Genomic DNA, 71,412 nt, shown 5'->3' on the forward strand with positions numbered 1-71,412 from the left:
TGGGCGGTCAGACCATGATCCACCAACTAACATCTAGGAACGTCCAACCAATCACAATACGACTTTCTCTATGTGGGACCCACTTTTTATGCTAAAGTTCTCATTTTTATTTATTTTTTCTATTTCTTGACTCTTTGTGCACCAATAATAGCTTCTCACTCAAAATATCTCAAGCTCCTTTTTCTTTGTTCTTATTTTTTTTTCCACTTAATAATTTTCATTTTCTAAATTTGGGAAAATTTTGCCAAAAATAAATGCTCTTTATCTTTGTTTAATTTACAGAAATATTTTTAGAAATAAAAATAATGGAGGCAGAGTTCATAACCAAGTATCACACACAGCAGGAGATTGGAGCCAATCAATGTTCTTCTTCTGTCACTAAACGCATCAAAGCTCCTACTGATATTGTACTTTCTTTCTTTCTCTTTTATTTTTATTAATTTATTTTATTTTTGCTTTTTTTTGTTGTATTTTTTTTTAAGAAAAAAAAAATCTGATTGATCATAATCTGTTTTATTTTGTTCTATATTGGTGGTATAATTATTAAAGATAGGATTTTTATTTCATAGAACTATATACTATTACATGTAAATGACAATTGTATTATTTGTTAGTCCATTTTTTTGTTGCATATATGTAAATTACTCATATTTTTGGATTCCCAAATTATCCATCAATGAAATGTCATCTTGAATCAAGCTGCTGTGTTTTCAACTGTTTTGGAGCATTTTGGTATCCAAATTTTCTACAAAGGTTATGGTTCTTGCATACTCTTTGCCAAGTTTTAATCGATAAAAATCAATTTGAATCCGTCATGTATTTTAATCAATAAAAATCAGTATTGGTAAGACCGTAAATATGATTTGATTTTAGTAAAAATCAGGCGAAGAGGACATGACCATGCTTTATGCCAAGCTAAGAAGTCAAAAACACTCTGCTTGACTTTTTTATGACTATATTACAATCAAAATGCAAACTTGGTAATTGATGATTCTGCATCCATTTGAGCTTAATGTGCAGATTCTTGGTTGTTGCATTTCTTGTGGTTGACAAATTTGGTGATATTGTTATCAGGTTTGGTCTTTAGTAAGAAGCTTTGATCAACCCCAGAAATACAAGCCATTTATTAGTGAATGTACATCAAGAGGAGATTTTAAAGTTGGTACAGTTAGAGAAGTTAATGTTAGATCAGGACTTCCTGCAACCACCAGCACCGAAAGATTGGAGCTTCTCGATGATGAGCATCGTATTTTTGGTGTCAGAATCATGGGTGGTGATCATAGATTAAGGGTATATCGACTTCTTTGTTCTTGAAATACGTTGCTTTGAACATTGAACATGATATTAAAACGATTGTTATTGATCAAAAATGATTTTTACTGAGTAAAACTGAATTTTCTGTTTCACTGGTGTTTTTTCTTCTGCAGATTTCTGCAGTTTTGTTGTAAACTGATTTTTCTGATTCACTGGTGTTTTCTCTTTTGCTGTTTTTACTGATAAAGTTGATTTTGTTTCTGATTGAAAGTTAAGTTTAAGTTGAACAGAATAGAAACCTTATGATCATCCTGCTGGTTTGTCTACCTGCTAGATGTGATATGGTAATAACGAAGAAGATAACACTGTCTTTATGTTTTCGCTGCAGAATTACTCATCAACAATAACAGTTCGCCCAGAAACAATCGAAGGAAGGCCAGGAACATTAGTCATTGAATCATTCGTAGTTGATGTACCAGACGGAAACACCACAGAGGAGACCTATTACTTTGTTCAATACCTTATCAACTGTAATCATAATTGCTTAGCTGATGTTTCTGAAAAGATTGCATTGCACACCAATAGCTCTGGACAGACCAACTCCGTTGAATGGTAATTTTGGATCATTTGAAGTTTCGAGGAAGCTGCTTTAGACTTGATTCTCAACTGTTGTCTCCGTTCAGTAGAAAATTATTGATTTGTTCTTTCTCATTTGAATTATGGAGTCAGTTTGTTTGATTACAACAGCTATTTCTCCAAAAAGTATGATTTATGATAACAGGCTGTTTTGGACTGTAATTGCTAGGTATTTATTTTCATCTAAATGCGGTCAGATATATGACCACCAAACAATCTTATTCATCGCAGTTATTCCAGATTAGCAACTTGGTGTTTGGGTACATATGAACCAATTAAGTCGTCTACAAAGTCCATGGAGTAGGCACAGCTGCAAATATAGTTTGACTAAGATATGAGTTAGCTCATTATCCTCAATTTTGCATTATAACTGAAAAGGGAAGTGAGAACTGTTAACAGTCTGAAAACAGGAAGAGAGAGAAGTGCATATAACTCAATTTAACAGATTCGATTTCTCGTCAGATCTGCAAGTTTTGATATAAATAAAACATACTTCTACACTGCTATTGAGAAGCAACATGCTGATTCGATACAGACAAGTGTAACATCGACAAAGTAATACTAGATCAAGGAAACCGTCCTGCAAAGCAAAATGCCTTTTGTGAGCCTGTGATGCTGTGTACTGCTGCTCTACCGCAGTTAAGACACATTCAGCACTGTTAAGTGGAAGGATGCCCAAAGTTTGGAGCTTCTAATGCCACTTATATTTTTGGTCTTGGAACAAGTGCATCATTAATTGAACTAGAATTCGATTCCATATATCATTAGACAATTTTTAGCACAAATCTTCCTGAATCAGAGACGATAAGAAATTGACAAGAACAAAGGAGCAACTTCACCCACCTGCAATCTGTCATTTAGTCGCCAGCCTCTATACTATTGTTATTGGACAAACTTTCAATTTCACTCCAGGTTTGATGAAAATTTTGCCCCCATAATGTATACCACAAGAAAAATTTCACAAAATAAGAGGTTTTATGTAAGTATACAAAAAAATGCAAGTATACAAAACCATCACCTTTAGTATTCTGGCAAAAATTCAACAAAATTTCAAAAGACATTCCACATAACATCTTGCTGGTAGCCTGGTAGACATAATCATATACTTTGTATTTAAAAAAATCAGTACACCAATTACATATCGGACTCAAAATTACATTTTACACCATCAAGAAGAGCTGTATCTCCACAGTTATGATGGAAGAATCTCCCTTCCTCTTAAACTTTACCTAGTCTATTGCAGATAAAGAGGAGCAAGTTTGAACTGTAGTCACACTACCTCAGTGATACTCTTTCCTAAAGGAAGGATCCTGTGAGCTAGGCAAAGAACTGCTGAAACCAGCAGCAGCAAGAGATTAAAAGGTTGAAGGATCACAGTAACGAACTTAAAACACTTGTCTCCCTCACCAACGTTCCCTAGGTCGGCCATCAGGGAAAACAGGGACACGCTCATCACCATTCAGTGGCTCAGGATCAAACTGCTCCTCTGATTTGCTTGCCTTGACCCTTATGTTATCATTGTCATCATCAAAATCAGGAGGAGTATCATCTTCATCAGTCCAAGAATCTTCATAATCTTCATTATCACTGTTGTTTTCATCTTCTTCATCATCACCAAATTCATCACTAGCAACATTATCAAAATCAGACCACTCTCCATCCTCTCCTTCACTAAGTTCATCTTGCTGCTTGGTAGCTGCTTCTGTTTCATCCTCACTCCTTCGAGCACCTTTACTTCGTAATCGAGATTCATTAACAAGGGCCCGCATCTTCTCCTTGACAAGTAGCAGCCTGTCCTTGTCAACCAAGTTGGAACCTCGATATGCCTCACGAAGGAAAACTGAGTCCCTATCTCCTTTAAGGGACACATAAAACATATCAGGATGTCTAATCAGCATCCCTCTCAACTGTTGTGAGAACCGAAATTCCTCCCGGAAATGAGTCAAGTGGTCAACAAGAGTCCTCTTCTCAACAGTGAGGCTCAAAATCTCATGAACAACTGCACAAGCATGCTTCTCTTTCTCTGGTGTACCAGGTGATAAATGTGAAAAATCCGAATACGGAGATATATAAGGCATGTCTCTAAACTGACAAATCCTTCTCATCTCATTCTTGGACAGTTTCAAACCCTTAGGTAGCTCCACCCTATTAAACTTCAAAGGCCTATCTATAATCAAATTCTTTGATTCCAACTCTCTAGCACGATTTTCCTCTTCATCCATCTCAGCAGCTGAAACCGCGAGCTCAGGGTCCCAATGAGTCAGTTCCAAAGCCGGACCTCTATCAGTTGGGACAACCTTGAAGTACTGTGGATATCTATGACAAATTGTGTCCCTGAACTCCAAAGGAAGCCCAAGATCAGTCCTCAAATGGCCAATCTTTTCTACCAAAACCCGCTTCTCCAACGACATCATCAACAACTTCCTCAACTTAACAACCAACAATGACTCCATCTCATTCCTAATCTTCAACTCCTCAAGATACAACCTCTCGGCCTCAGGGGTCAATTTAAGATTAAGCATGTATGCCCCTTCTTCCTCAATCTCAAAGACACTAGGGAACTTCTTTAACAAGGCGATAAACCGCCTTCCTCGCTGTAATCCCAACACTCTCCTATGCTTGCCCAATTCTCTAAGAGGCATAGTTCTATTAGGGTGACTCACTAAAATCTTCCTAATTTTCAATACCAATTTCAGTTTCTTATCTCTTTGAACAACATTATCAAACGGAAGTTCTTTCCTTCTCTTAACAACAGCTCTAATTGGGCAAATTTGGACATGGGTTTTCCTATTTCTGCAAAACCCAAATTCATCTTGCCCTAAAATTAAACTTTGGCCCAAAAAAGATGAACTAAGCGATGATTTTACAGAGGAATTAAAATGGGGTTTGGGAAAAAAAATGGGATTTTTAGGGATAGTGGTTTTGCAGGATAGAAACAGTGGTATTTGAATGGATTGGGTGGTTTTGAGTGAAGGGGAAAACAGCTTAGAGTCCATTAAAAATGGCGGTTCAATATCAACAGGATATATATCAATTACTACATTTGAATGAAATTGAGGAAATGAAATTGATGAGATAAGATTATAAGAAACTTACCAGAATAATTTTGCTCCCTTTCGTTTTTTTATGGAGTTTGATATGAAGGAGAATTCGAGGGTTTTGGAAGGCTAAAACCTCAGTTCTTTCTGTGAACAGGCAAGTTATCTAAATCTACACTTTACAACGATACGGAGTATTTTAGTTGATCCGCAAAAAAATACTCAATAGAGCGCTTGCGTGTCAATTCGGACGTGCGGATTGAGTTCAACTCAAATAAGGTTAATTTTAATTTAAACTTGAGTTATGCTAACTTATTGTGTCTATGCAACTTCAAATCTCATTTTTTTTAATTTTCGGGTCAAGTCAATCAGGTAAGTTTTTAACACCTATAAGGTTTTAAGTAGAGCTGTAGAGGACTAGACGCCCTTTTGTTGAGGTTCCTCACCATTTTTCTCACTAGTTGTAAACGTATAGGCTATGAGAATCCAATTTTGTGACAAAATTTCTAGGTTTTGTGTTGACGATAATTGTTTAATTATTAATGTATTGCGTGATATCTCTATTCTGCTGATTAGTCGTTGTAAATTAATTATTTAGATTTTTTTGAGGAATAGTTGTAAATTAATTGTGGTCAATGTCTAGATGATGAATATTTGTACCGTATATACTTGTTCGATTAATTCACTTAATTTGTGAGTATGTATGTAATCGTATGTAAATTATTATGGAATAACTTTGTAAGGAAAAAAATATTACTCGTAGTTTAATTGATGGGTATGGGATTAACCGATTAAGCGTAATTTGTGAACATATGTCAATAAATTACCTTTAATTTGTTGTGTCAAAAAAACAAATAAAATAAATTAGCTTTATGTGCACCAAAAAAAAATTACCTTTTTAACTACTTAAAAAAAAATATTTTAAAATGTATTTTATATTTTTATACGGAATAGATAATGTAGATTTGACATGGACCCCCTCATATCCAACGCAATATTGATAATTGTAGCGGATTGATTTATATGTTCCATCCATCTTAAACTACTTTATGTTTGATTATTTACCATACAAAGACCATATGAATAATTGATAATTAGAAAGCATAATAAACGAAATATATAATCATATCTATCTTTTTATAAGTAGAAGTTCATTATATAAAGCTAAGTGATACAAAATAATATATACGTGTATAAGCATAAAAATTAAAAGCTTTTGGATTTTAATTTGACTTAAAAAGTCAAATAGAGGACCAAATTCACAGCTATCTAAAACTATTCAACTGATAGGATTGTTTTAGGTTTGTTCAAAAATAAAAAGATTGTACAGAGTACTATATATATATTGCTCTATTAACCTATTAGGGTTATTATTGTTCACGTTGCTAAAGAATAAAGAGTCAATTTCCTTGATCTCCATTGTTTCAAATTAATTCTACAATGGCGAAAAAATTCAAGGATATTCTACATAGCATTATGGCTTTGTTAGAATGCGTGTCTTGTGATCATGAAAAGCAGGAAAACAATACGAAGAGGAAAACTACATCATCTTCAAAATCTGAAGAAGAATCAAAGAACGAATCAAAATCAAAGAAAGAATCAAAAATAGAGATTCCAGCGTCATCTTCATCATGGTTAACAAAGAAGATGCCACAACCTACACTACGTCGTTCAAATTCTACCTCTTTCTAAGCTAATTATGTGTTTCAATTGTTTATCAATTTGTTGTCATTCTACTCTTCTATTTATTTTTTAATATAGATAATTTGGCTTCATTCTAAGATCGTATTTTTCAATTTGTTATTATATTCGTGATATTATTTGTTTTTGTTTTGATGTATTTAGCAACGCTGGAAAATAAATAAGGGGATTTTTGTCTAACTTAAAAACGTTATGACTCAAGTTCTTACTCCAGAATTGTTATTCGAGTCACTCTGAATCATTATTCAATTCTTAAGTCTTGTTAATTAATTTTAAATTTTTATTTACCAGTTGACTATGTCTCTAAGGGAAACCTATTTGATGCAAATCTTTACTATGTCTATAAGGAAAACCTAGTTGATGCAAATCATTCTATTAAGTCGAATAAACATAACAGTGTAAATTAATATCATGGCACTTTCATACTAGATACTAACTCCGTTTTTTATTACTTGACACGTTTTGACTTTAGCACTATTTACACACCTGAATATAGTCAAGTGGGATCTTGTTAGATTCGTGTCACAGGGTATATTTTCAAAATATCAACTTTTTATAATTTTTGCTTATCGTAATTAAAGATATTAATGATTGAATTTGTGCATTGGCAAACGTGACTAAAGAAACGTGTCAACTAAAAAAACGGAGGAAGTATATCTTAAGATATGGGAGAATATTCATGAAACATATCATGATATTATTTTGTATTATTATCTTTTGTTATGATAGGTTAAATATTCCCCACACTAGATAATTAGATTCCTACTCAAACCAGGTTTCTTACACTTTTTTTCTTTGTGTTTTTTTTTTTTTTTAAAAAAAAAAAAAAAAAAAAAAAGAAAAATTGAACATTGTATTAGCATACAAATTAGATCAAAATAATTAATATCTTCTACTTAGCCTTAGAGCAACTTTAATGGTGAGCTATAGGAAGAAAAAAAAAAAGAAAAATTGAACATTGTATTAGCATACAAATTAGATCAAAATAATTAATATCTTCTACTTAGCCTTAGAGCAACTTTAATGGTGAGCTATAGCGTGTACCATATTAGATTATCAAAAACAACACTAGTTTGAAATTACATACTCTCACAATAGTTGCATTGCTATGACATCTTGTAACTTGCAATAAATAGTAAAAATAAAAATAAAATAAATATATTAAATTAAAAATAATTAAATAAATTTGATATACACTAATACACTGTGAGGCGACGCCCGACGATCTTAAGCAAGTAACAGGCAGCCCATTTGGGCAACAGGTAGTAATGCAAGCTAAACATTTTTCTCTCTAATGATAAACTTGTTGATAGATTGTTAATAATTACAAACCAATTATTGAACATGCTAACAAATTCAATAGAAACGCTTAATCTTTCTCATTGATCTCTTCGCAATATATAGAATACAAGATATTCAAACCTAGAGTGGTTAGGTTTACTTCACCTCTAATCAATTCAGTTCAGTTCAATTCAGCTCCTAATTTACTTCTCTTATAAAATATTCAGTTCAGCTCCTAATTTCCTTCTCTTATAAAATATTCATTTCAGTTTAATTCATTTTAATTCAGCTCTAATAAGTTCAGTTCAGTTTGGCTCTAATAATTTCAGTTCAGCTCAATTCAGTCAATGAGAATAGGCCCTAACATATTTAGGAGACTAAAAGATATTATATAATATTCCCAAATATTATCTTAACATCCCCCCTCAAGGTGGAGCATGTAGATCTCGAATGCCCATCTTGTTTAGAAAAAATTCAAATTGCGCCTTCCCCAATACTTTTGTAAAAATATCTGCTAATTGAATCTTCGTGGACACATAAGACAGACGAATAACACCTTCTTTGATTGCATCTCGAATAAGATGACAATCTACCTCAATATGTTTTGTTCGTCATGGAACACTGGATTATTAGTTATGTGAAGAGCCGACTGACTGTCACAAAACATATTCGTCCCTTGCTTGTGTTCTACACCCAAATTTCGAAGTAGTTGCTTTACCCACTTCAACTCACATGTCAAACCTGCCATTGACCTATACTCTACTTCTGTGGAACTCGTCAAAACTGTTGGTTGCTTAACCACTGGATTTTTTTTATTTTTTTTCTTAACCTAAGCTCTGATACCATGACAAATTCTATAGAAACGCTTAATTTTTCTCATTGATCTCTTCACAATATATAGAATACAAGATATTCCTAAACCTAGAGTGGTTAGGAAAGGATAAAATATTAACATATTTAGGAGACTAAAAGATATTATACAATATTCCTAAATATTATCTTAACAGATGCTCTTAGCATAAATACATACAATTTTCTAATTCAAGCAGTATGCATACATTGTATATATAGCTGAACAAATCTCATTGTGCCCGTCAAAAAAATCGTATATCTCATTGTGAATGACATTTGATTTAGTTATTCGTCTCACGAAAATGACACGACGTATTATCAATTTAAGGTTGAATTTCATTACATCGTTACCCATTTACTACTTGTGGTCTTGTGGGTCTTTATTGTGGGTCTTTAAGATCTCAACACACACCAAAAAAAAAGTGTCTAATATTATTCAAAATTAACCAAATACTCCCTTTGGTTTTTTTATAAGTTAAAGTTGGGATTTTACAATATTCATGTCATTGCTGACTTAACACTATTCATATGTCAAAGTTGTGTCTCAACAAATGTGCAAACCCAAGTCTAGCATGTTAAAAAGGAAAAAAAAAAAAAAAAAAAAAAGAGAATAATACTATACTATAAGGGTCTGTTCACTTCAGCTTAATTTTAGTTTAGTTTCTAATTTCTTTCTCTCATAAAATATTCATTTCAGTTCTATTTAGTTCAGTTCAGTTCAGCTCGCTTCAATAAATATAAACAGATAAATGTAGAATATTTTTTAGGAAAAAAAAAAGTTGTGCAATAATGTGAAACCATTCCCTAGCTATAACAAGAATAGTGTGTTATTTATCTTTGATTAAAATGAATTACTAAATGAAGGTGTTTGATGTTAATAGACAAAGATGTTAGATAAAAATCACATGGTGAGGGATAAATGAGGTGTAAATAAAATAATGTAAACGGTTATTAAGAAGCCGCAATCTTATTGGAGAAATTTGAGTGTGCCCCATGTGACTCTCCCCTCTCAAAAACCCCGCTCTCACTCACTCTCTCTTTGTTTTTTTTCTAGTACCGTTCACTCCCGCTATATATTGCCAATGGGACATATTATTATATCCGAATCTATTAACTATTACTCCCTCCGTTTTTAAATACTTGTTTCATTTTTTCATGTGCGGAGTTTTAAGAGAAATTGGAGAAAATACGGAGTAATAAAATATGAAGGTAGTGGGGTTAGTGGAAGAATAAAAGATTGTATAAACCCAAAAGTAGTGGAGAGAATTAAAGGAGAAATAATATGGAATTAATATATATTTTTTTTTAGAAAGCGGAATTATTATTGTTGGATCCACTTGGTGAGAGAAATCAATTAAATATTGTAAAATCTTTCCAAATAAGAAAATAGAGCAAGTATTTAAAAATGATCGGAAAAGGAAAGTGGAACAAGTATTTAAAAACGGGGGGAGTACTAAAACAAAACATGCTGACATCATTAAGGGACACATGTCAATTTCTTATTAAAAATTTTCTCGCCTAATCTATTTTTGACATCATCCTTTTTTTTCCTCCTATATTCCAAAACTAATAAATACAGTGCTTCTTTCAAAATTAATTAATGAGATTATAATTTATTTTTCGAATATAAAATTGACAACAATTTAAACAAATAATGGCTACTTAATCCGTGCAACACACGAGACTAAACTATTATACTTTAAAAAAAATGGAAAAAAAAAAAAAAAAAAAAAACATAGAGCTAGATGGATGGTTAGTCCCTCCATATGCCCTGCGAGTAATGAGAGTTTGATTCCTCATCCCTGTGATAGGAGGTGGCCCCCATCATCTTATTTGGAAAAAAAAATTAAAACAAAAATTTTAGAGTTTGTTTGACATTATTTTTGATTTTCAGTTTCCTATTTTTTTGAAAAACAAGAAAAATGTGTTTTTGCTTTTCAGTTGTCAGTTTTCAAAATTATCATGATTTTAATAAGTTTATATAATTTTTGATTCATTATGGGACATATATCATATACTTTTAAAAAACAAAAAACCAAAAAATAGAAAACCACAGCAATGCCAAACGAACCCTTAAATAATTAATTCATATCATTATATTATTAAAATGCACCCTATATTTTTGTGCAGGTTAAATATTCAATATGTTCATTGTCTTTAATTTGAAAACTGGTTTTTGTGAAAGTTAAATATTCAATATAAGCGTTTATTGTCGTTAATTTGAAAAGTGATCTAATTAAGTAATACGAGTACATGTATATTTTTAAACACACTCAGTCTCAAAATTAGTTTTCGATTCACCTTTTTAACAACTTTTAATGCGCATAATTAACCTTAAATTATGTAGTTTGTATAGCCCAGCTCAAAAATATGTTCTCCGTTTACTTTTGGGTTTTTAAATTGCATGTTTAAGTGTAAAAAAAAATATGGTAAACACTACATGAGATTTGAAAAGTAATACTCCCTCTGTCTCTAATTGTTTGCTCCACTTTTCTTTTTAATATGTCCCCAAAAGATTACTCTATACTATTTTTGGCATGTTTTCTCACTTGCACTCTCTCTATCTCTCTCTTCATTGATATTTGTGTCAATCCATGTACACTATTTTTTGCCCAAAGCATTAATAAAGTGGATTTATGGTTTGAGGCAAATAATTGGGGAGAGAGGAAGTACTCCACGAGTATATAAAACAAATATAACTAGATGTCTATGATAATGTGGCTAAATTTAAAAAGTTTGACCTTAGAAAGTCAAGGAATCTAATTTGAAATTGATAAAGTACTAAAGACTTAAAATTTGGACATAATGATTTAAATGAAGCTATACATTATACTGTCTTGTTTACATATTAGCAATTAGTTTGAGTTTTGGGTATGTGACATATACAAACTTATATTTTATTACCAAAGTTTAATGGTATCAATAATTTATTTATTGAAGCAAATGAATATTCACCCACAATTTAGCCCTCATATTCTTCTCAAAGTGAGTTAAGCTAAAATACGGTCCTTGAAGTTTGGTATTTGTAGTATTTTAGTCCCTCAACTTTCAAATGAGGCAAAATGGCTCATCAACCACCAATGACTCACTTTTCAGGTACAAATTATTTGATTAAGCATAGTTTAGGGACCTTGGTGCACATGTGGTAATAAATTTAATGATTTTAAATACAAAGTTTAGGGTTCTTTAGTTGATGAGTTGGCATTTAATAAATTACAAATGAAAGTTTAGGAACTTATAGGGTGAGGGGTTAATGTAATTATTATAAGCCAGAGTTTAGGGACCTTAAAGGGACACATGATGCTCCCATACAAGAGTGATTGTAAGTTTTAACCCCTAAGTGTAATTTAGTTCAATTAAACTAATTTCATATCAACTAAACCAATTTAATTTTAGTAAAAATTATTTATTTTTTAAAAATATATAAGTGAGATAATTTACACGTGAATGTATGGTCGTCGCCATTTACTTCAGTTAAACACATTTTGTTAATAATCTAAGGAAATTATTATTTTCTCCTATAAATTAACACAAGAAAAAAAAAGAAAAAAAAGGAAAACCCTTAAAATTGTCTCACATAAAACCCAAAAAAATTGAAAATCATTTAGAACACAAAACAAATAGAAAAAAAAAACCTTGAAATTGACACACAAAAAAATTGAAAACCTTTTAGAACATACTCATGAAAAAATAAATTGTCAATTAATGAGAAAAGTGGGGTGGTATTATTTTTATTCTAGTTTCATAAATTTATTTAGTTTTATATTACAAAGGTTGGTTTTGTCTTACTCACTCACTTCGAAAACACCTTATATTTTTTGGTTTTATTTATTTTTATTTAAATTTATTTTGGTGTGTGAAATATATAAGGGGTTAATTAGGAGTTAGGATTTGAGGATGTGTGGTTAATGAGTTTAGGTGGGATATATTGTGTAAAATTTGATTACGAAAAATTGGTAGGAAGTAAAGGAATGATAAAAAAATATAAAATATATTATGATTATCAAATTTTATTAGCAATTTTTATTCTTGCCAACTCACTTTATAAATATTTGGTTAAAAAAACTCACTTTATGAATTCCAAAGCTTTTGTTTATATTGTTTTAAAAAAAAAAAACTTTTATTTGTATTTAATTTAATTAATTGACTATGATCTAACAACTCCCTAAACTTTTCTTGAAAAAAATAAGTATAATCCCTAAACTTTGTTGACTCATCGCTGGAAGTTCTTGAACTTTAGCTTAGTTGGCATTAACATCCCTAAAACTTTGTTGACTAGGAAGTTCCTCCACCAGAAATGGTTAGACAAGGGTGGTTGAGGGACCTTTTTGCCTCATTTCAAAAATAAGGGACCAAATGTGCTACTAATAGCAAAGTTGAGGGACCGTATTTTAACTTAATTCTCTCAAATTTCATCATGCTTGCTTTTTTACCTCCCACAATGCAAAATTTTAAAAACATACAGAAGGTGTTTGTTTGGAGGGATAGAAAGAGGGGGATAGGGATCAGAGGAAGGGGATTTACATAATTTTTTGTTTCTCTAGGGGGATGGGGATAACTTAGGTGAGGATATGGATAAAAATACAAGTTATTACTCCAAAATAATAACGGAGAGGTGGTATAAGGGATGAGGATAAAATTAATGAGGCAAATTACATTTTTATCCTTAATGAAGAAAAGGAGGAAAAAAGAGGAAAAGTATGAGTGAGGGTAGTTTTTTTTTGACATCAAGTAAGAGTAGTTAAGTAAATTTCTTGCTTATCCTCATATAACTTCCAATTCGTACCAAATAAATGACAACATCATTTTTATCCTTATTCCACTTACTAATCCTCCATTCTTGTCCTATCCTTTTATCCTCCTTATCCCTATCTCTCATACCAAACGTCCCGATAATGTATATCTCAATTACATGTTTATAGAAATAAACATTAAGATCTTGTGATAAAATTCCTTGCGTATATACTCATTATTAATTTCAGCTTTGTAATTATAACAATCCAACATAAGAATGAAAATAAAGAACAAAGAAAGTAATTTGTACCGCCGTTGATTAGTAGAATAGCATGGCAAGAGGTTGGTACTTGGTACCGCAACACAAACGTGTTATACAAGAATTAGAGTTATTCAAAAAGCTTCCCACAAAAATTAGTGCTAAATGCAAATTCAATTTTCATGGAAATTAAAAGATGCTAGATTAATTTCTTTATATCTACTCCAAATTTGTGTCTAACAGTCAAACTTTTGTGTTTTAAATGACTAAACTGATCAACAAAATACACGATTACCAACATAATCCCAACACTTTAAATACTCATGCCATGACTGGCATTACAAACTTAGCAATTTTCATACTTTTTCAAGGGTAATATAGTAATTTCAACCTGCATTGACCGCAAAAGACAAAGGTACGGTCAACGCCGATTTAAAAGTGTCTAATTAACTCCTCTCGTGCTACCCTTTGCCAGCTTTTTTTTTACTTTACAAGTTTAATTACCAATAATTAATTTAGAAATACAAATTATTTTTTAAATTTTTTTACTTTTGAATGTCTTTTTTTCTTTTCTTTTTTCTTACCTAATTTCACCATCTTACCCCTAGAAATTCAAATCCCTTTTGCCGGACTCCAAAGATCTACTCAAATTGAATTTTATTTTCGATTTTGGCAAAACCCCACAGAATTATTGTAATTAATTATTGCTACAACTATAGTTTATTTTTGGTAGCTCAAATTTAATTATTTTTTTCTTCAATTTCCAAAGTTTTTATTTATTTTTATTTTTTACTATTACCAGTAGAATTTCATTTCATTTTCATTTCACCTTCCTGCTTTCTCTCTCTTCTACTTTCTCTCTCTAACTTCTCACTAAAAACAAGCTTAGATATATTTTTATTTTTATTATGCAAATTATTTTATTGGGTTTGTTTGATAATTAGCTGTTATTTACTTGTTGGGGGATGATCTTCTGTCGTTTGATCCTTGGAAAGGTGTCGTTTGATGGCATTGAAGTGTAGTTGTTCTTGAACTTTGGTAAAGGTTTGATTTTTATCACTTTATTTGTAGTTATGAGATGTTTAAGTTGCTAATTTAGTGATTAAATCATGTACATCTTGCTTAATTACAGTGTTTAAGTTTTCATAATTTTGTTGTTTGGTTTGTAATAAAGTTATGATTTTGGGGTTAGTAAGTGATTAGTGTATGCTTTATGAAATATGGGGTTTCATAACAAAAACAAATTGGTAAAGCTAATTGAACAAAATGTGGGAATTTTTAGTTGATTTATAGTTGGCATTTAGATTTATGCATGAATCTGATTTATAGTCTGAGTTAAAAAAGCATAAGAAAGTTCATGTTTTCAGTATATGTTTGCTGATTTGTATTGATTATTATGATTTTCCTTTTTTGCACAATTATTGTTACTCGTGGATACCAACTAGCTTAGTTAGTAAAGTCTCGCCGTCTTGGGATGGTACCGATCACGTGGGATCAAATCGTGTCTACATCATACACCAAAACATGATAGTTCTTTAGTTCCACCATTTTGAAATTGCATGTGGTGTTGTTTTCATTTGCAAAAAATGAATTTGAAATGGTTTCTGTTTATGGTTAAACTTTTAATTTACTTTGGCTTATAATTTAACCCGTTCGATAGGGCATTCTAATCTAGATGTACGTATAATATACCTTGCCCAAGTTTTCTTTCTTTGGTGGTTAAAGTTTTGTTGTTAAAATCTAATGCCAAAGATGAGTTTGTTAGCTAATTTTGATGAGGTTTGTACTCTTTGGAATTGTGCATGCAGGGAATAGGGCTTGATTAAGGATCATTCTAGTTTATTAAAGGCATATATTTGGAATAACTTGTAATTCTTTGAAAGAACATTTATGCATGGAGGCCAAAGAAAATATGACGACGGGGGTGACAGTTATAGGAGCAGAAGCTCCGTCGAATTATCATGTGGCATCCAGGGGTGAAGCCCCCTCTCAACCCCCAAATCAGTTAGCTATATCACCAACTGGGGCTGTTACTCCAGGAAGTACTGGCATACCGGGATTGGTGGACAAAAAGAAGAGAGGTAGGCCTCGAAAATATGGACCTGATGGTAGTGTATCAAGATCATACTTGCCAAAGACGACTTCAGTGTCAGCTCCAACTTCTGGTGGTAGTCAGCCAAGTGGGAAGCGGGGTAGGGGAAGATCAGTTGCTTCAGAGGCCAAACAGCAGCCCAGATTTGAGATGGTTTCTATGGGTATGTGGGTCATATTTTCGGTTATTTTGAGACTCAAACACAAGCATGTGATTTATTAGTTGTAATAGGCTTGCTATATATGCTTTAACTCTTGCCTCTTAGTAGGCAAGCTCATTTACATCCATGATTCAAAGGAGGTACGGATTCCTCCCAGGTTTTAGGAAAAAAAAAAGTGTGGACTTAGAGAGCTAACCCTTTTGCTTTTATTTTTAACCGGTGCCTATAAGTTTTTCATGTCATCTCATGGGTTCTACTATGGACACGGAAATTAGTTGAGCTAGAGTTTAAGATTTACTGAAAATGATGTCCTTGAGTCCCTGACACCATAAGATGCAGACGTCAAGGTGCCGTTCTGTCAAATGAGAATGTTTACACTTTGATCTCTTAAAAGGTTTTCAGTATACCACAGTCAACAGGAACAATTTGCAATCCACCAAAAATTATCTCAAGAAATCGGATCAATAGAGGTCAAAGCACCTGTTGAATTGTCAGTTGTTCTGTTATAACAAACCTTTATTAGAGATCCTTTACAGTTCAACAAAATAAACTCTCAGGATTTACTACTATCAATCAATGAGAGAGTTGCAGAAGGCAATATAATAGTTTTTCCACCTATTGTAGTTGCTAATTAGGGTTTTGCACGAGTAAGCATTTGATCCCATATGGGATTTGAAAAATGTAAGGTGGAAAACAAGAGCCTTGTCAGCCTACTCCTCCCCTCATTAGATTTATCTTGCCCCGATATTAATCCATAATTCAGCGTGGTCTTTGACCGATTTTTTTTGCCTTAGTTTTCCAGTGGGCATGGCGGTGGTGATGGTGGGGTGGGGGGTTAATTCCTCATAGAGCCTCTGGTCTATGCATTCTGGTGGCCTCTTTCAAGTTACTTATCTGTATACATCAATTGCAGGCTGTTATTGACTTGTTGGAGAAACTTTGGGATGCTGATGCATTTCTGGTTTCCTTACCTGAGTTGTTTATACATTAGGTTACACTATTAAGAAAATAATATAGGTAATGCTTTTTTCTTTGAAATTCCAACTAAAGAAACAATTGCAAATTTGCAATGCTGATGCATATCTGGTTTCCTTAATCCTTGTGTTGTTTACCCATTAGGCTACACTATTAAGAAAATAATATAGGTAATGCTACTTTGTTTGAACGTCTAACTAAAGAAACAATCGGAAACACCATAAATCAATTTTATTAAGGCAGGGTTTGGAGGTCCTAATCTATGCAGCATTACCCCTGCTAATCCAAGACTATTTGAGAGGCCATTTTTGGATGAACAAATATACAATATTCTCTTAAGATACACTATTAGCTAGTCGTGCTCCATTCAACAGTGTTGTTTGTTGATTGGATGGAGTCACAATGCTGTTTGAGGGCATATCACCAAAGAGCAACCTATGCTGTTTGAATTGTCTGTCTAGGTTTGTTGTACAAGATCAGCGTTGAGGGGTTGAAAATTAGCTGATTTTTGATAGGAGCAAAACTTGTGGAAGCCTGATGATTTTTCTTATGTACAACTTGTGAACTTGCCACTTCATTAATCTTCATCGGATCTAGTATACTACTAACAATTCAATTTTTCTAGAAATATCTTAGTTATGTTTTAATATATGAAAAAAAGGAAATTGAACATAAATGTTTTGTTTTCTTGGCTATGCTGTGTATTCAATTTATTTATTCAACATTTGATATCTTCATACAGGCGATGGATTTGGACGCTCTGACGGAGCCAACTTCACTCCCCATGTCATAACCGTAAATGTTGGTGAGGTATGTCATGAAAAGCTAGGAATATAGGTGTGATTATGTTTGAACAGGAAATATGTTATCAACCTTAGCATTGCTTTAGTACAGCACTGCAGCAAGTCTTTTGTGGGAGCTAAGTGGGCCTTTTGTTTTCATGAAATGCAGCCCTGTTAGTTTAAGATCAAGGGCAATAGACACTTACCTTATGTAAGTAGGCAAATTCAGTGCCCGTTTCTTAGAAGGCTTGGTATGTTATCAGTTAACTTGCATGTGGTAGCTAAATTTAACTGCTGCCAATTCCAATTTATCACTATTATGAAGTACCTGTTCTGGTTTTGTGCTAACTTCTCTAGGTGACTAGGTGGTTGATAACCTTACGTCATATCTTAATGAAAAGTGCACCCTTTAGAAGCAGTCAGATATCTAGGTTGAACTTCCTTTGTGTGTGGAAGTTTGTGTGATTCTATAGTTAGTAGATTATGCTTGGAGAAGGGTCCATGTGTAATACTATCATAATACATTTTTCAATTTTCTTTTCCAGAAGAGCATTTCCTTTTCATTTATTTTTGAGCCACTAATGCAGAAAAACCAATAACTAAAACATGAGAAAAGACATGTGTTATGAGTCATGAACAAGATATGAGTTATATTTGGCTATTTGCTTTCACATGATTTCGTGAATGGCTTCCAATTGTATTTTGTCTGTAAGGACATTCTGAAACTCAACTGGACCCTCTTGCAGTAAGGTAGTGATAATTGATAACTGGACCCTCTTGCAGTAAGGTAGTGATAATTGATAACAAACACAAATTTATGGTAATAATGCCTTGTGTATGTCATTTAGCTTCTTTTCTCTCTGTTTTTTTTTTTTTTTTTCCCCCAAAGAAGTTAAGGCATAAATGTCAACTAGTGCCTGGTGACATGGTCATTGAGACGGATAAGGAAAACCTATATATATGACCACATTAAGGAGGCTGAACTTGTGTGTGAGTGTGACTTTGTGAGATCCTGTATGGAGGCTACTGAGAAATCTCAAAAGAATAGCATTCAAATGGTAGGCCTCTTGTAATGGTAGGCCTCTTGTACCTTGGTATTCTGTTTTTTTTTTTTTTTTTTTTTTTATAATATGCAAGCTCATTTTAAAAGCTTTTTGACTCCTGGTTTTAGGGGGCTGGGAGACTCATAACAAACTAAAAAAGGCCACAGATTTAGCCTGGAAGACTCTTTAAGGGCATTGGGTGAGAGATATTAATAATAATTAGAGGAAAAGCTTCCTAATATCAAAGCATTATCCGGCTATGACCTATCTGACAATTGACTCTAAATCAACCTCAGGAAGCCTATTTCAAAGTTACTCGTGGTTGTAGTGTCTTTCAGTGAGTTGGTGAAGACTCTCAATGGAAATACGATGATTTATTTTCTGTGTCCAAATGGCTTTTGGGAATTTAGATGATGTTGCTTTGAATGGGGATTGATCATGATGAAGGCCTCTAATCATGGCCTAGAGATCTCTATGAGACATGAATAAGATGGAAAGTTTTCTTTCTTCTTGACAGTCTCTTACTATGGCCTTTTGAACCATGCTATGAACCATCCATCAATCATTGTGTTTACCAGACTTTGTTCACGCCCCACATCATATGCCTTTTCACCTATCCTTGTTTTCATCAGGATTTCCATCTTATCTACTAATCCTACTATTTCCCCCCATTTCTATATTGTTCTTGTTTTACCCTTGCAATATACTTTCCCTATTGTTTTTTCCTTTCCTTTACATTGTTTTTGCAGTTTTATTAGCTTTTCATTTCTAAGCACATATTTTGGATGAACCTACTAATAAAATAGGCAGAGTGCCTCCAGAATGCAAAAAGAAAACGAGTAACATTGTCAATTATAAATAATAAAATAAAAAACTATTACAATACAATACAGGGTGTAAAGCTGCTATAGAAATAGGGAAGCGCTAAAAATGGGCATAACGATGTGGCTTTTAAACTCAAGTTCAGAGTGAGCCTTGATAAAATCCTCAAGAATATGAAGAACAATTAGCAAGAAGAGCTAGACAATGGAAGATGAAAATGCAGAACAATGATGTATGGAATTTCAAAGTGAATATACATTGTGGCATCTCAATGCATGAAGGTGCACACATACATGTATGTTTATACTACAATCGATGAATCAAGTCTTGAAAATATTTGTTACCTTCGGAGGAGGGATGGGGGTGTGGAGGAGGCTGTTGTGAGTTGTGAATAGCATAGAGCCAGACTGACAGACTGTAGAGCTGAGCATATAAACTTCAGTGAGCAATTAGAAATGGAATATGGCCTGTATTGGCTGTATATATTTGGAAGAAACATAGTGAATCATGGTAGGGTATATATATTGGCACAACCGCACAGCTGGTAAAAGGCTCTTTGCCTTTTATCCCATAGATGCTTTGTGAGGAATATATTTGTCTGATTCCTGATCTTCGTATGATGAGCTCCACTTCATCTTGTTGATTGAATGATTGGTTACTGGATTTTTTGTAGGATGTTACAGCAAAAATTATATCCTTTTGTCAACAAGGACCACGTGCAATTTGCATTCTTTCAGCAAATGGAATGGTATCAAATGCTACACTTCGTCAATCAGATTCTTCTGGAGGTACATTGACATATGAGGTAAATACTGTATATATCTTTATGTATTTATTCCCTTTTTTTTTTATACATGGTCCATGAATTTCTATTGTTTATATCTATGTTAAGAAGGCAGAAAAAACTATCTTACCTTGTGAATCATGCAGGAATGAAATAATTGTTTTAGTATTGTCTCATCACCAGGGAATGAATTGCATTTTGCCAGTCAAAATCACACACATGGATGATATGCTCACTTGCATATTCCCTCTCGCACACCCCCACAATTCTTTGTGTTTTACTTTCATATTTGTATCAGTGATCAAGTTTGCCTTTTTAACTCTAGTATTTTTACTTATCTTATTGATGAAATTGACATATTACTCACTATGCTGCAAAAAGTAGTCAAACTATGAAAATCAACACAAATAGAATATAGAAGATAGTATTGCGTAATCTTTAATTAATTGCATTATTCACCTCCTGCATATGGAATATCCTTTATGGTATGGCTATATTTGGAAAGTGCCTTCCATCTCTTAAGTTTACATTCAGCTGATCTGTTTTCGTTATTTGTCTTAGGGACGCTTTGAGATAGTAAACTTGTGTGGATCTTTCACACCTACTGAGAGAGAAGGTACAAGGTATAGAGCAGGTGGGCTTAGTGTCTCTCTATCGAGTCCAAATGGTCAGGTTGTTGGAGGATGCGTTGCTGGATTACTGATTGCTGCTAGCCCAGTTCAGGTAAACATTTTGCTGCCATCCGGTTCATTGTACATGCTCTCTGCTGCATATGTTTTTTTTTTTTGGTTTAAAGAGTTTGTTGGTGAAACTAATACAACTGACAACATTTCTGCTTTTTATAACAAGGCTTGCTTTCTCAAAAGACACTCAAAAAACACTATTTCAGGCATAACAAGGCTTGCTTTCTCTTTCCTGTATCAGGTCATTGTCGGGAGTTTCTTACCAACTAACCCGCCTGAGCTCAAACCAAAGAAGCCCAAAGTACAAGTACAAACGCCATCTGCACCAACTCCTTTTACGATTACAACTGCCCTTCCTCCACCTAATGTTGCCGAGAAAGATTCGTGTAATGGCCAGGGGCACAATCATAATAATTCTGTAGCTCCAATGCAGAACCTTACATCACTTGCATCTTATCCACGAGAAAATTGGCCGAACACACATTCTATGCAGGAGCGAAGGACATCCACCACTGATATAAATATATCTTTGCCTGGAGGGTAATATATCTACCTTCCTCTTTATCTTCTCGCTTCAATATTAGATAACGATGTTAAGATCATTTTTTATCTGTAAAAACCATTTATATGAAATGAGGTCATCAGCAAAAATGAGTTTTAATATGACAAATTCCTTCTTGTTCAACGAAATCTAGTGAGAATAAGCCCGCGTTATGGGTTCATCAAGTCTTATGAGCATGTTTGTCGATGCTGTTGTTATGATTTGCTGACTTTGTTGATGGTTGCAATGCAGGATGTAGGTTCTCAGCTGGTAGTCTGACTTGTATGCTAATCAGCTAATCACAGGAAGGGAATATATATTAGGAAGAAAAGGCGGTCTGAGTCTGGGTTTTTCCCTGACTATAATTTGTGCACATTTTCTGAAATTCGGAGCTTTGTATGGACTAACTTAGTATTGATGTTTTACATGCTATAGTTACATTAGGAAACTGGGTTTTTTTTAGTTTTGCAGGATTTTAGTGGGTGTGGTTCTTGTCTCTATGTTCTTTTATAGAAATCACAAGGTTGTAAGCACCTTATAATTTAGGGTGAACCTTGATTACCACGTTTATCATGTTAATTTCTTGGTGTATTAGTCTTGTACTTTGTTGCATGTTCTTTCTCCTATACATTATTTACGCGTTAATTGTTATACCAGTTATGTGGCTGTTAATCTAGATTTGGTAAAATGCCTTACTCTTATAGATTGTTTGAAGAATCATGATTCATGATGTTACATCTGAATCAATTAGTATTGTTCTAGCGTAATAAAATCTTCAATAGTGTATCTAAGATATTGTACTGAAGAATGAACAACAGAGAACAATCATAGCTTCATTTTCATATGCTCCTCCGATAACTCTATATGTAACTGAATTCTAAGGAATTATTCACAAATCAAGAAATTAGAAGTTATTATGTTGTAATATTGTATTGGTACAACAACTTGACATCTTGTCTTGTCGATGAAATTAAAACATGATATTTAAGCAGCCTCAAGGAGTTTAAAGAGTAATTAAAAATGTGCAATGTCTTTTGTTGCCTTTTCGGTTTCTCATAGCGCGGGTAATAATTTAGCTCACTTTATAACTAGGTGGGACTCAAGAGGATGTACCAAATTAAATTTGCTTAGATCCTTTTCCTCCAATGTCTCATAACTTTGGCGGAGATTGACCTTTACTAATACTAATTCTGTTACATATTGGGAATGTTTGGAAACTAGTTTTTCAGCTGGTTTTTGGTTTTTGGCTTCTTTAAATTGGTCAAACAGCCAAAAAAACATGTTTGGTTATTGGCTTTTTTTAACTAGCTGAAAAGCTAGCTTTTAAGCCAAAATCTAGTTGGAGCAGCTTTTGGCTTATGGCTTTTGGCTTGTTGACATAATAAACTTTTGATTAATAATAATTAGTCATAATAAATGATAATTAGTAATTAGTAATTAGTAATTAGTAGTTAATAGTTAATAGTTAATAGCTAATAATTAATAATTAATAATTAAATATTTAATAGTTAATAGTTAATAATTAATAATTAATAATTAATATTTTCTTTGAAACATAAATTATTAGTGTTTAATAATTATTATATAATAATTAGTTTTTAATAATTAGTATTTAAAATATTAGTAATTTATAAGGAGTAGTATATTATTATTGTTAATTATCAATTTATAACTAATACAATTATTATTAATTAATAACCAATAATTAATTAATTTATGAGTAAAAAAAAATTAATTTAAATTATAATTAGTTATTAAAAAATTATTATCTATATCAATAATTAATGTTAAAATAATTACTAATTAGTTTTGTGTAGTTTGACAAAAGCTATCACCCAACAAGCCAATTTACCAAACACTACAACTTTAGTCAAACAGCCAACTCAAAAGCCAATCTAAACAGCCAGTCAAATCAGCCAACCAAAACAGCTGACAACCAACAACCAACAACCAATTGCCAAACATGGCCATTATGTGCAACTTTTGGGTACTCATATTATCTGTGATAGTACCCAACGGAGGTAGTATATTTATCCGTAGGTGATTTAAAAATAAATGTACATGTGTCTCAATACCATTTACTTGGGAATATAGATGCCATTGGGTTGGCCGACCCAACATGGAAAAAGTATGGCACAATGTGGGTAACTGGGTACGGTATAGGCCTGACATGACACGACAAAGCATGTTAAAACCAAAGAAATTTTGCTTAGGCATGCAACTCGACACGATGACACGTGGGCCTGAGTTGTGCATGGGCCAACCTTTTGAAAATTTCAGCTCGACACATAACTCGTGGGTCGGACCAAGAGGCGAGTCTAACTAACCCCAAAGCACGTGGATCTGACACAAGACACGATACAACACGACCCACAACCATCTTTACTTACGAATAATATAATCTAGGGGGACAAATATACATACACAATTATTTAGAGTGAAGAGTAATATTGCAATTAGTTTACAACTTTTCATAATATTTGGTAATACATTGCGATTAAAAGAGATCATAAAAGTAATTTGCAACTTTGCAATTACTAGTAGGAAGAAACTAAACCAATTGCTTTTAGACAGACGACGTAGCTCAACTCTTGAATCTTGCGCAGAAAGAAAAGCATTTTAACAACAATTCCAAAATATTAAACGAAAAGCATAAAAAAGAATAAAGAATAAAAGTTGTTCAATTGAATCTCTTCCCAAACTTCATTTCTTCGCCCTAAAGTCTCTCGTTCACTCACTCACTCACTTTCTCTCTCTTCCGATCGACGATTCACCATGACGAAGCAACACGCAAATTGGTCTCCTTACGATTTCAATGGAGGGTAATTCACTTTCTCTTTCGCAAAATTCTTCAATTTCCCCCTTTTTTTTACCTTAATTTTTGAATTAATTTCTTGGTTTTGGGATGAATCAGAACATGTGTTGCAGTAGCTGGTTCAGATTACTGTGTGATCGCTGCTGATACTCGTATGTCAACTGGATACAACATTCTCACTCGCGATTACTCCAAGATTTGCAAGCTGTAACTTTTTCTCTCTTTTCTTTAGCTGAATTGATTTAAGTTTGTGTTACTGTTTTTGGGTATTGATTTGTTTGATTGGAGAACATGAATTGCTTTTGTTGATTGGTATGATGAGGAATGTCATTGATTAGTATAATTAGCTGTTTGATGATTAGGGTTTTAGTATGATGCTTGTTAAAGTGAAGAAATTGATTAGGGGTTGGCCATTTCTTGCTTAAGGAATGAAAAAGGGCTTGAAAGTGAAATAATTGTTCCATTTTGTAGGAATTACCCTAGACCTTTTTAGGTTTAGTGGGTTGTTTGTTTATGGTGAATTATGTTTTTTATATTTCACCATAGTTCTGATTTTGATTGTTCCGTCGTAAGTGAGTTGTTAAGAGGATTAGTTAAGTTTCACTTGTTCGCTGCTATTGGCGTTTTGATGAGATGGGGTGTGCATTCGTGAACAATGTATTTGGTTAGCAATCATAATAGAAAGAGGAGGTAGAGGAAGGAGTGAGCTTGCTTTTGCCTTCCAATATTTTCTAAAAGATTACTGGGGTTGTGTTTACATACCTTTATCATGCGCAAAAAAATGTAGATTTTGAAAAAATGGCCCCATCCAATCATGTGGTGTTTGATTCATTCTTCTGCGGATGTATTGGAGAAGGAATTAATGGGACATAATTTGTTCAGTTGCTTCTCCTGATAAATATATTCATCAATGTGCATGCCTTTACTTCAACACTGAAAGATGGATCTGATGGATTTCTATTGCTTTTAATTTGATTCCCCTCTCCTCTCCTCTCCTCTCCCCAATTGCATCTTTTATGTCTTCTGAGTCCTGTTTCCATTGACCTTGCAGGGCTGAAAAAAGTGTATTGGCTTCATCTGGGTTTCAAGCTGATGTGAGGGCCTTACAAAAGCATTTAGAAGCAAGGCACCTGGTAAGGTTTTCAAAGCTTTTTTTTTTTTTTTTTTTTATTTCCTCTTCTTACAAATGGAACTTATTGAGTTCTAATATGGTGACTGTCAACTTTGCTCTCGCTGCTCAATATTTGATTGCATACTTTTGTTTTCTTTTTGCCTATGTTACTTGGACTCGGGTACCCATGTCCAACATGGGTACGTGTCCAAGCGTCCGACTCGGCTATTTTGTGAAAAAATTCCATGATTTTAAACTAAAAATGAAGTGTCCGCGTGTCATACCAATGTCCGAGTGTCGAGAGTCCGACACCGGTACGTGAGGTGAAATGAAGTGGCCGAGTAACATAAGTTTTTGCTGATGAACATGCCTTTATGTTTCTTCCAAAATTTTGAAATGCATATGTATTGAATTTTGCTACTTAACTCTTGTCGTACTCTCAAGGGAAAATTGATCTTCATTAGTATTATTGTTAGGTAATGACAATTATGGGCTGTAGACACTAGATTGATTGAAATATCTTTAGCTAAGATATGTTAGAGAAGGCCTAGTTAAACTCTGAAATGGTTTCTATATGATTTTTTCTATTGGATTTCACATGGAAGCACAGTAATTTTGGTGGTTGCAATCATTCAATGGAGCCAGTAGTATCCTTCCTTGAAAATAAAGAATAGATAAAGGCTGCCCCATAGTTTTAATCCTGATCCTATCTAATTTGTTTTATATATTGCCTGTTTAGGATTCTACTTTAGATAGTTACAAACAGAGTTTGATATACACTGGATTACTATTGTGCTAATAGATAGGCTATTTCTGGTGGACCCATACATTATTAAGAGAGTTACAAAGAGATTTTGATGTACATGACCTATTGCTACATTCTAATAAGAAAAAAGCTAGCAAATTTCACGAGCCATTTTATTTTAGTCTATTACAAAACAAAATTCGAAGAATGGTGATCTTTTTCTCAAATGGAAATGGACCAATATTCCAATAGATTTTTGTATAAAGACTGTCACTCTCACTACCCTTAATTTTGATATTGAGCTTGTTAGCATCGCTATGGATAGGTAAATGGAGTATATCTTATAATATCTAATGTCAGGTTGATCTATGAATTTATAACTGGTATGTAATAAACTGAATATGAAATAGAAATGAAATGAATTATATCTGATATTTAAAAAACTGAATGTTCTTATTAGACTTGGTTTCTTTATTAAACTTTCTTCTGTTTGTGCCCCAGATCTATCAACATCAACACAACAAGCAGATGAGCTGCCCTGCTATGGCTCAGCTCCTTTCAAACACACTCTATTATAAACGTTTCTTCCCTTACTACGCTTTCAATGTATTGGGTGGCCTTGACAGTGAAGGTAGCTCAAAAATCATTATTTTCTTTTGCTCCTTTATGTTTGTAGTGTTTAATTTACTGAAACCAAAAAAAGTAAATAAAAAAATAAAAATGTTACCTAATGAAAAATATGGTAACTATGCGCCTTACTTGTTTAATGCTTCAGGGAAGGGGTGTGTATTTACATATGATGCGGTGGGCTCATATGAGAAGGTTGGATACAGCTCCCAGGGTTCTGGTGCGAAGCTTATCATGCCTTTCCTGGACAACCAGTTGAAGTCTCCTAGTCCCCTCTTGCTACCTGCACAGGTATGTCATTGACTTTGCAGGGTATCTGCAGAAAGTTCTCTATTTTCTCTGTACTTTCTGCCCCTTAGCTGACTAAAAACACTGGCTTATGCAGGATGCTGTGACACCACTGTCAGAATTAGAAGCAATAGATTTGGTGAGAACTGCTTTTGCATCTGCAACTGAGAGGGACATTTACACTGTAAGTTTTTACTTGTCAATTTTATATTGTTTTCTTCAGAAAATTCTGAAGTGCCTTGTGTTTCGTTCTTGTTGGAGATGACTCTCAAAATGCTTTAAGAGTTTCAAATTTAAATCACCTCTTCTAATATTTTTGAACTTATGCCTGGAGATTTTTTTCTTTCCTGTCTCCCAAATCATGATATTCTGTTATAGTAGCAGTGGTAGAATGGCTATCTGCCGAAGAATACCATGGAAAGTATATTACCCCTGGATGTAAACAGTGCTTTGTGCTTACATATCCACCCCCTTCCCTGGTACCACCTTAGAGAAATAGATATGTTTGGACTACAGGAGTGCTGATGGAAAATTGGGATTCATGCTGTTAGCTTTAGTAGTCTGTACTGACTGTAATTTTGTTTGGGCAGGGTGACAAGCTGGAAATAGTGGTTCTCAACAAGGAAGGTCTTCGTCGAGAATACATGGAACTCAGAGAAGATTAAGCTGTATTCCAAGAATGTCATTATTACATTGAGTTGTTTTGTTGATGACATTGAAGCATTGGTGGTGAAAACATGTTTGTAGCAGAAGATGATGATAAGTTTGGAACAGACTCTTTTCTTGTTATCTGAAACTGTAGTTGGAACTAGCTTTGCCAGGAAATATTATGCGTACAATTAAAATTATTTCCATGTGCTCTTTTGGGCTATTTCTTTCCCGATATTTTGAAAGCTGCTTTAATCTTATGTTATGCACGTTAACTTTTGATCCGTAGAACGGAGCAGAGAAAAGATGTGCAAGTGCAATGGACTATATATGGCGCATGTTCAAGAATGATTGTTTACCAACTCTTCTCTGAAATCCATATTGGTATTAGGAACCTACACGGTCACTTGGCAGAGCGAGCAAGTACAGTGACATGGGGTATGGCCTTAGGCCTAGTTTGAAATTTTGCAAATCAATCGTTTCCATCAAATGTTCTGCTATAACGAAGCTTCAACATTGCCATTCCTGTCCAACAGTCCCGTCTTCCATACGTATTTTCTGTTTCCTTGGGGGAGGGTGGATTTGGTTCTTTTTCTTGACACTCCGTGGTTCCTCAAACAATGACCCTTATAAACCTAGACATGTTTCACCTTTCCTTGAAGGAGCAATTACAATCCAACCGTCCTTTCTGTTTCTTGACACTCCGTGGTTCCCCAAACAATGACCCTTAGACATGTTTCACCTTTCCTTGAACACTCGTATATGCAATATACTATATTCTTAACTATTTATAGGTAAATCCTGAAATTGATTCTCTCACCCCCGTCCTTTGTGGCTCTCTAAACATTAACAAAAATTATTTTTTTAATTCTAAAAATCATTTTTTCATGTTAGAAATCTCTACTTTCCTAATGCATACTTGGTGATTTTCTTTTTTATTTTTTATATTCCCGTACTCGCCACATCATCATTCTTAACCAACACATCATCTTACCACATAAAATTCGTGACACTTTTTTGTGGCATATTATGACCTTTGACATATTCAATATACTGTATAAGTATATTAGAATATTACAACATGGTATCATACTATCATCTTTAATTCTATATCAAGATTACACTTAATTGCAAAATCAATCACTATCAATTACACAGATTTCTAGACATAATTTAAGGCAAATATTATACGTAAAATTATTTGCAGTACATAAATTATATGCTTACACTCCCCTCAAAGAATGCTTAGGAATGAAGGATATAGTGGTATTGACCTCAGTACTCGCACTCTTTTTGTCCTTACATAAAATTCAACCATGTTTTCTAAATATTTTTTCATGAATGAGTAAAATGATATCCTTAACATGTTATGAACTTCATTAACGTAATCCCAAAGTTCCCTCATAGGACTGTGTGGCAATAAGACCTGAACTTAGTTGACTTCTACCAAAGTTTTATCCCTTACTGAAAGTTGTCCTTCAAACACATGATTATGAAGACAATGGTTTTCAAATATTGTCAGAAGTACTTCTGCATTGTTGTTGCTGCTGCTCTAGGCTTCTTATTGCTGCGCTTTTCGCTGCCTGACTTTGCGTATATCTCATCCTATGCAAATGCTATCAGGCAGCCTGTAGATGCAGGAAAACTCAAGTCTAGTTGGAAATCTCAACAGCAAGATCCTTGCTCGGGTCGTTACATATACATGCATGATCTCCCTTCCAGATTTAACCAAGACTTGGTCACAAAATGTCAGACACTCAGAAAACAGTTCAATTTATGCCCATATGTGGAAAATGGAGGTTTTGGTACTCAGCTAAAGCTTAACGCCAGTTCGGAGGATTCTGAAAGTGTTATGTCAGGGGAAAATTGGTATGCAACTACGCAGTTTATCTTGGAGATGATATTCCACAGTAGGATGAAGCAATACGAGTGCTTAACTGATAACTCATCTTTAGCCTCGGCTATCTATGCACCCTTTTACCCTGGGCTAGAGGTAACCCGGCATCTATGGGGAGGGTTTAGCTCATCAATCAAGGACGCGGGAGCATTGGATTTTACAAACTGGCTAAGGGGGAGACCTGAGTGGGAACGCGTGTTTGGTTGGGATCACTTCTTTGTTTCTGGGAGGGTCACTTGGGATTTTAGGAGGCCGACCTACATTGGTCCCAACTGGGGTAGCAAGCTCATGAATTTGCCCGAAACCAAGAACATGACCATGGTATCAGTAGAAGCAAGCCCCTACGCCAACAATGATTTTGCAGTCCCATACCCAACAGATTTCCACCCCTCAAATGACAGTGAGGTATTACAGTGGCAGGAAAAAGTTAGGAAGACAAGAAGAGCTCACCTTTTTGCGTTTGCAGGGGCAACACGCTCTTATAAAGGCTCAATCCGAGGGGAGCTTATCCGTCAATGTAAGAATGCACCAACAAATCAATGCAAATTGGTTAGCTGCGTTCCGAAAAATAAAGCCAATTGCAACAACCCTGCAAATATTATCAAGGCATTTTTGATGTCTGATTTCTGCCTGCAGCCTACAGGGGATTCAGACACAAGGCGTTCCACTTTTGATGCCATCTTGACTGGCTGTATTCCTGTTTTCTTTCATCCAGGATCAGCTTACACACAATATTTTTGGCATTTGCCTAAGAATTACACAAGCTATTCGGTTTTCATACCAATGGAGGGGATACAAAATGGGACGATTCATGTTGAGGAGGTTCTGCATCAGATTTCTCAAGATGTTGTGACAGCTATGAGAGAGAAGGTAATAGGGCTGATTCCAAGTATCATATATGCGCGCCATAAGTTGAAAACTGAAGATGCATTTGATATCACTGTCAAGGGAGTCCTCAAGAGAATTGAGGATGTTAGGAGACAAATTCATGAAGGGAAGGACCCAAGAAGCAGGTTCCCAGAGGAGTCGACATGGAAACATTACTTGACAGGAAAACTCGAAAATCATGAGTGGGATTCTTTCTTCATAAGCAAGCAGTGAAGTCGGAGTCCAGATGAGGGTGTATAATCAAATTTAATTTGTAATATTTCTGGCCTATTTCTTTTCAATAATCTCTATTTCACTATAGCAGTTGATTTGTAAGAGATAATGTAATCCCTACAAATCTACAATAAGACTTTATGAGCCACGGTTAATAAGTAATCTCCGAAGCCAGTCCTTTGTTGAATTTTTTCTAGCTCTTGCCTTTATGCCTAGTTGCCCACAGTCACCACCATTTAATCAAAACTGCTATAATATGGGATCTGAAACAGCTCACCTTCATTTTTTTTTTTTTTTTTTTTTTTTTTTTCTATTGACACCCAAAAAAGTTGCTGAAACAAGATGCAGCACAATACTTCACCATGAGACCTATTGGCCAGTGGACACAAAAACTCGATAATCATCTAAACGTCACACAGGACTGAAGATTCAGATTTGTAGAACTGAGGAAGAAGTAAATTTGGCGGAAATTCATAAATGGTTGTATAGCAATGCAATTACATCATCAATACGGAGATTAAAACTCCAGGCCTTCGGGTGGCTGGACACTCCCTAAATAAAGTCAAATAAATCACAGCCAATTTCTGCTTATCTCCTTCCTAGCTGATCACCCTATACATAACCTTCCGACTTCTTTCCTTCTGACAAACACATTGCTCCCATACCGAAGCTAAATCCAACTGATTTATTGGCATTACCTAGTGTGCCATCCGCTATACCTGATGCACTACAATCAAGCTCACGAATTTGTCCGAAGTCAAGAACATGATGTTGCAAACAGTAGATTCGAGCCCTTAAGCCAACAATGATTTTGTGGAGCCATACCCAACTTATTTTCACCCCCCAAATAACAATGAGGAGTTACAGTGGCATAAGGGATGAGAAGGACGAGAAGAGCTCTTTTTTCACTTGCAGGGGCCACACGTTCATATGTAATATGTCCGAAGGGAGCATATCAATCAGTGCAATAATGCCTCAGGAAATCATTGCAAACTGGTAACTGCAACAGCCCACATCATATCATCAAGGCATATGTGAATATATGATGTCTAATTTCTGTCAGCAACCCCCTGCAGATTTAGACACAAGGTGTTCCACTTTTCATTCAAACTTTGGTAGGTTGTATTCCTGTTTTCTTTCTCCCAAGATCAGTTGTATTGCAGTAAATACTTCTGGCACTAGTCTAATGCTACACCAATTATTCAGTTATCATGCATAACGATGGAGGGGCATAAAAAAAAATTTGGGACCGTAAGTGTTGAAGAGGTTCTGCAGCAAATCTTTAAGGATGCTGTGACAACTAGCTATGAGAGAGGAGGTATTGAGGCTGATTTCAAGTATCATATATGCACGTCATAAGTTGGAACAATAGATGATGCATTTGATTTTGCTATCAGGGGAGTTCTCCAGAGGACTCAGTTTTTAGAAAACAAATACAGGTTGCAAAGGACCCAAGAAGCAGGTTCCATTAGAGTCAGTTTGGAAGTATTACTTGGGCATTTTTATTCTTTAATACTTCCTGATTGTTCGTAAAGGGAAATGGAATCGAATCACTAATAGAAGAACTGAATCTCCCACATACATTGAGACTTCATAAACTATGGCTAGTAAGTATTTTCTGAAGCCCATCCTTTCTTCTCCAGCTCTTGCCTTAATGCCTGCATCAACAACCATTCATCAAGAAACATCCTGAAGTGCAAGATCAACTAAATCAAAACTAAAATGAAATCTGAAACTAACTACACAATGATATGAATTTTCACCTTGATTCTTTTTCGATTCATATCAAAATCAAAACTCCCTAAACGAGATGCAGAACGATACTGCACAATTGACTTCTTCCCCGAAGGAAACCAGAACTCTACATCATCAACAAACTACACAATAAAAGCACATGTACTGCAAGTCAATTTCTGTTTCCATGCTTAGATTGTTTAGCAATTCTACATAATTCTGCTAATAACCTACCCCCATTATGGGACTTTCGTATTCCACACGCACATAATCGTCTTTCTTCACCATGATCCGGGGTGTGAAATTCTCCGGTTTTGTTGATTCAATCTGCAAATATAGTGATCATTAGTTAATTTACCACAAAAGACGCCAGCAGCTTTTCATGGACTGTTTAGAAAAGAAACCTTACAACTGCTAGAAGCTCCTGCATTGCTACTTCTCTACTCACAGGTTTCTTGCTCCCTCTCCCTTCTTCAGGGTTGTAGTTCCTGTTAGTTGCATATAATAAAAATTCCCATTATTAAATCTAACCAAAAAAACCTAGGAGAAACTCTTTGCTACATTAACATATCCTTGAATGTCTTACTAATCAACCAAACTGCACCAAAGCTACCAACTTTCTCAAATCTTATGACACTCCTACCCCAATGAATAAATCTAATCCTACATTCCTACTAATAATAGTTATTAAACTCATGTGGGATACAATCTAGGGGAATAATTGTGCTTTTCAAATCACCACCTACGTGACATCCAATTCAATTGTCACATAACTAGTTCAAGTTATAATGTCAATGCGTCCAAATTTAGTTGTCACATAACTCGTTCAAGTTATAATGTCAATGCGTCCAAATTCAGTTGTCACATAACTAGTTCTAAGTTAAAAAGTCTCAAACCCAACTAACCTACACTATTCATTGTGCAAATATGTAAAGACCCCCCAAAAAAGCAATGTGTAAGATAATTCAGCTCAAAGATGAAACTCAAAAATTGCAGGAAGTCTAAAAAAAATCAAAAATCAAACTTACCAAGGAGGGGCGTAATGGGAAGTGTCAGATGAGTTTTCAGAAGTGGAAAGACAATTTTTAGTTGCAGGGCATAAGGCCAATGAAGGTGGATTCTTTTGCACTCCCAAATATTCTGGTTTTGTTCCACTGTTCAATTTTTAGAACCAACAAATTATCATTACAGCATGAATTTAAATCTGAGAATCAATTTCAAATACAAAGTATAACCAGATAATTAGAGGATAAATTTTGAGGACAAAAAAAAAAAAAAAAAAAAAAAAAAAAAAAAAAAAAAACCTGAAATGGAAGATTGCTGCAAGTGTAGCAAATTCACTGCTTCTTAGTATGATTTCCCTTCGATTAATTGGAGCATTAGGCTTTATTTGTTGTTCTTGTTGACAAGAAAGGATGCTGAGATTTAGAGAGCGGTTTATAAAATGATGGGTGTTTTGTTGTTTAATGATGTTTTTGTTGGTGAAATGGCAGCTAATTGAATGTGCCATTGATGCCATCGTTTTTAAGCTTCAAGCTGCTTTCTTGGTGTGTGTCTCTCTCTCTTTCAGAAGTTTGTGTTGTTGTGATCATTTGGAGTTTGGGTTGTTCTGGTGGGTGAATAAAGGCCCAAAGACTTTTGCCCAAAGAAGCATGTAAATAAACAAGGTTCGTATCGTTTTGATTGGACACATTGGCTAACACGTTTTTTTTTTCTTGTTTTTTTTAGGAAAGGTTAACACACGATTTTTATCAATAATATATTTTGAAAATTATTAAGATTTCGAAAATATATACTGATATAGGGTATTACTCTTTCCGTCTCTAGGTGTTTTTTCTGTTTTAATTTTTTTTTTTTGGGTAGTGAGAGAATCACTCTTAAAACAAAAACTGAGAGTTGAAGGGAATTGTAATTGAGTAATACTTCAATTTTATTTCTTTGAGTAAACTGTTATTCGTAGCTTCCATTTTACATACTAATGCTCTCATTTTTACTTGAATGGACAAATATGCCCATTTATATAAGTTGTAATATAAAAAGAGAACTTTGTTGGTCATGAACATTATTATATCAAACGGTCCCCTCAAATTTGTACCACGTGAATCCCGAGCCCACCACATCAGTCCCTACGACCTCCAAATCCACTTGTTTCGATCCAACACCATAATTCGTTTTAAAAAGAATAAATAAATTATCAATTTTTTGCGACGGGTCTTGGATGATGGACGACTGGAACATTCGTACGCCGGAGAATGCGTCGGAAGAATCTGTGAGGAATTTTTTTTTTTTTTTTTGGAAAAGGGACATCCGCCCAAAAAATCCGGATGTCCCAAGGTGGATCCGCTTGAAATTTCCGGATCCACCTTGGAAGATCGGGAAATTTTGAGCGGAAGTCAGATCCGCCCAAAATTCCCGGATCTTCCCAGGTGGATCCGAAAATTCCAGACGGATGCACCTTGGGACATCCGGATTTTTTGGGCGGATGTTCTTTTTCCATTTTTTTTAATATTAATTAAATTACTTTGTTTATTTTATTTTTGATTGTTGTTGTGATTATGTTTTTGATAATTTGAATAATTAGTAATAATGTTATTATTGTTTTGTAATTAGTGCATCAAGTTTTTTTTTTTTTTTGATTATTAATGTTATTATTGTGTTTGTAATTAGTGCATCAAGTTTTTTTTTTTTATTATTAGTATTAATGTTGGTGTTGTTAATTATATTAATTTTTTTGTTTTTAATTAATTAAAGTTATTGACTTAGTCTTCTTATTATTAGTATTATAATTTTTAATGTGGTTATTAATAGTATTAATGTTATTATTGTTTTTGTAATTAGTGTTAATGTTATTAATGTTATAATTATTATTTCGTATTATTTTGTGAATAGTGATTATTAGTTGTAATATTGTTTTATAAATATTATTATAAATATTATAAAAAAGAACATAATGTCTTAGTCCATTGTTTTGTTTAATTTGTAAGGATTTGGAATCTGAAGACGGTGTGAATTATAGTGGGAATTTCGTCACGGACACGTTATTTCCAACGTTTGAGGATGCAGTTAAATGGGCGGATGCTGTTTCCATAAATATGGGACTTATTTTGGTGAAATCGTCTTATAACAAAACCAAAGATGGTCGGCCGTATCGATATTTGAGATGTGATCAGTCACGGAGGAGCAAGCCGAGAGATTTGGAGAACGCGATACGGAAGGACACAAAAACCAAAGCTAATGGTTGTCCTTTCTACATCAAGATATATTATGAAGTCACCACTGACAGTTGGAAGATCCGTGCGAAAAATGATCACACCGAGACACATAACCACCCAATGATTGTGTATCAAGAGGGTCATCATAAAGTTAGCGGATTGAGCCCGGGTGCAAAACAGGTTGTGCGTGACATGACAAAGTCCAAGGTTGCGCCCCGTAACACAGTGGCAACTATTGCAGAGCAATTTCCTGATGATCATCCAAACATCAGGCACATTTACAATTGCCGGAATGACTTGAGGATGAAGATGTCTGAAGGAAGAGGAGTTGTTCAGCAATTTCTTCATTTGGCGAGAGAGAGAGTAAGTACATTTACTAGGTCATGGCCAATGATCTCCACGTCCTGCAACATGCATTTATGGTGCACCCGATCACGGTCAACATACTCCGCACATACCCACATGTAGTAGGTATGGATTCTACTTACAAGACCAATCGATATGGGATGCCGTTCTTTGAGATAGTAGGTGTGACACTGACAAACCAGAATTTTCAAGTTGGATATGTTTTCATGCGCAACGAGTGCACAGCTAGCTATCGGTGGGTGTTGCAGAGATTAAGGGAGTTGATTGGGTTTGATAAAGAGTCATCGGTATTTTTGTCAGACCGTGAACTTGGGCTTTGTGCGGCTTTGAGAGAAGTGTTTCCAAGGACGTCGCATTTAGTCTGTCGATGGCACATTAACAAAGATGTGGAGGCTAGGGTGACGCAGATGTTCAAAAACAAGAAGATTGGTAAGAGTTTTAAAAATGGTAAATGGAAACGTATGTTTCCATTTGCATCCATGATATGGAAACGTATCATGGATGCAACAACCGAGGCGGAATATGATCATGCTTTAGCTACCATGAAAGCAAGGTGGGCAAGTTATCCGTCAGTGATTCAATATGTTGAGGGAACATGGCTTTGTAATAAAACCAAATTTGTGACATATTGGACGAACCAAATTCTTCACTTTGGTAACATGAGCAACTGTAGAGTTAAGAGCCAACATTCAGCAGTGAAGACGTGGTTTGAATCATCCACAGGTTAGTTGTTTTACTATATTAGTTGTTGTCTTTACTTCGTAATTGTAATTATAATAAAAAAATTATAATGTTTTTACTAATCTGAATCAATGGCAGGTTCTTGGATACTGTATGGGCCCGAGTCCATTGTCATAAAGGTATCATTGCAATTCGTAATGATTTGGAGGAATCAAGATCTAAAATTGGTGAGATGTACAGACAATTGCCACTGTCACGTATAAATGACAAATTGTCTCAACATTGCTTAAAAGTACTTCATGAGGAGACGAAAAGGATGCGAGATTGGAGTTACCAGGTTTATGAATGTTGTGGATGTGATATGCGTGTGACCCATGGTGTACCATGTGCTTGCCAGATACATGATTTGCTAGTTGCACAGACAAGCTTGTATACCAGGAAAATTCATTCTTTCTAGAAAACTTTGGTTATTGGTGATGGTGTTAACATTCCGGAATTGGTTAACGATTCGACCAAGGAGGATGCACATTTTCGTTCCCTGGTTGATGAAGTCATGGAAAGTGATCCTGCTGTACGTCGAAATGTATCTCGCATCATTGAAGATGAGCTGCATTCGGATCATACACACCTTGAAGAACCACATGTGAACCTCAACGTTCGTGGTCGACGGAGGAACAATGACACCAGGCGTGATCAAAGTTATTTCGAGCATGTGAACCGTCAATGCACTCAACGTGGTGGTGTAACACCCCAATAATTCTCCCTTTAAACCTGTGAGGACCCTGAACAATATTCAAGAGAATTATTGGCATGCTACCGCCACGTGTTCTAACGTTAAGGCTTTTTCAGAAAATAGCAACGGAAAAACTAAATCAATTATATATAAGTTTCAAAACCAATAGCCAAAACCAAACTAAATCTTACAACTTGGAACCAATAAGGCCCTTATTCAAAACTCAAACTAATAGAAATAGTACGAAAGTAAAGTTGAGTTTAAATAACTTTAAAAGTAAATAACAATAAAAATAAGAAAAGCAACCAACACTCCACTCAAGATCCCACAATCTAGAAACGGATGCTGCATATGTAAGAACCTGTGGTTAATCTGCTCCCCAATATTACAAGTGTAAAAATTAGATCGTCACAGGGTCATTGAAAGGCGAAGGCCATGACCAAAGAAAGACACACAAGGCACGCAATCAGCAAACCTGAGTACATACAAGCTGCGAAACATAATAATAAAACCCTAGCATGCTACTAATAATCAATCATCATGCATTATTAGTTTATAGACTCGACACATGACTCAACTATTTATATTACTAAGACTCCATTAATCAATAATAGGTAAATCGTTATTTTTATTCATTGGATTAAGCAATAGACAAGGTTGTCCAACCCATGCTCCATTTGGAACATCAATAAAAGAAAAACCCCATGCCTCCTTTCGGAAACATCAATAAACATCCAACGACCACGGGCGCGACTCCGTGACCGTAGTTAGTATGAGATCTCACCTAACTCCTAGTTTTTGAAAATTATTTGAAATAAGAGACTCGTAGATTAGACGACCTCGAGAAAAGTGCACGGCTAATACCCCGTGTACCCCAACCCCTGATTTTCATTACTCCAGATGTGCACAAATCTAGAGTTTTATTGCTCATCCATCTTGCACTTTACGTGATTTACAAGTTTAGAGTTGGTGATGACTCATATGCATAACAATACAAACATTCCAATATCAATTCAATCAAGCAAGGCAAGTTTCCAATTTCAATTCTTGATTTATTAGTGACAAACAACATTTATTATTTAATCCTTTAACTACCTCGGTGTATAAACACCTTGAGTGCATAAGGCACCCCACAAACTTAACCTCGTCATATAAAACTTAAATTTCCTCCTTTGCTCATTCTATCTCCATGATCAAAACGAGTAATAAATGAATCATTTCACCGAACACATACCTTTGCCTCTAAGCGCACCTTGCATAATTAGAGCATAAACAACACTTGAAATATAGAATAGTGCACAACATACGAAAATCACAATGTATAACCAAATAATTTAGCCCAGTCATCCCTATACATGATACTAAGTTCTTGATCCGTCCTTAAACATACACCTAAAAGCAGGGCTTCGTAACTTGTACGTACCTTGTGTAAACAATTCGATTGGCCGCTTTAAAACTAGAAGTCGCCTTGTACAAAGTCCTCTCCTAAACCAAACAATGAGAAATAAATCAATACCCAAGAAAATAAATTTACAGCAATACTAAATTACTTTAAAACCTCTTAAACTATCAGAATAAAGCTTTTAAATTGTTCCCTCTAGCCAATAGTAATAATATAACATCCCAACAATGAGTTTATATGTCAAAAATATGAAAATATAGTGTATAACATGAAATTCCAGTAGCTTTAAAGTAGGTAAATAAATCTGAAATTTTAGTTTAAGTATATAAAATAATCTCATAAACAAGTATACTTAAAATAATTCTTATATAGTAAGTTAGTATGTTTAAAACCCAAAAATACATCAATTTAACGAAATTAGAGGCTTCAAAATAATAACTTTAAAATCTGAAAATTTATTCTTGATATTAAACTTTAAAGTTCAAAGCTTTTTAATCATAAAATACCCACAAACATTATTTTATGAGATTAGAAGCATAAAAATATGAAATTAACACAATTTATACATAAAAATTGGAACTTTTATAATCTGAAAATTTATATATAATAAAAAATAATTACACTTTGATGTAATTTAAACATAGTATAATTAGATAACTTGATTGCACGTTTTCAAGCCCTAAAACATGAAAAATCAATGTTTAAACCCTAAATTATACAACATATATAATATGAAATTTTGTATAATAAATTAAACATGTCAAAACTCATAAATTTATAATCTTTTATAATCCAAACATATTATCAAACCATAATAATATAATTTAGAACAAAATTTTAATTAAAGATTGAAACTTTAAACCATATAATAGGATAATAAAGCAAATAAAAAAAATAAAGGAAGAGAGGGAGGAAAGGGGCGAACGACAGCAGCAGGGGCGGCAGCAGGCTGGGCGGCGGCGGCAGCTTCAACCTTTCTTTTTTTTTTTTTTGGTTGTGTGCGTGAAGGAGGAGAAGAGAGTGTGAGGGAAATTTTTTTTTTTTGTTTTCACGTGAAAGAAGAGGAGGATGAGGGCTATTTTATTTGGGTTTTAGTTCTCTAATTCTATTAGGAGTAGACTTTGGGTAGTTTGGGCTTGAATAGGAATCAACTTTGGGCCAATATACTTAAAAAGGGAGTTATAATTAGGCTAAAACTTAATGGTTTAGTAAAATCTTATTACTTTTACATTAAATAACTCATACTTGTAAAACTAAGATTAAAATATTTGTGTAAATAATAAATAATTATATTAGAAAAATATGGGGGATTACAGGTGGTGACCAAGAAACAGGGAATATTAAACAACTATTGTTTTAAAAAATTAAATGTATTTCATCTTGTAGCTTTACTAATAATTGACTTTTAATTATGTGCAGCAGATCCGTGTGACATTAGTTAGTGCAGGTATTTGCACCAGCTTTCGGGCCCGATGTTGCCGTACATAATGTCTTGGAAGGATGTCATTGGTGATGGGAACTGTGGCTTTCGTTGTGTGGCCGACTTCTTCTTTGGTGATCAGGCGCAATGGTTTGACGCTCGGGAAACAATAGCGAACGAGATCGCCGGTCATCCTGAGTTGTACGAACGGATTTATGGGATTGGACGACTATGGATGAACATAGAGCGTATTCGATGGGATGGTGGGGCTGTTGGGAAGGGGCATTGGATGGTAACAATTCAAGATTTATTTCCTATAGCTACTTGGTTCAACGCAAGGGTGATTTATCTCGGTGTTGGCCTAGTACCAACTTGCTACTACCCATGCATCACAGTGTTACCGCTGAGGGCACGAAACAGGGTCCGGACACCGAGTCGAGAGTTCGTGATTGCTATAGTTGGTGGACTGAGCACCACGAGGCTAGTGTTGATGGATGGGATCAACAATATGAAGGTAGAAGGAACATGTGGGATGCATTAGTTAGGTAGTTTGTAATGTACTTTCACTAAGTTTGAACAATTGTAGATATGTTTAATTTTTAATTTAACTTTTAATGTACTTTCACTAAGTTAGTTAAGATCTTACATTATATGCAACAAAACAAAAAAATTAAAGTGTCTAGTTCTTACATTACATGATGAATAAAAAAGAAATATAAAGCAGTTCAAACAAGTAATAAAAACCATTAACACGAATAAAAAGCAATCTATAGCCCCATTTTTTACTTCCAATCAAATACAAGTTGCTCAGTCATTGTCTTAGTTTCACGCGACATGTGAGGATACTCAGCCAGTGCTCTTTGGTGAATCTCCATGGACCGACTCATCCACTGCAAATCAGACAACAACATATTATATAAACAACAATTATTAGAAGTCGAAATAATAGTATAATAAACACAAAAACTTACATAATTAGTGTTAGTCCGCTCTGGTAGGTTGTTTGTAACTCCTAAACCTGGAGATACACGAGGGTGAGAAAACCTGTACAGCCACTACATGTAACCAGGCGCAACCGTAAGAGCTCCAGCACTAAGTCTGGTGAAGGCACCTAAAACTACACTAAAAGATACCCCAGGGACAAACCTCTTCCACATCACATATGTCATCTCGGTCGGGAAGTCTACCCGCTACATCTTCAAGTTAGTTGGCCTCTTAGCCTTCTCTGGCCTGCTAATGTCACTAGGAATGCCTTGCACAAATCCAAACTGTCGAACCACTCTATCAGGCATGTACATCTCAATGATGTTACGGTACTGGATGCAGCCAATGAATAAAGTGGAGGGCACTTTTAGTGCAGGATCAACTCCGTACGATAGCCAGTTAACCTCAAGGTCAGTCAGCGCATCAAGTCTAGTACGAAAAGATAATACGCGCTCCAAGTTCTTGCTAGGACATCCCGCTCCAACATCCCAAGAAGACGCACGAGGGATATTAAGGTCCCTCGTCAAGGTACCATGCTGAGGCCGAAAGCACGGAAAGTACTCGTAAATCCACGCTTGCAAAAGCGTGAGACAACCAGCGATCGAATCAGCATCTTTTCGTGAGGCCGTACCCAATTGCCGGTACAAGTATGCTAGAGTAGCTACACCCCAAGAGTACTCATTAATAGGGGTATCTCCAACACATAGCTCGTGGAGGAAGGAAGGATGCGTACGGTTACCACTCTTGTCTAAAAACAATGAACCTCCAAGCAGTAACCACAAGTACGCAGTATAATGGACACTAAAGTGCCTCTGAGCCTCCAACGTCGAGTCAAAAATCTTATCAGTCAACACCCCACTACCCTTCCAAATCGTCTTGGTGCCGCAAATCTCATTCAACTCATCCGGAGTCATATCCATGGTAACCGAACACGCGTCTCGTAAGACGTCCGTGCTAGGCGTAGTGGTAACCATCTTACCATCGACACGTATGTAATACCTCGTATTTTTATACGTATTTTAATTAAAATAAGTATTTTGAGAAGTATTTAATTAAATTGAATTGTTTTATTTAAAGTATTTTAATTATTTATTTTAAATAAGTTTGGGAATATTTTATAAAACGAAAGTTTATTTAATTAATTATTTTAATTAAGTTGGGTTTTAATTTAAGGAAAGTTTTATTTTAGTAAAGTTTTATTAGGGAAGGGATTAGGAAAATTAAAAGAGGAAAGTTTAGGGAGAAGGGTTTCTAGAGAAGGGGTATAAATATTCAACACTTGAGGCAAATCAAACTTTGCCCAGAGTGGAGAAAACTCAAGGTAATCTTCTCTCCCTTTTCTCTTTATTTTTCTTTTTCTTTTTCTTTCTCCTTTCCCCCTTCCCCCTTCTCGGCACCACCCTCCCTCACCGCCGACCACCAGCAGCGGGTGGCCGTCGGCCGCCAGCAGCAGGTAGCCACCGGCGCTGGCAGCTGGCGTGGTGGCTGCCGCTGCCACCTCTTCTTTCGAAAAAAAAATTAAAAACTAAAACTTTGTTTTAAAAAAACTAGTTTAATCATAGATCTAATTATTAATTATGAGTTTTGTGATTTGATTTTTGATGTTTGATTATGAGTATTATGTAAATTAATTTTCAAATTTTATTTTTAATTGAAAAGCCCCAATTTTTGAAACCCTAGGTTCTTGAATTATGAATTATTGAAGGATTATGATATATAATGGTTTAAACCTTTGATTAAAGTGTTTTAAGGCTAAATTAAAGCAAGTTTTCATTAAAATATAATGCTGGAATTTTTAGTAGTGCATTAAAAATCAAGTTTCTTTAAGGAATTTCAATTACCCATTAATTGGGATTAAAGTATGATGTTTAAATATAATTTCAGCTTATTTTAATTAAATTATGAGGGGTTTTATAATAGTATATATTGTTGGAAATTTGTGTAGAGAGAGGATTTTAACACTCTTCTATGATTTTAAATTGTAGGAGACTTTGAAGTGAGTGATTTCTATTAGTTGTGGCGATATTAAGATCGTATACAAGGTATGTTCGCGTACTTAGCATAATTTTATTGATGTAGTAGCATGCTAAATGTGTTTAATTGATTACAAGTAGTATCATGCTAGATTTGGAATAAAAATTATGAATTGGTTGTTATTGGTGATTGAATATTGAAGCATGAATTATTTGTGATGGATTAATGGTTGGAAAATTATAGTTTGGAATATTGTTTATGAACCACGTATTTATTTGTGGCATAATAGAGAGCATGTTTAATTAAAATAGATGTTTAATTTGGTTTGGAATATTAAAATAGAATTTTATTATGGTTCATATGATTTTTATTGATGCTATAAGCATGAGAAAGGAGTTATATAAGTGTCTATGTACACGAGGAATAAATTATATGGTGGTGCCTTAGTACACTTAAGGTGTTTTTAACACCGAGGGATAGAATTTGTGGCGCTTTATGCGTTTAAGGTGTCATTGGCACCGAGGTAGAATTAAAAAAGGTTCAACATTAAATATTATGTGGTCACTAATTATTCAAGAATTAAATTGGTATGTTTGATTGTTTGAATAATTATTGTTGATTGAATGATTCCGGTTTGAGAGTCATCACCAAGTTTAATAATATGTAAATAACGTAAAGTGAAAGAGATTACGCACCAAAACTCTTGGAACGTATATACCTTGAGTATGAACATATGGGGGGAGTTATGTGACTTTATATTTGATCATAACTTCTACTGGAGTACAGGACGCTGTACATTCCTTTTATTATTATTATGCGCAGGAATTCCGCCACCTACGAGTGGTTATTCATGTTGGCATGGTTAGCTCTCGTGTCAGTAACCTCAATTTATTTGGGGGAGGTTAGTGGGAAACCCGTTCGATGCGTAATCAACGTTAAATATATTATGTAGTTGTCTAGTGAAAAGTTTTGTTGAATGTTGCATGCTTGAAAAACAGGTGCAACAAGGTAAGTTGTGTGTTGGTAGGTAATTACATGTTAGTGTGTTAATTAAACGCTTATGTACTCAGATTTGCTGATTGTGTGTTTTGTGTGTTTGTTGGTCTTCTCTTTATCTTGGCCTTATGATGACCCATTTTTAATGGAGAGTAGTGGAAACAAGTAGAGAGAAGCTTTTCAGGTGAAGAAGCATATTCATGAATGGGCATGAGTGAAGAGCGAATCATGCTAGTTTCTATAAGTATATGATGTGTTAAATGCTTTAATTATTTATGATGTTATTATTATGCATGACTAACGCAAAAGTTTTGAAGTTGGTTTGGTTTTAATAAGGGCCTATAATGGTTCCGAGTTGTCGGTTGATTTTATTTTACTTCGTTTGACTTTACTTTCGTTGATTGACTTTTCAAGTTGACTTGTTTTGAATGGTTTTGAAATTAGTCTTCCGCTGTGTGTTTTTGATAGTTGCCTTAGTCGTTTTCACGGTGGAGGTAATGTCTTAGATATTCCTATTTAAAGTTTTAAATAGGGCAAAACAGGTATTTTAAAAGAAATGAATTTCTAGGGTGTTACAACGTAGCCCAAGAATGTTGTACACATCGTGCAACATGATCGTGATCTCCCCAAATGGCATATGAAATGTGTTTGTATCTGGCTGCCATCTCTCTCGACAAAAGCAGAAATCAACGGTCAATCTAGTTTTTTAAACATTAGCCCGGGTAAGTGAGACAACCAATTGCCATCAATCAATTCAATATTCTCCACTGATTGACGACCTCGCCACTGAACCAATTCAGAACACAACTTTGACCTACTCAAACACCGGAAAACATTTCGCTCCTGCTCGACCCATATATATGACGCCACGTGACCACCAAAAATAGGGATAACAGTCCCATCCTCGGGACCACCTGGCATCGGCTGCTGCACTAACCGTGTCTTTGCAGAGCTGGTCGTAGGTTGACTCGATTGACCACCAACAAATCTCCCATGCTGACCCCTATATACCATATGATAATCATGAGGGTCCGATTCTTCATCCCGATCACCAGCATGACTAACCGAGTCTTCGTCCTCCTCGTCAGATGTAGGTAGTCCACCTGGAAAATACATAGGCCGACTACTGCATGATTGATGGTCGCCCGACCAACCACTATGAGACCCATATTGCTGCTCGTGCTGAAGCGGTGACCTGGTCATTACTGAACGAGATGTCTGTCTCCTAACAGACACATTCAAACGTCGTGATATGGCATGACGAGCACCAAAACTCACGATCTACATTAAATAAGTACAAAATCAAAGATTAGTAATAATTACTAAAAATGCTATTTGATTAAAGTTGGACAATAAATATTCATATTAAAAAAAAAAAATATTCATACCTACACCATCACCAAAAGTAATTATAATAATAAACCACATATTTTCCAATGTACTAATATCAACTAATAATAACAATAACAATAATTATAATAATAACAACAACAACGAAATCCAAAAAAAAAAAAAAAACACCAACAACAACAACAACAAAAATAACAATAATCATACTAATCATGTTTTTTAACCATAGCAACAAAAACAACAATAAAAATAATCACAATAACAACAACAATAACCATAATCACAAAAATCATACTAACAATAACATACCACTAATAATAATAATAATAACAATAATAATAAAAATAATCATAATAAAAATCATAAAAATAACAACAACAACAACAACAATAATAATAATAATAATAACAACAACACTAATATCAACTAATAATAACAATAACAATAATTATAATAACAACAACAACAACGAAAAAAAAAATATACAACAACAACAACAATAATAAAAAAATAACAATATTAATAAAATAAAAAGAATCACAATAACAACAATAACCATAATCACAAAAATCATACTAACAAAAACAACAATAATAATAAACATACCACTAATAACAATAATCAAAATAATAATACTATTACTAACAAACATACCACTAATAATAATAATAATTACAATAATAATAAAAATAACCATAATAAAAATCATAAAAATAACAATAATCATAACAATAATACTATTACTAATAATAACAATAACAATAACATTACTAATAATTATTCACCAAAAAAAAAACAACAATTATTAGAATGATTATTCACGAAAAAAAATTAAAAAAACACGAAAGTTGGGACTTCCGCCTAGAAATTCCGGACCCTCCTTGGTTTTTCCGGAAATTTCAGCTGACGTCCGGAATTTCTGGGCGGAAGTACCACTTCAGTTTTATTTTTTTTATTTTTTTTTAAATTTGAGGGTTACCTGTTCGCCGCTACCGCCAACACTGCCGCCGCCCAAGCCATGACTACCGTAGGTCACCCTAATTCGTCTCGGATCAGCCATCCCTTTGCCTCGTTCTTCAAGTGGTGGTTGTAGGTGGTTGTTGGTGGTGGTTGTTTTTGGTTTGTTTTTTTATTTTTTATTTTTTTTAAAAAATTTCAGATTTTAATTTTTAAAATTTTTAGAGAGATAAAATGAGAGTGAATGAGGTTAGAGAGTGAAATATGTGAGTCGTTGAGTGGAAATTCCGTATTTATATGTTAGGGGTAAAAAAGGAAATTCCTTATAAAAACGCGAGCGTTAGTATGTAAAATGGGAGCGACATTTAGATCTTATGATAAAATAATAAAGCAATTATCGAAAGCTATAATGTCCTCAGCCACACTTGAAAAATTCGCTACCCATAATCTCTATAAAAATTACTCCGTGAAAAATAACAATATTTGTCAACCTAAACAAGCCTAATTGAGCTTGACTAGTCGAAAACTCGAAACAATCAATCAATTAACCTATACTAAAAGCGAACCTAAAATGACACTTGTCACGATGTCATTAACAATTTTCCCTCCTTTTTTTTTTTTTTTTTTTTTTTTTTTTTTTGCCAAATTTTAATGACTTCCATTTTATAAGCTACAATAATACTTATTTCTATTTTGACAACATATCTAATCCAATCATACTCAATTTTTTTTTTTTTTTTTTAACATATATTCTATATACTATTAATCTTTTAGTTACAAATATACTAACATAAATTAAAAATAAGGTATTGAAATATATCATTGTCCAAGATTATTATAATATTAATAAGGAGTATCAATTTTTTCCTCCAACGTTAATCATTTGACGATAAAATTTATTTTAATTAAAAATAGAAAAATCATTTTAGTAGCATAATTTGTATGAATCTTAAAATTATACATAACGTTTATACAAACAACTGAACAAAATTATTTTATTATATTATACTCCCTCCGTTTTTTATAGGCTAGAGTTGGATTTGCACATTTGCCAAGACACAACTTTAATTATCAACATCTTCAATTAGAGATTATTAAAAATTATGATTTTTTTTATTATTTTTTTATATATAAAAGCAGACAATATGACAAATCCAACAATATAATATATGATCATATTTATATTGTATATTGGTAAAATAAATTAAGTAAATGATGACACATGAATAGTGTAAAATATTTTAACTCAACATATATTGAAAACTTCAATTTAATTACTCTACACATTTTATGCAATGTGATTATTAAAATTAAAATAAAAACCGCTACTACTCACTATAAATATATTTTAAAAAATTTGATTACGGAATACTAATTATCCTAAAGTAATCAACTAAATTTTCATTTAATGCCGGTCAAAGTGTGTCAACAAAAATATAAGGACAAATGTATGTATATGAGTTCGTATACGGGTACTAACCTTTTTTATTTATTTATTTATTTTTTAAGACATATACGGGTATAACCTAAGCTTATATTTTCATTTTCTTATATAAAACCTAATAGCTTCTAAATTTCTAATACTAAATTATCTTTTTATAAAATTCAAAATAATAACCTTTACGCATTTGGTATAAATTAAAATTCAAGTTATTTTGTCACAAATATTTTTTTTTTAGATAAATTATTGTTAAATTAACAACTATTCTTTATTCCCCTCAAAAAAAAAAAAAATCATTATTTATAATTTTTGTTGTAAAGTTTAATTATAATCGTGCATGGCACGTGACTTAACCTAGTGTGACTTCTTATTCTGAACTATCTACCATCTTTTAAAATGTGGGGCATAATTGGAACTTACAAATTTGCCCAAGTGGCGGCAAAATTCTGAGAAAAGTGTAGCATCTCTAAAAGTCTCCGTATTTTCATGGCACATTGAAGCGTCTTCAGCAATCTTTCTCGTTTCCTCAATTAACATTTCTGAAATTCTCTCTCTTTTCTCATTTAACGATGGCTCGCAACAAGGTAATTCCTTTCCATTTACTTCTCATTTTCAATTTTGACAATTTTAAGGGTTTTTGTTGCTGTTTTTAGTACTCGTAGTAGTTTTTTCAGCATAAAATTTACTGAATTTCATTATATGTACTTTTAATATACACTTTTCAAGCTATTTTTAAGCTTTCATTTTAAATTTTGAGGTGAATATTGTTTAATTTTGTGAATGCATTGCTGAAAACTTAAAATATAGCGAATTTGAGGTTTTGTAATTAATTAATTTAATTTGTTGCTAGAATGTGCTATAATTTTGGTACGAAAAATATGCTAATTTTGGTTTTTACTTGTAAAATTTGAAATTTGACGCTGCCGTTTTATGGAGTTTATGCCCTAGTTAGGTTGAATTGACTTAACATAAGCTCAAAGTTGTTTGCTTGATTTTATTTAGAGGGTAGGATGGATTAGGCGTGTTGTTATGTGAGGTTTGTTTGTTTCATCTGTTTGAGGACTGAGCAATTGAACGTTCGTGTTACCCGAATTATACCGGATTGTCATGATATGTTCCCTAACCCGGAAATTAAAAGCTGAATATAACATTGTACAAATTGATTATGAATTGAATTGGATGTAGTGAAGCTTTTAGGGAGGTTGATTCATGTGTTCGTGGTGAACAAGACACCTTGGATATGGAGAAAGTATCTTATAGATGACTACTAGGAAATGTTTAGCATTTCTTATGAGTACAAAGGCATAAATTTCAGGAAGAATCACATTTTTTCCCCAGTTCTCGCCGGTCTAATTCTCTGATACATGATGGGAAAATACAGAGTAATTATTGTCAATGCTTTCGTCAGTTTGGTGTGAGAGGAAGTAGTTTAGACAGCGTTACATAATATTTGGATTTGCTAGCTACCGATAATGCTATCATGATTAAACAATTGTTTACCTTTTCGATGACAGGAATCACTGGTCCTATTGCTTGATGTTGGTCCAAAAATGCATGGTGTTCTTCCACAAGTTGAGAAAGTTTGTGCCATGCTTTTGGAGAAGAAGGTTGATATGTCATTACTTTACACTCTTCCATCACCCCCTTTTAGGCTTTTACTATTCAAAGGATTTTCCTGTATCTTAATGTTTTGTTGTACATTCTCCAATTAATGATCATGTTTTCTGTGATGATGTGCTTTTGGAATCCTGTAAACTGACTATTATTGAATGGAATAATATAGTACCGAGGCATGGTCTGAAGTCTTAATTTACTGTGTCTGCAGCTGATTTATAACAAATATGATGAAGTGGGAATTGTCTTATTTGGAACTGCAGGTATCTTATCTTACACTTTCTTGTTGTACATTCATATTTTTTTTTTTACTTCTGCATAGTACATACTACATCTGTGATCTTAAAGGTGAGCTGTTTTCTACGAGTAAGGTGTGATTTGATATATCTTCGGATGATAAAAGAGAAATAATTCTGGAAAAGTTTTATATTGTCTCATCACTCTCATTTTATGCAATAGTTCATGCTCGTGTGGATGTTATTTGTTTATTGCCCCTTAACTTCTGGTTTAGGTACTCTACACATCTCACATGTACCACCTTATAGTAGACTATTCAATGCTTTTTTGGGTCAAGTGTATTAGAAACATCTTTGCAGTAGTACAGCAATGCTATGTCCATTTGACATTCTCTACCTTATCCTAGCCCCCTAAGTGAGAGGTTCCTTTTGGGTATTGGGCCAATAGTATGTTTTGAATTATGGCCACAACACGCATAGCCTATATAGGAATATCTATCTTGACTTCATTGCAAGCTGAAGTAGCCTTAGAAACAGGCTAGCTTTTGCTCATTCAAAATGTGCCTGAATGGGATATACTCCATTGTTTGCTAACATAATCACCTTGAAACTCTTATAAAACCCTTTTCAGTGGTCACAGTACATCACAAACATACATGTCCCAACTACCCAACAAGCCAGCTTGCAAAACTGATCTATGTATTGTGTAAACAGCTTTGTGCCTTGATAATGTTAATATACTTGGTATATTCTGTAATCTTGTCAATAGTGTCTTTGTTGAAATTTGATTTTTTTTTTTTTTTTAAAGGGTAAGTTGGGGCATATTATAGAGGAAACAAGATGAATATAGAAGGGAAAAAGACTTTGTGCAACAAAGAACTCTTCAGTATTTCACTTTATTGCCTTGTATGTTTTTGCTTTGTGCTTATTGAAAGCCTACATATTGTTTCATTGACGAGTCATTGAATTTTGAATTCCAGAAACAAACAATGAGCTCACTAAAGAAGTTGGTGGATATGAAAACATTGTGGTTCTGAGGAGTATAAAAGTTGTAGATGGAGATCTGGTTGATGTACTGGATCAGATTCCACGAGGAACGGTTGCTGGCGATTGTATCTTTCATGATTAGTTGTTTTGTTATTGTGCTCTGAGTTTTATGCTTGGTTCTGAGTTTTTGAAGGGTTTGACTGGTTCTTCAGAAATCTTTTTACAAAATACCTTTTCGGTATGTTACATGGACTCGGGTACCCATGTCCGACACCGGTACGTGTCCAAGCGTCCGACTCGGCTATTTTGTGAAAAAATTTCATGATTTTGAAGTTTGAACTAAAGTGAAGTGTCCAAGTGTCACACCCATGTTTGAGTGTCGGGGGTCTGACATGGGTACTTGTACTGAAATGAAGAGTCCATGTAATTGCCCTAGTTTTCCTATATATTTGACTTAGTTTAATTTACTTTACTCCTCTTTTTTGCCTATGCGTTCTTGTGCTTTCTGTTAGTTTCGCTGCCAAATCAGCCTTCTGCACCTGCTCCACCCAGTTGCAATAGTCAAGCACTTGATAGTTACCTAAGCATGAATCTAAATGGATAAATTGGTCAATCCATAGTGACAAGGATGGTTAATCTTTATTGATGATTGATAATATATGACTATTTGTCCTTGTTTCTTCACCCAAATTTGTCATTTTACTCCCGGTACTCTCGATACAGTTTGATTGGCCCCTGGGGTAGGAGGTTTTGTCAATACCTAGGCTCTACTTCTTGATTCTTCTCAGTGATGCATAGATATATAAACTGATCACACCCGACTGGAGCACATGTAGCTGTTCTCAGCTGTTGTTGCTCTTAGGAATCAGGATAGAGTCAGTAGATGAGTAGACTATAGTTTATTTTTTTTGCTTTGTTGTAAATTATATCTGATTGTATAAGTGCTGTTGTTATATACATTCTTGTGATTATATGTTTGAGGTCTTGACTTTATTGTTAGTTCTTGATGCAATTATTGTTGGTATGGATATGCTAATAAAGAAGTATGGACCAACTAACAAGGGAAAGAAACGCCTTTGCCTAATCACTAATGCACTCTCTCGTCTGAGAGATCCATATGAAGGCACAAAAGAAGATCAGGTCAGCACTATTGCTCAGCAAATGACTGAGCAGGCTATTAAATTGGAATGTGTAGTAGTTAGAGGGAAGCTAAGCGGTGATGCTGATAAGAACGTTATGGATGAGAATGACCAACTATTAGAACTTTTCACAAAGAGAACTTGGGCAAAGACTCTTTATGTTGAAAGTGCAACTTCGTTGTTAGGAGCACTCAGGACTCGGAGCATAGCCCCTGTTACAATATTCAGGGGTGATCTTGAAGTGAGCTCTGCACTGAAGATTAAGGTATGTTACCTTTCATGGTAAAATGGTTGAATGCAGTTAGATATTATTCTCTATAGTTTGTACTCTTTTGCACAAAAAGTTTGGATTTGACTTTTATTTTTCCCAATTACTTGACAACAATAAACAATAGGTCTGGGTATACAAGAAAACTTCCGAAGAAAAATTTCCTACCCTAAAGAAGTATTCAGATAAAGCACCTGCGACTGATAAATTTGCCACCCGTGAAATCAAGGTGGACTATGAATATAGAAGCATTAACGACCCTGAAACAGTTGTGCCTCCAGAGCAAAGGATCAAGGGTTATCGTTATGGACCAGAAGTGGTTCCTGTATCATCTGATGCATGGGAAGCTGTCAAATTCAAACCAGAGAAGAGTGTGAAGCTCTTAGGATTCACTGATGCTAAAAACATACTACGGTGAGGAGTATTTAGTTTAAGCTGCATTTGCCATCTTCTGTTGAAGCAAAAAAAAACTCAACAATTGAATCTCTAATTTACATGTTAACAGCCATTATTACATGAAAGATGTCAACATATTCATTGCTGAACCTGGCAAGAGAGAAGCTGTTACTGCAATTTCTGCATTAGCTAGAGCGATGAAGGAATTGAACAAGGTTGCTATAGTTCGCTGTGTTTGGAGGCAAGGACAGTCAGGTGTTGTGATTGGAGTCTTGACACCAAATGTATCTGTGAAGGACAGTGTTGTAAGTCTTCCCTTCCACTTTCACATCTATATTTGTTTACCGGCATATTCAGCTCTTTATTCATTTATCCTAAGAATTTTTTTTTCTAACTTTGTTTACTGTCTTATTATCCTCCTATATGCTATGTGAGAAGCCTGATTCATTGTACTTCAATGTACTCCCGTTTATTGAGGATGTTCGAGAGTTCCAATTTCCTTCTTTCAAAAATCTCCCAACATTTCAGCCAACCGAAGAACAGCAAGTGGCTGCTGATAATCTAGTAATGATGCTTGACCTTGCACCACCTGCCAAAGAGGAGAACTTAAAGCCGGACCTCACACCAAATCCTGTTCTCGAGGTAATTTGTTATAGCTTTGTCAATTCATGCTATAAAATGTGTGTTTCGTGGATGGAGTTTGAGGGGATTAGTGCATCATACTGAATCAAGGATCTTATGTTCTTCACCAGGGTTACCAGACCTGAATAATATCGCAGTACTCTTACAGTTTTATTTACTTCTATTTTTATCTTTTTATTAAATTTTATGTTCAGTTTCCTGACATATTTAAATTTGGTTATCCTTTTATAAAAAATAAAATATAATAATAATAGAAACGAAATTGGTTTAAATCCTTATGCCCATGTGTGGCCCTCTGACTCAACCACTGATGAGTTTGGAAAGTAATTCATTCTTCCTGAGCTGGTCCTATATAGAGGTGTCAATTTGGGTACTCAGGCCGGGTTTGGTGAGGGCGGATCGGATGTATTTCAAAGTTGAGTCATGCCAAATTATTATGTCCATGCAAGTCAAAATATGAATCGGGTATTGTCGGGTCAGATCGAATCAGGTCGGGTCAGTTTTTACACCTCTAGTCCTATACATGTTCATGTGGAGGGATATGAATGAATTTTTAGCACGGTCAATTGATTAAAAGGACTGTGCCTATGGCATTATTTTAATGATAGAAATTTAAGGGGCTTATCTTTTATTATTGAACGATTGATTGATAAGACACTAATAATCTGGCAGTGCTTGTTGCAAATGAAGATCATTTTCTACTTTCTAGCATGATTATCATCTAGGTGAATGCTGACTGTTATGGCTCTCTGTTATCCTTTCTTGAGTAACTACTTTGAAATAGATACCCTTCTGAAATTATCAGAGGGTTGAGAGGACTGGGAAGGATTAGCTGTAATAGATGACCTAAAATTGTTAAGGCAGTGTGCTGAGTTTCTGTCTTAATGGACTGAGCTATCTAATCTCTTGATGGTAAGCTGTTTTGACTGTATTGCATCATTGATTAATAAGATTCTCTGACTGGCTAGCTATCTTATGTCTATGCAGCGGTTTTATCACTTTCTTGAACTAAAAGCAAAAGACCCAGATGCTGCTGTGCCTCCACTTGATGAAGCCTTGAAGAAAATAACCGAGCCTGATGCAGAATTACTATCTCAAAACAAGTCTGTCATTGATGAATTTCGAAGATGCTTTGAATTAAAGGAGAACTCTACGGTGGGGAGATCTGGCTTACATGTTCTTCGTAAATCTTGTCACTGTTTATGCAGGCACTAACTTTTCCTACTTTAACAGAAGAAGAAATCGACTAGGTCAGTCAAAGAGAAGCCATCTGGATCAGATGATGAGAAAGAGGCTGCAGAAGACCATAATGTGGGGAAAACATTAATGACCACCGATGATAATACTGCAGTTAAGGCTGAGATCAGTGATGAGAAACCATCCAGTGCTGTGGCAAATAATTCTTCTGTCAGTGTTGAGAAGATTGGGAACATCACCCCAGTCCAGGATTTTGAAGCTATGTTATCTCGTAGAGATAGCCCAGATTGGATAACTAAAGCAATCAAAGGTATGCGAAGCAAAATTCTTGAACTTTTAGAGGACTCATTTGGAGGAAGTAACTATGACAAAGCTGTAGAGTGTCTTGTTGCCCTCCGAAAAGGCTGTGTCCTTGAACAGGTATGCCTATGAATTTTCCTTTGCAAAAGAGCTGCAGTCTTTTTTACTAGTATTATTTTTATTTGTGTGCCTCTCATTTTGTGCCACATTTGGACATGACCAACTGACAATTGAAATAACATCAATGTGTTTCACAGTATATATTGCTTGTGATTTTGCCTTACTGAAGATTCGATGACCACCAGCTTGTTATGAATCTTTAAGTTTATTAATTGTAGGAACCGAAACAATTCAACGATTATCTACAGTATCTTTGTAGATTCTGCAAGGAACATGGCCTGAATGATTTTTATGAGCTCCTTGACTTAAAAGGAATGACATTAATCACAAAATCAGAAGCTGTAGACAGGTTTGATTAGCATTCTTCCTGCTAGCAACCTTAACCTTTTGCCTTTAACATCATCATCTTTTATCATTATACATATATTGTGACCTTCACATAGATTTACATCCAATTTATTGTTTCTTTGCAGTGATGTGGCAGATGAAGCAGCACGAAGTTTTCTGTCTACCAAAGAGCCCAAAGTCGAATAACAACTTGTTGCCTAATTGAACTGGTGTACATAACTGGAATGGAGGATGCCTCAGGCACACGACGCACTCTGCAGTTTCTTTTCAATCTTTTACCCCAAGTAGAGATGGGGGGTTCCAGAATTTTGTAGTCACATGTGTGCTAATGTAAATTTTGCTGCAGGCGAGTGCAATAACCAAATTTACCATCTAATGTTGCACTACAAATTCGTAAGCAATAGTTATGATTTAGTAGTTTGATATCAAATATTAGAAGGATAACAGATCACTTCATTACTAATTGTCTATCGCGGAATTGAGTAGGAAAACACTATACAATAGTTTTCGAACCAAACACACACTCTAACAGCATAGGAAGTACATAAACCAAATAGGATTTCTTGCCTGATAAAGGTCACAAGTCATAACTCGTTTAACGGGACCTCTTCTTACATCAACAGCATCATCCGCCAAAAAACGTAATGCCATGCGATAAGGTAGGAACCTACATATAAATGTCAAACACGATATAATCTATGATTCACTAGAAGAGCTTCTAGTACAATATGTATGAACAAATGAATTCACTAGACAGGGTTCCAACTTCCAAGTACAAGTTTATGTATGATTATGTGAACAATCGAGTGTTAAACATTTTCCCAACTTCATATAACCTAAGTAATTTAAGTACTAAAGATTGTATTTCGTTCATTTGTCCATTAGATGGATTGAATCATGAAAGCTATCTTCCCTGAGATAATTGGATATACCATTAACTATTATGAATAATTACTAAATATTCCTGTCACATTTGCATCATATGAATTGAAATTGTAATTAATATTTATGAATGTTATCTTCCATAATAAGCAACTTTGTAACAATAAATTATACATGTAACATTTATGTAATTCATCACTATATAAAGTTATTGTTAGAATTGATATGTACCAATTAAAATACCAAGCATTCATTGTTTTCGTACTCAAAATGGCATCTCCAAAATTCCATTTTACCTGTGCTCTTTTAATCACGTTCATCTTCTTCGCTCATTGCAAAGGTACATAGTTTTTTTTTCTCTTTCTCTTGCTTTTTTCCTTTTTCTTATTACCAAATAAAAAAATAAAAAAAACATATGGAGTACTTTCCTTGTTAAAATGCTAAAATTTTAATTAAGAAAGTATCATATGGTAAAGGAGTTATAAAAAGAGTATCTATACCCCCTTTGCAAGTATGTACAACAACAAGGTGCAATCGCGTGCAAACATATAGCTTTGGTTCCACCGTACACTTTATACAATCAGTTGGACATAAAAGAAATCGCCTTTTTCCACGTTTTTCATTTTATTTATGCTATTGTGATTTTAAGTCATAAGCTCATTACTTACATCATTACAATCTTGTACGTTTCAATTTTACCTAAAAATGTCCAACCATTATACTACTTGTTATTTTTCTGTACACTCGTAATCACTCGATCTTAATGAAAGTATTTAGAATAAGACAATCATAAACTTAACAAAGTACGAGTATAGATACTAAATCCGGATAGATAAATTGAGTCCGAGTTTTTTTGTCAAACTAATTTAATTTCTCATGGGTGGTGAATAGGTGAAGATGGTGAATTCGATGATTGCAAGACTGTAGGGCAATGTGAAACGCAAGCTGAGTGTGCTGCAAAATGCTCTAATTTAGGATCGCCTGGCATCAGATTTTTCTGTGGACCTGTGACTAATGATCCTGAGGCTCCTAAAGTGTAGTTGTTGTACTACTTAGTTCTTATAATCAAGGCTTTCATTATATGTTTACTGTGATACGGGTATGTGATTTTCATATGTAATAATACATGTTTCACACAATATTATTAAAATGAAAAAGAATGAAGTCGTCTTAGAAATAATTGTGACTAAAATGTACATAGTAAAACAAGTTAAAGTTATCACCTATTGTCATTAATATGCAAATGTAAGCTAATGGTATGTCCGTATGTTCAACAACATTAAACAACCTTTGTGGTCGAAAGGAGGGTGTAAGACTCCCATTCACAAGAACCTGGTACGAGACAGTTGTAACACACTGTTCAATAATATGAACCCCAACTAGGCGGAAAACCAAAAGCCCGTAAAACTTAACTTAAAAATCCCAACGCACTCTATCATAAGCTTTATTCATATCCAATTTTAGAGCCGTGTAAAAACGTTTCCGTGCTTTGGAAGCATTCATAAAGGACAGAAGCTCGTGCTTAAATTTTTGTTGGTGTGGCTATATCGAGCTTTTGTTTGTGCCTCGGTGTAACTGGATCTAAGGTATGTTGTTGGATTAGCTGAAGCTTATTAATTGGTTTCTTTATACTTAAAAAGAAAATAGAAGAAGAGAGAACACAAGATGACAAGAATGAGTTAAACATGATTACCCAGTTATAAAACAATTCTTTAATTTTAGTTTAAGAAAACCTTTTGCATTATAGAAACAAGCTACGAGACACACGCTACGCGTGTAAAATGTAGGAAACTTATTATTTTACTCATAATATTGTTATTGTAGATATTTTCGTAAATCAATACTTACATAAACTTTAAATTGAAGAGAATAAAAATTTGTCAATAACACATCTATCCCACTTAAAAGATTGAATACTATAGAGTAAACATCTACGATAGTAGTACATATATGGATTTTTTTTTTTTTTTTTGAGGGAGTACGTATATAGATTAGATAGATGTATATTTTTTCCTTTTATTCTTTTTTAATAAATGTTAAGGTTTTTTTTTTCTTTGTAACAGATGTGGATGTGGTACATGTAGACTAGCTATATTAGATTTTTGGGTTTTTCTAAGTTATGCCTTTAAGGTAGTCAAGTTTCTAAAGTGTACCCATGCTTTTTCAAATTTCTAAGTTGTGCCCCTCAACTCACTACCATTAATGAATGGTGGAGTCGTTAAAGGGCAGCACCCACCAAGATGAAATGCCTGTGTCACTTAAATAAGCATTAACAGCATCCTGGAAATGTTGTGGGTCGTCTGAGACCGGGTTGTAAACAAGCACTATCATTAATTCACGCTTCTTATCTTCAGATTCATCACATATCCAGTATTGAATCCCAGAATAAATACAAACCGACAAGCTTCTCTTTGAGATCAGAAACAGAGATGGAGTGCGTATTCTGAATGTTGTAAAGGCGAGACGAGGGGTCAAGTCCCAAGAGCTTCTCAAGGAGAACTGGTCTACTATTACGCAAATTGTCACTTCTCCGTTCAATCTTTGAAAGGTGCTAGCTAGTGAAGGGATAATACTCAGCTCCAAATTCAACAAGGGCGCGGGCGCTACGTTCAACATCCAGAATGGAACCATCGGGAGCAACTGCAATAACTTGAGGAAGAAGCCACGCATTCTTGAAAATCAAGGGGATAGCCAGGCAAGAGCAGGGAAACGCGGATATAAAGGTGTTGAGGTAATCGCTATCATCAAAATTGGCAACAATCAACAAGTGAAAATTGGGCCAGGCATTCTTAGGCGCCCAGCAAAGTTGACCCTCTTCGGAGAGATTCTCAATTGGAAGAGCGCCCAACAATAGGATGAGCACGGTTTTGCCTTGAAAATCAACATCACAAACCTAACCTTATCACCATTCTTGTCAACAAAATAACCCCCACCACCACCACTCATGGTATTCAACAAATCAACTACATTAACTCTGGTACCTTGGCTTATTATGGCATCAAGACTCCTTATATTGAATTCAAACCTTTTGACGGGCATAAATCGGCCCAGTTGGAAAGTGTTCGAGGTCGTTTTTTGAGATTGATGATTCAATTGAAGTTATAGATGATGAACTTGATTTGGAATTTGAATTTGGATTTGGATTCGGATATAATTTTGGTTTTCGTTTCGATCTTGATCTCACTTTCGGAAATCTTATAATTGGTTTAGAGGGATCTCTTGGTATACATGGACCACTATCTTCTGAATCGGTTGAATCGTACTGCGGAAAATCCAAGGAACAACAATAAGGAAACCATGTCAAATCTTTCATGCCTAAACCCTAAATAAATAAATTTCAGGAGAAAAAAATTTGGGGATAAAGAAAAACCCTAGATTTGAAATTGGGGATGTAAAAGGGAGGAGAGAGACGACTGATGAATGAATAGGAGGGGAATACGAAGATTAATACTCCTAATCAATTTATAGAAAAGGAATATGAATAAGGCAATAAATACTGTAATATTGAATTAAAAAGGATTATTCCCCTCAAAAAAAAAAAAAAAAAAAAAAAGAATATGAATATACGATATCTATACCTTCTACGTAGTAAATAACTTAACTTATATACGAAGTACTAGAGTACCTGAAAAAAAAAAAAGTTAAGTTTTGGTTTGCTATTGATTCTGTGATGTTGAGCTCAAATTTTTGTTGGTGTGGCCGTATCGAGCTTTTGTTTGTGCATCGGTGTTTGTTTGTTTTTTTTTTTTTTTTTTTTTTTGACAGAGTACTATTAATGAAAAACATAATTATAACCTAAACTAAGTAAAGAAAGCAGAATTATACGACAGAACAGTGGGGGTCGGTTCATATAACTTCTTACGTTTAGGAAACCAAGTGTACTCGGTGGGACATGATGCTATTCTTTTAGAACCGCTTAACCTGCGAAACAAAGAGTTAGTAAAACATGCTGGAGACCTACTTTGCAGAGTGACATATTTCCTTCTAAACCTGGGATGAGAAGACGAGGTAAAACCCAACAATATTTCAGAGGAGGAAATTCTTGGGTGAACGGGAATCTGCAGAGGGGAAGAAACAGGCGAAACTGGTAGGAGTATTGACGCAGCTTCACATGATGACTCGTGACCTACCATACCTGTGAATGGATCTTCTTGCATCAAATCTGGAGTTGTTTCACACCTATCGTGCCCTTCCACAGGGGGGGTGACTAAACTCCATTGGTGGAGAAACTTCTTGAGTTTCACCACTATCCATCTTTTTTAAAGGCTTGGCTACTCGGATGGTAATGAAATTCTTTTGACGAGAGCAAAAGTATTGTACTTATGCATCGATGTTACTGGATCTAAGGTATGTTGTTGGATTAGCTGAAATAAACTTATAACGAATTAAGCATAAAAGGACTTGATAATCAAGCCAGACACGAACATCATCAAAATCACTACTCAGACGCGCAAGGTGGTGAGCCACTTGATTCCCAGTTCTCCTAACCCAAGAGAACGAGCAAGAAGAAGCCATAAGATGGATATCCTTGATTATCATACCCAGATATGACGGCTCGACATTCCCCTTCTTCAAAGCATAAAAGAGACGCTGATTATCCGTTTCAAGAACTAGCTTACGGTATCCAGCATCCATGGAGACTCATAGAATGTCTTAATGCTAACTCCTCAGCAACATCAACATCTTTACTACCTCTGACATTAATACAAGTAGCCAAAACTACGTCCCCAGCATTATCCCACACTACCCCTCCAAGGCCAATCATACCACTCGCACAAATAGTAGCATCAGAGTTGACTTTATAAAAGCCAACATCAGGCCTCACCCATTTCGAGCAATCCACTTTGTCACTAATAGCACTTCCCTCCCCACTTAAAGCAGTCAAGTACTCACCCACCAATTGCATAGCCTTGTGATTAACCTCCCCCCATCTACAAGCCACATTAGACCAATTAGTACTAAGACAACCTTGCTTTCTTAACATTATGACATCTTGTCGAGAAAAGGAGTTGTTCATCTTGTGAGGTTCAATGGAAGCTTTGGCAGATCAACAACAACACACGGCAACAGCCAGGCACCAACATCAACAAATAGATGCAACACCATGCGGTAGTAGCACCTCAGCAACAACACAGCAATAGCACACAAATGAGAAAAGCAATTAAAAACAAAAAACAAAAATGACTTCAGAAATATCTAAAGAAATGAGGAGAGACTAGAAAACAAACTAACACCTTATAAGAAAATGCAATGAGGATTCGGTTATCTTGTTCTTAGTCCTCCTCCATTGATGTGAAACTAACACCTTATAAGAACAATCAATGGGGAATCGGGCATCTTTGATCCGAGAATTATAGCAAGGTTTGACATCGCAGGTGGTGGAGAGCTGACACTAGAGAGTGTAAAATATGAAAATGATAGCAGTAAGTATCCTAAAAGGACAGGTTAATTTTAAGGAGCGTATAATGCTAAGCACTAACTAATGCATAGTAGTTATACAAATGTAATAGGACACATCAGAAGAAATCACCCAGCTCCCTCATCATCATCAACAACTGAACATAGATTGTCCATCAAGAACAATTAAAATAGGCCATTGCTACTATACTTAACATCATATTATCATAACAGTAGAAGTAATCTTGAGGAAGCAAGCAAGACTGAGTTACATAAGACCACTGAGCTCATATTACTATCATGTTTTATATTAATTAGCTGAACAATCAAAGTTGTTAACTTGAAATGCCCAGCAAACCGAGTAAATTATATTCCAACAATTGATGAAATATTAACACCAATTATTAAGTAAATAAAGTCAAAATCTGAGAAAAATAATAAACTTTATAGAGAAAGGTTGTTATCCCTCCTCAACATCATTATTATTAACTAATGCTGCCCAAAAAAAAAAAAAAAAAAAAAAAAAAACCAACAACGATACATTACATAAATGAACAAGAATGGAAAATAAAATTTGTAAAATAACGAATTCAATCAATGTTGAAATATAAACAGCCCCAATTAACACAAAATTGAGAAATTGAAATGCGAGATAGAGAAGAAGAATTTGAACCTTTATAATTCAGTCGACGGATTTGAGCTCGGTTATAAGAGAAGAGAATTTGCAACCACATTTTGGCGAAATTGATGAACTTCAAAAAATGAATTTAGAGTTGTGAGAGAAAAATTGATCCACTGTACTGTAAAGCTTGATTGTTGAAATGGATTTTGCTGGATTACAAGTTTTAGACTTTAGGACTAGTTGAGGGTTTTACTGTATGTAGTTAACTGGGCATTTTTTGCTGCAACTTTTACTTACACGGTTACACCTGTTCAATGGGTCTGACCCAGCCCATTTATAAAAGGGATTTGTCCGTCCAATATGTAAATGGAGCGGGCTTTTAAAGGGTTATTAAATTATGGGCCCTTAAAGGGTTGAGTTGGCGTAAATTTCCAACTAGTTCTGGCTGGAGTTGCGCAACACAAATGAATATTTATTGGAAAAAAGAACATTTATATCTCAATATTACAATATATAAAAAGAACATTTATTTCTCAACATTACAATATATAAAAATAAACATTTACTAGTATAGGTCCAGTTTGGCAAAAGTAGCAGTAGCGGATAGCTGTTAAAGTAGCGGGTAGCGGTCAATTAGTAGTGGGTAATATTAGCTGTCAAAGTAACGATTGATAGTACGAGTGTTTGGCAAAAGTAGCGGTTGCAATATTAAAATATATCGAAATTCATATAAACATTGCTTAAAAAGTAATAAAAATTTGTCTAACGCTATTCGCTACTTCTAAACCCTACTATTTTTAACGTTTGAAAAAAGCTACCTAAACGCTACCTTTATCGCTAACCGCTATTAGAATCGCTACCTTGCCAAACATTCTCAATTTTTATTCTAGTAGTGTTTTGACTGGTTAAAACGCTAATCGCTACCTCAAACGTTACCATCAAACAAGGCCATAATATAAGAGTAAAATAAAGAGACTATGAAACTGGAAAAAAAAAAAAAAAAAAAAAAAAATTGTACACCTAAAATTATATAATTGAACATTTCAATTGTAAATAAAAATGAACATATTATTCATCAACATTTTTTTAAGCTTCAAGTGAAATACCTTGAATTTTTCAATTTTCTTGAATGAATATCTTGCAATTCGTTGAACTATATGATTTAATACCAACTAAATAAATCAACAATATGTTTTTTTAATAAATAACAAAATGCTAATGTCTAACATTATTAATGTTAATGTTAATTGAATATCCTTTACTATAAAAACGAACATTTATTTTATAAGAATGAACATCATATTGCATGAAAATGAACATTTGATTATTGAGAAATACGAAATTATTACTTCCTTCGTTTTTTTTTATAGTTGCAATAGTTTGACTTTTACACTATTCATGTGTTTAACTTTGACTAGATTTGATGATTTATACTTAAGTAAAAATATAGTCATGTGGGATCTTGTTAAATTCGTCTCAATTTGTACAATTTTAATATCTAAAATTTATAGTATCAGCAAGTGTGAAAAGAGAAGTGTTGCAACTATAAAAAAAACAGAGGGAGTATATAATATGTTGAGTTAGAAAATCTTCATTTTTGATATAGTAAATGTTCATTTTGGTAGCAAAAACATAAAAACGTAGCTCTGCTTGGGCTCAGCTATTAACGATTGTTGAGTTAGGCTTAAAAGGGTTTAGATAGGTTACCCTTACGAGGCTTTTTTTTATCCTAACTAGTTTTTAGGCCCGGGCGATGCCCCGGATTATTATATGAAACTCACTTATCATAAATTTACATTGTAATTTATGATTTAATTTTCTTTGAATGAATATGTGTTTTCTTTTAAGTAATTAAACCATGTGGTTTATATATATATATATATATATATATATATATATATATATATATATATATATATATATATATATATACACGAAGTATATAACATGTTTGATAATTAGCTTAGATGACTAAATAGTCAATTTTGTTGTGACTTGTAAGTGGTTTGGGGTTCAAATCCTCTTATCTTCATATTTTTTTAATATTTAGTGAAGATGTGGCATGTTGAGATATTTTAATATTGATTCATTATAATACAAATCTAATAAGATTCAATTTGATATTGTTTTTTTCTTATATGTACACAATTAGACATGGTTAGAATTTTAAAACTTTAACTTGTGAATAGTAAATAGGTAAAACTTAAGAAAAACAATCCTATAAAATTCCACATTTCTATTATATATCAAAGTTATTATATTTTGAACACATGATTAGTGAGTGAGTCGAATTTTAAAAAATGGAGATAAGTAAAAAATTGAACAATCTATCACATAGTAAAGCCCAACAACTAATTACAACAACAATTGTTATAATAGCGTTTGATCAATTGTTATAATACATCGTATACAATTGTTTGTTTCCCTCACTTTATTTAATCCAACATAAACCGTGAACGTTACCTTGATACCTAAAGGCTAAAAGAGGTTTGTAAGGCTATTGGCAATTTACTCTTGTAATATTACCCGAACACAAAAGTGTATAGAACTAAGTATACTAAGTACTTTTCTGTATCTTTTGAAATGAATGTTCTTTTGTGTACGTACTAATGTCATTTCGTTGCAATATACTTACATTCATGACCACTGCTAAGAATCCTAAGATCTAAACGTAAAAGTTTCCTGTATTACGTTTACCTTTGTATTTACTTGTCTGCCTGAAAGACCAACAGAGACAGAATGAATGGAGCAAACAGCTTCTTCAAGAATTGGTGTACATATAAGATCTTTATAACAAAGAAGATACTTCTAAGATCAACCATTCTATCTATTTGGAAATCTGAACTTCCTAACATACATCAAAATCGCTGATCAACTAATAATTGGTGAAGCTTCATCTAAATATTGCAATGCAGACAGTGCTGTCTTCTGAGGCAGGAAATATCCAGCTCCTAGTTCTTCAAAGGAATACTCAGGGTTGTCATCCCTTTCTACTTCTACTGCCTTAGCAGAAGCCGGAGTGTAGGGAGAAGCGGACCTAATGGACAGCGTAGATGGGCTGGCTTTCACAGGAGTTGCTACCTTTTTTGGGGTGCTGCCACTGTTGCCTTTCTCATCCGACTTTAAGTTGGATGGTGTGCTTATTGGAGTGTTTCCAGCAGAAAGTGTTTTTGAAGGTGTCATATTCTGCTTTTCTGGTGTGTTGGTTGGGTGCACAGCTGCAGTAACAGGATCTCGAATGAGAGCAAAAGGCTTGCGTTTCTTTGGTGATCCAAAATCTTTTGAATTTGTGGCTTTGGCCTGCTTCTTGTACAGTTGATCAGAAGGTGTATTGTTTCTCTTGCCTGCATTATAAACTTCAGTTCGGGAGTTTATTTCAAGAGCAAAAACCAACAGAAACGAAAGTATAAATACCTTCATCTTGGAATTGGGCTAATTTTTTAATAGGATGTGAATGAAGAGCAGTTCTTTCAGGTTTGAAGTTTTGTCTTTGCAACATTGCGCCACTGACAGAATATCTCCTGTTAGCAGCAGCCGCTCCACACATTGAATATCTTGGAGCCTTCTTAACACTTTTTGTTGGACTGGGTTTTGAACCAAAACGTGCCTCCTTCTCTGCTAGGAGTCTTCCCTGAAGTTTCTTTTGATCCTGAACAAATGTGAATTTTATGATAAGTTACTGAATTTATAAAGAACTGAATCTATGCTTGAAAAAATGATACTGAGGAAAAGGCCAGGGGGTATACTCTTTGCCTCTGACGCTCTCTCTCCTTTTCTTGCCTTAAGATGCTGTAGTCTTCAAGCATAGAGAGTAACCGGAGCTGAACAGGATATAGGATTTATGCATAAGTAAAATTCTAAATTCAAAACACATGGAGCATATATGACAAAGAATATGAATGGAAGGCAGACGAATTTGAAATCACCTTAACGGCAACCCCAAAAATATTCTAGTTACAGAGCTGAATGCTTACCCCATCATAAGAGAATTCAGCTCCTCTTTCTTTCTCCCAGGTCTGGATTTTTGAATTCAGGGTATCTACCATTGCTGTTCCAAACACGAAACATAACAAAGATATCAGTAAGGCTTCTGAATCTTGCAGCGCTCCTAGTATAGCCTTGGGAATTTAAACTTGGTTAATGTAAGAACTTGATATTAAATTTGATCATTTGCAAAGCCAAGGAAAGTAGGACACCTTAAGTCAAACAAACTTTAAGTTTGTGGACTTAAGGAAGCTAAAGAAGAGTCGAAGCAGATTAGATACCTGGAATTTTGTTGACCAGTGTACGGGCCTTTTCAGCACGCTTCAAACTGATATGTCCACCTCTTCCACCATAATAACGGCTTTCATCCTGAGAAGAGAATTATCAATTGAACAGTGAGAAGTTTACTTATGCATAAATCCTATACCCTGTTATAGGTTAGCCAAACAAAAATGCCACTCACCCTACTGTACTCCTCTAACCAGGATTCCTCTTCACATGCAGCCTTCCATTTTTCAACTCTTTCGAGTATATCCTTCCTGCTAAAAGCCTCTTCTTTGGCATTTGAGATTTGAAGTTCCGTTTGTTCTAGCATATAGGAGAGGTCAATGGCACCTGTAGAAGACCAATATTCATGAATACATTTCAGTGTAAATCAAGATAACTTCATTGCAATTACAAAGTACAGTACAAAAAGCAAATGAAACAATAAGCTGAATTACTTTCATCCACACTTCTCAAGCTCAAAAAATTACCGGAATTTATAGCTTCAACTGACAAAAACTTCAAACTCTGTGCATCTATAATCATATGTGTTTGCCGACATATCTCCTCCAACTCAGACTTCTTTTTCAGTATAAGTTCCTTCATTTTGCTTGATTTCAAGTTTTCAAGTCTTGTTACTTCAGTCTCAACCTAAAAATATGCAAATAATCCATATTCAGTATCATAAATTACTTTAGAAACATATCATAAAAATGTGCATTATATTTCTCAACAACAACATACATGGTTGATAAAATCCATTGAAAGACAATTGGGCTCAGTAATTTAAGTTTCTGAAGCAGCTATCTTGGAGGTTACATTATGAAACATATGCTGCTCATCTGGTGGAGTATCCATCAAGTTCCACAGCTCCAGCATCATGCTAGCAAGATCTTGAAGCTGGCATACAGCTCCATGTTAATAGTGGCCTTAAAAATAAAAGTTCAAACTAAAATTTGCTTTAAACACTAACCTTTCGAAGCCTTTGTATTTTGGTTTCTCTCAAGTTATGGATGGCATTGGATAACCTTTGAATTGTGTCGTCACTAATGTTTCTGATCCCCTTAGAATCATCAAGAGTGGGATTTATGTCACAAATCTGGTCCCTAAACTCCATGCCAAGCACCGCACACAAGGAATTAAGAGTGCTCAAATTGTCAAGAACCTGCTTCAGACGGTCACTCTGCCAATACAAAAGGAAGTCTAAACTCGATCAAATATACAACTAGAAAAGAGACTTCACTAGTAAAAACTAAATTCAGGTTTGATCAGTTTTGGTTTGGGACTAAACCAGGCCATGTGCTTTCGGACACAGTTTGGCACAATGCTGCTAGGTCTAGTTACTAATCCAGCTATAACCAAGTAACTCAAAGACAATAGACAGGTGAAATCGAGGTAATAGGCATGGGCATCAGTACATAAGATGGACAAACAAGACAACAAGAAAGTAAACCTTCTCTTTCTGCAGTGCAAGAAGTCGGGTGTGCAGATCTTCTAGTTTCTTCAAACTCAGATCATTCTCATCCACAGTCTTCTGGGAAACAGAATCAGCTGCAGACCTATGAATCTCACTCGAGATGTTGCTGATTTGATCAAGAACTTCTACAAATTGCTGCTTTCTTTCACTCTTTCTCTTCCTCATTTCCTCCAGAAAAGGACTGATCATATTCAATTCTTCCTTCAACCCAACAGCTTTCTCAGGCTAAACATCACAAACACTAATCACAAAGATGATTGAAAAAAATCTAGTAAACTAATTCATGTCTTTATCTAAATGTAACCAGACCTGCCTTATATTGATGGGTCTCTCACCCAAGGAAGAGAAAATCTGTGCAAGCTCTGCCTCCGCATCAGCAATTGCCTGACGTAACTGAGCCCTATATTGGTATGCTTGATCAACCTTTCTAGTATATACCTCCAAACACTCTTGCTCGATTTCCAAGAGCATAGCATCCCTTCCACTTTCGTCTTCTCCTACTTCATCCCATATTTCCTAATTTACAAGGAAATCAACGATACAAAACAATGACACACACTTTTCACAAGGCTTGAAATCAGTCAAGTGAAATCAAGCTATTATATGCAACTATAACAACACCTTAAACAATATCACATTACATTAAAACATTAATTAATGCGGAGTGCTAATTTTAAGTGGATGGGTTTCATTTCATGATTTGTTACTCCTTATTAGTGCTAAAGTCCAAGAGTTAATGGTAAATCTACTTATTGGAGTCAAATTCCTATGAAAAAGAAAAATGGACTATGATATGTACATAAAATCTTACTAAAAAAAAGGCAAAACACAACGAACGTAATCCTAATTCAGATAACCCCAAAAAAAAGCACGGACTTTTTATCGATCAAGCAAGCCATGTATTAGAATGGTGCATTGTAATATCGACACAACATTTTGTACACTAGTACTGTAGTACGTGCCTTTTACGAGTGACCTTTATTTTACGATGATGATAAAGGACTTTTCGTCGGGAATGCAGTGAATTATAGTGTAACATACTACCATATGATTCATACATAAGCAACACAAAACTTTTGCGTAAAAATTTACCAAATGATTCCAATTTCAATATGTTTGACATGCTATTCAAGAAGAAATGATTATAAAAAGAAAAATTAAAAAAAAAATTAAAATAACACTAATTCAGCATTATAATTTGTTTCAAAAAAAAAAAAAAAATTCAGCATTATAAACCATAATTACTGTTTTACTTGCATTGAAAATTATCATTATTTATAGAAAATAAAAATCTAAATTATGGATTTACATGCAATTACAGTATCTAAAAAAATAATTATGAAAGAAAAAGAAAGAACCTTCAATTCAATGAGAAGAGACTCGCAAGTGGTTTCCATTCTAAGAAACACGCTACTTTTCCGAATATCCATTGTTTGAAAATGCACCCAATTTCTCTGCAAAATAATAAAAAATTGTACGATAAAATTATGCAAAGAAGTTAGAAATCTCGATAATTAGTAAATTAAATGTACTAAAAACGATCAAAAATAGAAAATTTCAGAAAATGATCAAGAAATTACGTGATTAGTAGACTTTGAATGTTGAATTGTAATTAAGGAATTACAGCGGAATTTAGGGTTTAAGATGAAACCCTAATCATTAGAAAATGTAAAATTGGTGAATAAGCTAGTAATGCTAAGTGCTATTGCTAGGACAGAGAAGAAGAGGAGAGAGAAATAAGAGATAGAGCGAAGAGGGCGTTAGACTGACATGAGAAATGAGAAAAGATATGTAGAAATTTCCGTTATTTTTACGTTTTTTATGGGGTTTTAGGAAATTTAGGGAGGGAATTTTGGTGATATTTAATGTTTTTTTAAATTTCAAAAATATAAGGCTTGGAAGCGTGATTATCTCATTTTATTTTTCTTAGAGCATACACAATGGTTGCCCAACCCCATCTTGGTTATTGATTATTTTATTATTTTATCCATCTTCCACCTCACTTATAACCACTCTTATAACCATTTAATAACCAATGTATGCCAATAGTTAACCATAATATTTTGGTTATACATTTTCTCTCTCCTACTTTTACCCAACCCCACCACACAATTTATTACTTAAATTCTATTATTATTAAATAATGCATTTGGTAATAATCATTCAAAATTAATAATTATTTATTAGCATACATTAATTAGATAAAATCTCAAAAATTTAAAAATAATGCAATTTTGAGAAATTGAGATTTTGTGAACCGTAATTCGGAAAATTTTGAAAATTTGTATCTAAATCTGAGTTGAGATCAATTGGAAGATTAGAATAGTAAGGTTGAGGATTTGGATTATTTTGGGGCTGTGATGAGTTATGAGATTTTGTGGATTTTTTTTTTCTGTTAGATTTTGGAATGTTCATCTTAACACGATTTGCTAATAAGAAGAGTAATTTTCACTTAAAAAAAAGTTGTTTCAAAATACTTCAATATTGGGCTCATTTTATAGAGAAAAATAAAATAGAGCCGTTGGTGTATTTTTTTTTTTTTTTTAGAATTGTATTTTAAAAATTATGGCCGTTACAAAAATTACAACGGTTATAAATTCAGAGCAAATCTCAACCATTGATATTTGTATTACGTGTCAAAATCTTAGCCATCCATGTCAACCAAAAAGCAAAAAAAAAATTGCATGACCATATACATAACCGGTTATTTGAATAACCTGGTTATTCAATTGATACCCCAATAATTTCTCCCTCCTCAATATTTTATTAATATTTTCATTTTCTCTCTCTTAATAACCACCCAAATAGTTAATGGATGTGGGTACTCTTATAATTATGCATTTTGTATTTACAAAAACTTTTGCATGCCCCGGTTTATAATAATTTTATTGTACATCGAACATTTTTCGAAAAGTGACCCTTTTTACTTACAAAAGTGACCTTTTTTTTTTTACAAAAGTGACCCATATTTTCACAAAAGTGACCCTTTTTCCTTATAAAAGTGACCCTTTTTTTATACAAAAGTGACCTATATTTTTACAAAAGTGACCTTTTTTTTCACAAAGTGACCTTTTTTTTCACAAAAGTGACCATTTTTTTCCGCAAAAGTGTTCTTTTTTTTTTCATAAAAGTGACCCTTTTTTTCACAAAAGTGACTTTTTTTCCCAAAAACAGAGTATCAAAATCAATAAAAATAAACACAAACGCATGCAAAAGTATACTTGATTGATGTCGTATGCTTAACGAAATAATGACAATTAACTTAGCTTGTTTCTGAAATTGGGGCTTGAATAGGGAGCTTCTCCTTCTTTAGCTTGTTTCTGAAACAGAGTATCGACGCAAAATCGAGGCAGAACAATTCCTTATTGAATTCTTTTACAGTTTATTCCTGCTTCAATAGGACATGAGGGGATTTTAAAA

General features: G+C 34.2%; 7 protein-coding genes and 1 pseudogene across 13 annotated transcripts; 5 read left to right on the plus strand and 3 right to left on the minus strand.

Annotated features, from left to right (window-relative positions):
- The first annotated feature begins 203 nt into the window (after positions 1-203).
- Positions 204-2,052, plus strand: LOC145585627 (abscisic acid receptor PYL8-like). Its single transcript, XM_081642329.1, has 3 exons — positions 204-407; positions 1,075-1,290; positions 1,643-2,052. Exons 1-3 carry the CDS (start codon positions 306-308, stop codon positions 1,868-1,870), a joined length of 546 nt encoding a protein of 181 aa, XP_081498455.1. The 5' UTR covers positions 204-305; the 3' UTR covers positions 1,871-2,052.
- Positions 2,053-2,981: 929 nt separating this feature from the next.
- On the minus strand, positions 2,982-5,155 carry LOC145586736 (protein WHAT'S THIS FACTOR 1, chloroplastic-like). Its single transcript, XM_081643643.1, has one exon. It carries the CDS (start codon positions 4,884-4,886, stop codon positions 3,294-3,296), a length of 1,593 nt encoding a protein of 530 aa, XP_081499769.1. The 5' UTR covers positions 4,887-5,155; the 3' UTR covers positions 2,982-3,293.
- Positions 5,156-14,389: 9,234 nt separating this feature from the next.
- On the plus strand, positions 14,390-22,228 carry LOC145585628 (AT-hook motif nuclear-localized protein 1-like). 5 transcript variants are annotated; one of them, XM_081642330.1, is made up of 7 exons: positions 14,426-14,799; positions 15,564-16,010; positions 17,725-17,792; positions 20,303-20,434; positions 20,975-21,136; positions 21,338-21,636; positions 21,890-22,228. In XM_081642330.1, the coding sequence occupies exons 2-7, from the start codon at positions 15,650-15,652 to the stop codon at positions 21,894-21,896; spliced, it is 1,029 nt and encodes a 342-aa protein (XP_081498456.1). In that variant the 5' UTR covers positions 14,426-14,799; positions 15,564-15,649; the 3' UTR covers positions 21,897-22,228. The 5 variants fall into 5 exon arrangements, with proteins under 5 accessions (XP_081498458.1, XP_081498456.1, XP_081498460.1 ...); XM_081642334.1 differs by having other exon boundaries at positions 15,656-16,010; XM_081642331.1 differs by having other exon boundaries at positions 14,426-14,793.
- Positions 22,229-24,300: 2,072 nt separating this feature from the next.
- On the plus strand, positions 24,301-28,103 carry LOC145585629 (proteasome subunit beta type-1-like). Its single transcript, XM_081642335.1, has 7 exons — positions 24,301-24,459; positions 24,552-24,659; positions 25,504-25,585; positions 26,810-26,939; positions 27,084-27,226; positions 27,321-27,407; positions 27,814-28,103. Exons 1-7 carry the CDS (start codon positions 24,413-24,415, stop codon positions 27,886-27,888), a joined length of 672 nt encoding a protein of 223 aa, XP_081498461.1. The 5' UTR covers positions 24,301-24,412; the 3' UTR covers positions 27,889-28,103.
- A 1,269-nt stretch (positions 28,104-29,372) lies between these two features.
- On the plus strand, positions 29,373-30,869 carry LOC145584430 (putative xyloglucan galactosyltransferase GT11). The gene has a single exon (XM_081641270.1). It carries the CDS (start codon positions 29,373-29,375, stop codon positions 30,867-30,869), a length of 1,497 nt encoding a protein of 498 aa, XP_081497396.1.
- A 1,499-nt stretch (positions 30,870-32,368) lies between these two features.
- Positions 32,369-34,153, minus strand: LOC145585630 (uncharacterized). Of its 2 annotated transcripts, XM_081642336.1 has the most exons (6): positions 33,908-34,153; positions 33,632-33,757; positions 33,013-33,091; positions 32,838-32,930; positions 32,633-32,746; positions 32,369-32,527 (listed from the first exon to the last, which is right to left on the minus strand). In XM_081642336.1, the coding sequence occupies exons 1-6, from the start codon at positions 34,120-34,122 to the stop codon at positions 32,474-32,476; spliced, it is 681 nt and encodes a 226-aa protein (XP_081498462.1). In that variant the 5' UTR covers positions 34,123-34,153; the 3' UTR covers positions 32,369-32,473. The 2 variants fall into 2 exon arrangements, with proteins under 2 accessions (XP_081498462.1, XP_081498463.1); XM_081642337.1 differs by lacking the exon at positions 32,633-32,746.
- A 14,451-nt stretch (positions 34,154-48,604) lies between these two features.
- On the plus strand, positions 48,605-55,742 carry LOC145585631 (ATP-dependent DNA helicase 2 subunit KU80-like). Its single transcript, XM_081642338.1, has 12 exons — positions 48,605-48,703; positions 49,634-49,726; positions 49,945-49,996; positions 50,950-51,081; positions 51,957-52,360; positions 52,491-52,777; positions 52,869-53,064; positions 53,198-53,401; positions 54,389-54,556; positions 54,635-55,018; positions 55,237-55,367; positions 55,492-55,742. Exons 1-12 carry the CDS (start codon positions 48,689-48,691, stop codon positions 55,550-55,552), a joined length of 2,127 nt encoding a protein of 708 aa, XP_081498464.1. The 5' UTR covers positions 48,605-48,688; the 3' UTR covers positions 55,553-55,742.
- A 9,310-nt stretch (positions 55,743-65,052) lies between these two features.
- Positions 65,053-69,422, minus strand: LOC145585633 (65-kDa microtubule-associated protein 3-like; annotated as a pseudogene). Its single transcript, XR_014100696.1, has 12 exons — positions 69,351-69,422; positions 68,302-68,508; positions 67,969-68,217; positions 67,489-67,698; positions 67,260-67,415; positions 67,007-67,166; positions 66,715-66,866; positions 66,533-66,620; positions 66,242-66,315; positions 66,014-66,088; positions 65,682-65,916; positions 65,053-65,611 (listed from the first exon to the last, which is right to left on the minus strand). The product of XR_014100696.1 is annotated as a 65-kDa microtubule-associated protein 3-like (transcript).
- Positions 69,423-71,412: the final 1,990 nt, after the last annotated feature.

The sequence above is a fragment of the Chenopodium album genome, chromosome 16, assembly GCF_948465745.1.
Source record: "Chenopodium album chromosome 16, dcCheAlbu1.1, whole genome shotgun sequence".
Lineage (NCBI taxonomy): Eukaryota > Viridiplantae > Streptophyta > Magnoliopsida > Caryophyllales > Amaranthaceae > Chenopodium > Chenopodium album.

Excerpts from the sequence above, each read along its gene's own strand:
- LOC145585627 (XM_081642329.1), top strand. The coding sequence starts at position 306 with ATGGAGGCAGAGTTCATAACCAAGTATCACACACAGCAGGAGATTGGA. Across the intron at positions 408-1,074 it reads TCAAAGCTCCTACTGATATT|GTTTGGTCTTTAGTAAGAAG; the intron begins GTACTTTCTTTC and ends TATTGTTATCAG. Across the intron at positions 1,291-1,642 it reads GTGGTGATCATAGATTAAGG|AATTACTCATCAACAATAAC; the intron begins GTATATCGACTT and ends TTTTCGCTGCAG.
- LOC145586736 (XM_081643643.1), bottom strand. The coding sequence starts at position 4,886 with ATGGACTCTAAGCTGTTTTCCCCTTCACTCAAAACCACCCAATCCATT.
- LOC145585628 (XM_081642330.1), top strand. The coding sequence starts at position 15,650 with ATGGAGGCCAAAGAAAATATGACGACGGGGGTGACAGTTATAGGAGCA. Across the intron at positions 17,793-20,302 it reads TAACCGTAAATGTTGGTGAG|GATGTTACAGCAAAAATTAT; the intron begins GTATGTCATGAA and ends GATTTTTTGTAG. Across the intron at positions 20,435-20,974 it reads GAGGTACATTGACATATGAG|GGACGCTTTGAGATAGTAAA; the intron begins GTAAATACTGTA and ends TATTTGTCTTAG.
- LOC145585629 (XM_081642335.1), top strand. The coding sequence starts at position 24,413 with ATGACGAAGCAACACGCAAATTGGTCTCCTTACGATTTCAATGGAGG. Across the intron at positions 24,460-24,551 it reads CCTTACGATTTCAATGGAGG|AACATGTGTTGCAGTAGCTG; the intron begins GTAATTCACTTT and ends GGGATGAATCAG. Across the intron at positions 27,227-27,320 it reads CCCTCTTGCTACCTGCACAG|GATGCTGTGACACCACTGTC; the intron begins GTATGTCATTGA and ends TGGCTTATGCAG.
- LOC145584430 (XM_081641270.1), top strand. The coding sequence starts at position 29,373 with ATGGTTTTCAAATATTGTCAGAAGTACTTCTGCATTGTTGTTGCTGCT.
- LOC145585630 (XM_081642336.1), bottom strand. The coding sequence starts at position 34,122 with ATGGCATCAATGGCACATTCAATTAGCTGCCATTTCACCAACAAAAAC. Across the intron at positions 32,931-33,012 it reads TGCAGGAGCTTCTAGCAGTT|ATTGAATCAACAAAACCGGA; the intron begins GTAAGGTTTCTT and ends CTATATTTGCAG. Across the intron at positions 32,528-32,632 it reads TGAATCGAAAAAGAATCAAG|GCATTAAGGCAAGAGCTGGA; the intron begins GTGAAAATTCAT and ends TTGTTGATGCAG.
- LOC145585631 (XM_081642338.1), top strand. Across the intron at positions 51,082-51,956 it reads AGGAACGGTTGCTGGCGATT|TTCTTGATGCAATTATTGTT; the intron begins GTATCTTTCATG and ends CTTTATTGTTAG. Across the intron at positions 54,557-54,634 it reads AATTAAAGGAGAACTCTACG|AAGAAGAAATCGACTAGGTC; the intron begins GTGGGGAGATCT and ends CTACTTTAACAG.